At 41.8% G+C, this 72,089-nt stretch overlaps 2 pseudogenes; both read right to left on the bottom strand.

The window, feature by feature from the left end:
- Window positions 1–19,474: 19,474 nt before the first annotated feature.
- On the bottom strand, window positions 19,475–33,924 carry LOC138083443 (pregnancy-associated glycoprotein 1-like; annotated as a pseudogene).
- Window positions 33,925–34,008: 84 nt separating this feature from the next.
- LOC138083441 (pregnancy-associated glycoprotein 1-like) lies at window positions 34,009–71,535 on the bottom strand (annotated as a pseudogene).
- Window positions 71,536–72,089: the final 554 nt, after the last annotated feature.

The following is a 72,089-nucleotide window of genomic DNA, read 5'->3' as shown; positions in this document are numbered from 1 at the left end:
GAGTGGCTTAGACCTGGGATGTGCATGCAACCCAGGGCTTGCCTCAGACAGTTCCCAGCAGAGCAACCTAGAGCCTGAGCAGTCTAGACAGGGGGAGCATACACTCTGAGCGGTGTTAAACCCAGTGTGGCCGAATTACTGAGAGCACACGCCATTGTTATCTGTTGGCAGCAACCATCCTTCCTCACAGCACAACTGAACAAGTGAGCCTAAAAAATGGTCCACCACCACTCCTTTGGGTCAGGGCAGAAATTAGACACCGAGAGACTAGGAAACAGAAGAAGCTAAAACACAAGTAACTGCCCTGGAAGTGACAGGTTCAATAGATTAAAACCCTGCAGTTAGCACCAACTACATAGTAAGGGGCCTATAGATCTTGAGAGGTATAAGCTCGATCAAGGAACTGAAATCAACTCATCCCACACTGTCCACAACAAAACCAGAGAAAGTCCTACATATATTTTTTACTATTTTCATTCTTTAAGTTTATTTTTTTTTTAATTTTTAAGTCCTCTATTACTTCTTTAATTTTCATTATTATAACCTACTATTAGTTTGAAAAAAAGACCCTGTTTCTTAAAGCAAAATTCATATATATATATATATATTCTGTGATTTTGTTTTTCTTTTCCTTTACTATTGTATTTTTGAGAATCCAACCTCTACTCTAGATTTTTAATCTTTGCTTTTTGATATTTGTTAACAATTTTGTACCTTTAAGAACCCAATCTTCAGCAACCAATTTTACTTGGGAATGAAATCACTGGCCCAATTGCTCTCTCCCCCTTGGGGACCTCTCCACCAGGTCACATCTATCTCCTCCCTCCACCTTTTCTTATCTACCCACATCTGTGAATCTCTTGTGTGTTCTGGACTGTGGAGAACAGTTAGGGAACTGATTATTGGCTGGAACTGTCTCTCTCCTTTTGATTCCTACGTTTATCCCCCTGGTCACCTCTGTCTCCTTCCTCCCTCTTCTCTTCTATGTGTAATTCTGTGAACATCTCTGAGGGATCCAGACTGTGGAGAGCACATAAAGAAGTGATTACTGGCTAGTTTGCTCTCGCCTCTTTTGATTCCCCCTCTTCTACTCCTGGTCACTTCTATCTCCCTCCTCCCTCTTCTCTTCTCCATGTAACTGTGTGAACCTCTCTGGGTGTCCCTCACTGTGGAGAAACTTTTCATCATTAACCTAAATGTTTTGTCTTTGGTGATGTATAGATGAAGAAGTCTTGAGACTACTGTAAGAGTAAGACTAAAAACCAGAAGCAGGAGGATTAAGTGCAAATCCTGAGAATACTGGAGAACTCCTCACTCCAGTGGACATTAATCGATAAGAGCTCATCAAATGCCTCCAAACCTACTCTGAAGCCAAGCACCACCCAAGGGCCAACAAGTTCCAGAGCAAGACATACCACACAAATTCTCCAGCAACACAGGAAACATAGCCCTGAGCTTCAATATACAGGCTGCCCAAAGTCACTCCAAACCCACTGACATCTCATAACTCATTACTGTACACTTCTTCACACTTCAGAGAGAAGAAATCCAGCTCCACCCCCCAGAACACCGACACAAGCTTCCCTAACCAAGAAACTTTGACAAGCCACCTGTCCAACCCCACCCACAGCGAGGAAACTTCACAATAAAGAGAACTCCACAAACTGCCAGAATACAGAAAGGCGACCCCATACACAGCAATATAAACAAGATGAAGAGACAGAGAAATACCCAACAGGTAAAGGAACAGAATAAATGTCCACGAAACCAAACAAAAGAGGAAGATATAGGGAAGCTACCTGATAAAAAATTCTGAATAATGATAGTAAAAATGATCAAAAATATTGAAAACAATAAGGAATTACATATAAATAGCCTGGAAACAAGGATTGAGAAGGTGCAAGAAAAGTTTAACAAGACCTAGAAGAAATAAAAAAGAGTCAATATGTAATGAATAATGAAATTAATGAGATAAAAAACGCTCTGGAGGGAAACAAGAGTAGAATAACAGAGGCAGAAGATAGGATAAGTGAAGTAGAAGATAGAATGGTAGAAATAAAAGAAACAGAGGGGAAAAAAGAAAAACAAATTAAAAGAAATTAGAACAACTTCAGAGACCTCTGGAACAATGTTAAATGTACCAACATTCGAGTCATAGGAGTCCCAGAAGAAGAAGACATAAAGAAAGACTATGTGAAAATACTTCAGATAATATTTGAAAGCCTCCCTGAAATGGGAAAGGAAATAATCACCCATTCCAAGAAACCCAGAGAGTCCCAAAAAGGATAAATGTAAGGTGAAACACTCCAAGACGAATATTAATCAAATTAACAAAGATCAAATGCAAAGATCAAATATCAAAAGCAGCAAGGGAAAAACAACAAATAGCACACAAGGGGGTTCCCATAAGGATAACAGCTGATCTTTGAATAGAAACTCTTCAGGCCAGAAGGGGATGGCAGGGCATACTTAAAGCGATGAAAGAAAAAAACTTACTGCCCAGATTACTGTAGTCAGTAAGGGTCTCATTCAAATATGAAAGAGAAAACAAAAGCTTTACAGACACCCAAAAGCTGAGAGAATTCAGCACTACCAAACCAGCTCTCCAACAAATGCTAAATGATCTTCTCTGGACAGGAAACACAGAAAAGGTGTAGAAACTCAAACCCAAAATAAGAAAGTAAATGGCAACGGGATCATACTTATCAATAGTTACCTTAAATGTAAATGGGTTGAATGCCCCAAAACAAAAGACAAAGACTGGTTGAATGGATACAAAAACAAGACTCCTATATATGTTATCTACAAGAGACCCACCTCGAAACAAGGGACACATTCAGACTGAAAGTGAAGGGCTGGAAAAAGTTATTCCATGCAAATAGAGACCAAAAGAAAGCAGGAGAACAACCCTCATATCAGATAAAGTAGACTTTAAAACAAAGGCTGTGAAAAGAGACAAAGAAGGACACTATATAATGATCAAACTATCAATCCAAGAAGAAGATAGAACTATTAAAAATGCACCCAACATAGGATCACCACAATATGTAAGACAAATGCTAACAAGTATCAAAGGGGAAATTAACAATGAGACAACAATAGTGGGAGACTTTATTACCTCACTCACACCTATGGCTAGATCAACTAAACAGAAGATTAACAAGGAAACACAAACTTAAATGATACCATAGACCTGTTAGACCTAATTGATATCTATAGGACATTTCACCCCAAAGCAATGAATTTCACCTTTTTCTCAAGTGCACGTGGAACCTTCTCCAGGATAGATCACATTCTTGGCCACAAATCTAGCCTCGGTAAATTTTAAAAAGTTGAAATCATTCCAAGCTTTTTTTCTGACCACAGTGCAGTAAGATTAGGTCTCAATTACAGGAGGAAAACTATTAAAAATTCCAATTTACAGAGGGTGAACAACATGCTGATGAATAATCTACAAATCACAGAAGAAATCAAAAAGTAAATCAAAATATGCATAGAAACTAATGAAAATGGAAACAAAACAACCCAAACCTTGTGGGACACTGTAAAAGCAGTGCTAACGGGAATGTTCATAGCAATACAGGCTTACCTCAAGAAACAAGAAAAGTCAAATGAATAACCTAACTCTACACCTAAAGCAAATAGAAAAGGAAGAAATGAAGAACCCCAGGGTTAGTAGAAGGAAAGAAATCTTCAACATTTGGGCAGAAATAAATTCAAAATAAACAAAAGAGACCATAGCAAAAATCAACAAAGCCAAAACATGGTTCTTTGAAAGGATAAATAACATTGACATACCATTAGCCAGACTTAACAAGAAACAAAGGGAGAAGAATCAAATCAATAAAATTAGAAAAGAAAAGGGAGAGATCACAACAGACAACAAAGAAATAAAAGGATCATAACAGACTACCATCAGCAAGTACATGCCAATAAAATGGACAACGTGAAAGAAATGGACAGATTCTTAGAAAAGTACAACTTTCCAAAACTGAATCAGGAAGAAATAGAATATCTTAACAGACACATGAAAAGCACAGAAATTGAAATTGTAATCAGAAATCTTCCAGCAAACAAAAGCTCAGGACCAGACGGCTTCATAGCTGAATTCTACCAAAAATTTAGAGAAGAGCTAATACCTATCCTACTCAAACTCTTGAAGCAATTTGCAGAGGAAGGTAAACTTATGAACTCATTCTATGAGGACACCATCACCCTAATACCAACACCTGACAATCATGCCACAAAAAAAGAAAACTACAGGCCAGTATCACTGATGAACATAGATGCAAAAATCCTTAACAAAATTATAGCAATCAGAACTAAATTACACAATAAAAAAATCATACATCATGACCAAGTGGGCTTTATCCCAGGAATGCAAGAATTCTTCAATATCCGCAAATCAGCCAATGTAATACACCACAATAACAATTGAAAAATAAATGTCATATGAATATCTCAATAGATGTAAAGAAAGCCTTTGACAAAATTCAACATCCATTTATGATAAAACCTTCCAGAATGCAGAAATAGAAGGAACATACATCAACATAATCAAAGCTATAAATGACAAATCCACAGCAAACATTATTCTCAGTGGTGAAAAATGGAAAGCATCTCCCATAAAGTCAGGAACAAGACAAGGGTGCTCACTCTCACCACTACTAGTCAACATAGTTCTGGAAGTATTGGCCACAGCAATCAGAACAGAAAAAAAAAAAAATAAAGAAATCCAAATGGGAAAAGAAGAAGCAAAACTCTCACCATTTGCAGATGGCATGATCCTCTACATAGATACCCCTAAAGACTCCACCAGAAAATTACTAGAGCTAATCAATGCATATAGTAAAGTTTCAGGATATATCAACACAGAGAAATCCCTTTCATTCCTATACACTAATAATGAGAAAATAGAAAGAGAAATTAAGGAAACAATCCATACACCGTTGCAACGAAAAGAATAAAATACTTAGGACAATATCTACCTAATGAAACAAAAGACCTATATATAGAAAACTATACAATACTGGTGAAAGAAATCAAAGAGGACACTAATAGATGGAGAAATATACCATGTTCGTGGCTTGGAAGAATCAATATAGTGAAAATGAGTATATTAACCAAAACAATTTTTAGATTTGATGCAATCCCTATCAAGATAACAAAGGTATTTTTCACAGAGCTAGAATAAATAATTTCACAATTTCTATGGAAATACAAAAAAACTCAAATAGCCAAAGCAATCTTGAGAAAGAAGAATGGAACTGGAGGAATCAACCTGCCTGAATTCAGGATCTACTACAAAGCCACAATCATCAGGACAGTATGGTACTGGCACAAATACAGAAATATAGATCAGTGGAACAAAATAGACAGCCTAGAGATAAATCCATGCACCCATGGACACCTTATCTTTGACAAAGGAGGCAAGAACATACAATGGAGAAAAGACAATCTCTTTAACAAGTGGTGCTGGGAAAATTGGCCAACCACTTGTAAAAGAATGAAATCAGAACACTTTCTAACACCATACACAAAAATGAACTAAAAATAGATTAAATATCTAAATGTACAATCAGAAACTATACAACTCCTACAGGAGAACATAGGCAAAACACTCTCCCACATAAATCACAGCAGAATCCTCTATGATCCACCTCCCAGAATATTGGAAATAAAAGCAAAAAGAAAACAAATGGGATCTAATTAAAATTAAAAGCTTCTGCACAACAAAGGAAACTCTAAGCAAGGTGAAAAGACAGCCTTCAGATTGAGAGAAAATAATGGCAAATGAAACAACTGATAATTAATCTCAAAAATATACAAGCAAATCCTGCCGCTCAATTCCAGAAAAATAAATGACCCAATCAAAAAATAAGCCAAAGAACTGAACAGACATTTCTCCAAAGAACACATACAGATCACTGCCAAACACATGAAAAGATGCTCAACATCACTCATTATCAGAGAAATGCAAATCAAAACAACAATGAGGTACCATTTCATGCCAGTCAGAATGGCTGCTATCCAAATGTCTACAAGCAATAAATGCTGGAGAGGGTGTGGAGGAAAGGGAACCTTCTTACACTGTTGGTGGGAATGCAAACTAGTACAGCCACTATGGAGAACAGTGTGGAGATTCCTTAAAAACTGGAAATGGAACTGCCATAAGACACAGAAATCCCACTGCTGGGCATACACACTAAGGAAACCAGAGTTGAAAAAGACACGGGTACCCCAATGTTCATCACAGAACTGTTTATAATAGCCCAGACATGGAAGCAAACTAGACGTCCATCAACAGACAAATGGATAAGAAAGCTATGGTACATATACACAATGGAGTATTACTCAGCCATTAAAAAGAATACTTTTGAATCAGTTCTAATGAGGTGGATGGAACTAGAGCCTATTATACAGAGTGAAGTAAGCCAGAAAGGGGAGGGAGATGGAGGGGGGTACAGGATGAGGAACCCGTGTACACGCGTGGTGGGTCATGACAATATCTGGCAAAACTGATAAAATATTGCTAATACACCAATACAGTATACTAACAGCAAAAAGAGATAAGAAAGCCTTCCTCAGTGATCAATGCAAATAAATAGAGGAAAAGAATAGAATGGGAAAGACTAGAGAACCCTTCAAGAAAATTAGAGATACCAAGGGAAGATTTCATACACAGATGGGCTCGAAAAAGTACAGAAATTGTACTAACCTAACAGAAGCAGAAGATATAAAGAAGTGGTGGCAGGGATACACAGAACTGTACAAAAAAGATCATCACCACCAAAATAACCACGATGGTATGATCAGTCATCTAGAGCCAGATTTATTGGAATGTAAGGTCAAGTTGGCCTTAGAAAGCATCACTATTAACAAAGCTAGTGGACGTGATGGAATTCCAGTTGAGCTATTTCAAATCCTGAAAGATGATGCTGTGAAAGTGCTGCACTCAATATGCCAGCAAATTTGGAAAACTCAGCAGTGGCCACAAGACTGGAAAGCATCAGTTTTCATTCCAATCCCAAAGAACGCAATGCCAAAGAATGCTCAAACTACCGCACAATTGTACTCATCTCACATGCTAGTAAAGTAATGCTCCAAATTCTCCAAGCCAGGCTTCTGCAATATGTGAACCATGAACTTCCAGATATTCAAAGTGGTTTTAGAAAAGGCAGAGAAACCAGAGATCCAATTGCAAGCATCCACTGGATCATGGAAAAAGCATGAGAGTTCCAGAAAAACATCAATTTCTGCTTTATTGACTATGCCTGCACCTTTGACTGTGTGGATCACAATAAACTCTGGAAAACTCTGAAAGTGATGGGAATACAAGACAACTTGACCTGCCTCTTGAGAAACCTATATGCAGGTCATGAAGCAACAGTAACAACTGGACATGGAACAACAGATTGGTTCCAAATAGGAAAAGGAGTACGTCAAGGCTGTATATTGTCACCCTGCTTCTTTAACTTATTTGCAGAGTGCATCATGAGAAACGCTGGGCTGGAAGAAGCACAAGCTGGAATCAAGATTGCTGGGAGAAATATCAATAACCTCAGATATGCAGATGACAGCACCCTTATGGCAGAAATTGAAGAGGAGCTAAAAAGCCTCTTGATGAAAGTGAAAGAGGAGAGTGAAATAGTTGACTTAAAGTTTAACATTCAGAAAATGAAGATCATGGTATCTGGTCCCATCACTTCATGGGAAATAGGTGGGGAAACAGTGGAAACAGTGTCAGAGTCTATTTTTTTTTTTTGGGGGGGGGCTTCAAAATCACAGCAGATGGTGACTGCAGCCATAAAATTAAAAGACACTTACTCCTTAGAAGGAAAGTTATGACCAAACTAGATAGCATACTGAAAAGCAGAGACATTTCTTTGCCAACAAAGGTTCGTCTAGTCAAGGCTATGGTTTTTCCAATAGTCACATATGGATGTGAAAGCTGGACTGTGAAGAAAGCTGAGCGCCAAAGAATTGATGCTTTTGAACTGTGGTCTTGGAGAAGACTCTTGAGAGTTCCTTGTACTGCAGGGAGATCCAACAAGTCCATTCTAAAGGAGATCAGCCCTGGGTGTTTTTTGAAAGAAATGGTGCTGAGGCTGAAACTCCAGTACTTTGTCCACCTCATGTGAAGATTTGACTCTTTGGAAAGGACTCTGATGCTGGGAAGGATTGGGGGCAGGAGGAGAAGGGGACGACAGAGGATGAGATGGCTGTATGGCATCACGGACAAGATGGATGTGAGTTTTAGTGAACTCCAGGAGTTGGTGATGGACTTGTAGGCCTGGCTTGCTTCAGTTCATGGGGTCGTAAAGATTCAGACAAGCCTGAGCAAGCAAACTGAACTGAATGCACATATATGGAATTTAGAAAGATGGTAATAACCCTGTATGCAAGACAGCAAAGGAGACACAGACGTATAGAACTGTCTTCTGAACTCTGTGGCAGAGGGCGAGGTTGGGATGATTTGGGGGATGTCATTGAAACATGTATATTATCATATGTGAAACGAATTGCTAGTCCAGGTTCGATGTATGATTCCGGATGCTCGGGGTTGGTGCACTGGGATGATTCAGAGGGATGTTACAGGGAGGGAGATGGAGGTGAGTACAGGATGAGGAACCCGTGTACACGTGTGGTGGGTCATGACAATATCTGGCAAAACTGATACAATATTGTAACGTAGTTAGCCTCAAATTAAAGTAAATAAATTTATAGTTGAAAAAATGAGTAATTTCCACCCTGGTAATGGGGACACAATTAGACTTGGTGCAATTTGAGCCTCAGGGATTGTTCCCTAGAATTCAGACTGGTACAATCAGCTCTGCTGAAACCTGGAATGGTATCACATCTACTTCCTACAGTTCTCTGTATGTAGCTCTCTCCTGTGAACTCTAACTATATAGAGTCATAAATCTCTCTTTTTGGGGAGACTGTTTGTCTATGCCTACGTACACCTTCCAAGTATCTGTTGGAAACTATTTCTAGAGTTAAGGCAATTGTAGAACTCTCCTTGCTTGCTCCCTGACTCAGGAATCCATTTTCTGCTGCCAGATGTTTGATGTAAATCAATGTTCTTACATTTGTCTTTTCTACTTTGGAATTATATGAGACAGGAGAATAAATGTGTCCTTTATTCTTTATGTCGACTAAAATGGAGGTCCCCCAGCAACCAGAACTCACTGAATGCCTTGTGGATGCTAAGCAATGACTTCTATGCATGGATGCAAACTTGACTGGGGATATGTGTTGGGGCCTTATGGAGCCCCAGTCTTGCTGAAGAAACATGCCAATTACAAATAGTATTTGCTATGTGCTATGTTCAGTTCAGTTCAGTCGCTCAGTAATGTCCAACTCTGTAACCCCATGGACTGCAGCACGAGAGGGCTTGCTGTTCTCCACCAACACCTGCAGCTTGGGCAAACTGAAGTCCATTGAGTTGGCGATTTCATCCAACCATCTCATCCTCTGTCAACCTCTTCCCCTCCTGCCTTCAATCTTTCCCAGTAACAGGGTTGTTTCTAATGAGTCAGTTCTTCACATCAGTTGGCCAAAGTATTGGAGGCTCAATTTCAGCATCAATCCTTCCAATAAATATTCAGTTTTGATTTCCTTTAGGATGACTGGGTCGGTCTCCTTGCAGTCCAAGAGACTCTCAAGAGTCTTGCCAAACACCACAGTTCAAAACCATCAATTCTTCATTGCTCACCATTCTTTATGGTGCAACTGTCACATCCATACATGACAACTGGAAAAATCTTAGCTTTGATTATACTGAACTTTTTCAGCAAATTAATCTTTCTACTTTTAAAAAAATTGTATAGGTTTGTCATACTTTTTCTTCAAAAGAGAAAGCCTATTTTAATTTCATGGCTGCAGTCATCATCTGCAGTGATTTTGGAGCCCCTGAAAATAAAGTCTCTCACTGTTTCCATTGTTTCCCTATCTATTTACCATGAAGTGTTGGGACCAAATGCCATTATCTTCATTCTCTGAATGTGTAGTTTAAACCAAATGTTTCACTCTCCTATTTCACTTTTATCAAGAGGTTCTTTAGTTCCTCTTCAAATTCTGCTGTGAGGGTGGTGTCTTCTGCACATCTGAGGCTATTGATATTTCTCCCAGCAATCTTGATTCCAGCTTGTGCTTCATCCAGTTGGGCATTTCACATGATGTACTCTGCATATAAGTTAAATAAGCAAGGTGCCAATATACAGCCTTTATATAATGCTTTCCCGATTTGGAACCAGTCTGTTTTTCCATGTTCAGTTCTAACTGTTGTTTCTTGACTTGCATACAGATTTCTCAGAAGGCAGGTAAGATGGTCTGGTATTCCCATCTCTGTAAGTTTTCCACAGTTTGTTGTGATCCAGACAGTCAAAGGCTTTTGTGTGGTCAATAAAGCAGAAGTAGGTGTTTTTCTAGAAATCTCTTGCTTTTTCTATGATCCAACGAATGTTGACAATTTGATCTCTGGTTACTCTGCCTTTTCTAAATCCAGCTTGAACATATGGAATTTCACAGTTCATGTACTGTTGAAGACTTGCTTGGAGAAATTACTTTGGTAGCATGGGAGATGAGTGCAACTGTGTGATAGTTGAACATTTTTTTAAATTGCCGTTTTTGGGGATTGCAAGGAAAACAACCTTTCCAGTCCTGGAACCACTGTTGAGTTTTCCACATTTGCTGGCATATTGAGTACAGCACTTTAACAGCAACATCTTTTAGGATCTGATATAGCTCTACTGCAGTGACATCACCTCCAATAGCTTTGCTTGTAGTGATGCTTCTGAAGACCCATTTGATTTCACATTTCAGGATTGTCTAGCTCTAGGTGAGTAATCACACCATCAGTGTTATCTCAGTCATCAATATATTTTTTTGCAGTTCTTCTATGTATTCTTTCACCCTCTTCTTAATATATTCTGCTTCTCTTAGGTCCATCCCATGTCTCTTTTATGGTGTCAATCTTTGCCTGAAACATTTCTTCCTTGAACATTCCATCTCTTTCTTAAAGAGATCTCTGGTCTTTCCCATTCTAAAGTTTTCCTCTCTTTCTTTGCACTGATCACTTAGGAAGGCTTTTTTTTTTTTTTTTTTTTTTTTTGGTCTCTTCTTGCTATTCTTTGGAACTCTGCATTCAGATGGATATGTCTTTCTTTTCTCCTTTGCCTTTTGCTTCTCTTCTTTTCTAACTTCTTTGTCAGGCCTCCTCAGGCAACCATTTTGCCTTTTTGCATTTTTTTTTCTTTAGATCATATTGATGTGGTATATACAGATCAAAAATTTAAGATCATGGCGTTCAGTTAGATCACTTCATGGCAGATTCCTGGAAAAACAATGAAAAGAGTGACATACTTTATTTCTCTGGGCTCCAAAATCACTCTAGGTAGCGACTGCAGTTGTGAAGAAAAAGACATTAGCTCCTTGGAAGAAAATCTAAGAAAAACACCACAGCATACTAAAAAGCAGAGACATTACTTTACCAGCAAAGGTCTGTGTACTCAAAGCTATGGTTTTACCAGAAATCGTGAGTGGATGTGAGAGTTGGACCATAAAGAAATCTGACTATCAAAGAATTGATGGTTTTAAACTGTGGTGTTGGACAAGACTCTTGAGAGTCCCTTGGACTGCAAGTAGATCCAACCAGTTCATGTTAAGGAAATAAGCCCTGAATATTCATTGGAAGGATCGATGCTGAAGCTGAACCTCCAATGCTTTGGCCACCTGATGGGAACAACTGACTCATCAGAAAAGACTTGATGCAGGGAAAGATTAAAGGCAGAAGGCAAAGGGGAAGACAGAAGATGAAACTGTTGGGTGGCATCACCGACCTGATGAACATGAGTTTGAGCAGTGTCAGGGAGTTGGTGATGGACAGGGAAACCTGGCATGATGCACCCCATGATATATGACTGAGAGACTGAACTGAACTGATGTACAGAGGACATCAGGGAGCAGGCAGAAGTCTTTGGGGTCCAGTCAAGCCTGTGGCCCTGGTGGGAGCGGTGAAAGATTTAGAGGGAAGGGGAGGCTTCCCTTCCTCTGGTGCAGGTCCTTGAATCCAAGGCAAGGAGCAACAGATTTTGAATGTGTTACCAAATATTGTTTTCTTAAAAAAACAAACAAAAAAAAACTGTTTTCTTCAAGAGTGAGAACTTTGACTGAGTCTATTCTCTCGATTTTACTGAAGGATGTGAAGGGATATGGAGTGGGCTGAGTCTGCAAAAATTAGGTGACCAGCTGCTGGAGGGTCAGGCTTATGATAGACATTCTGCACTAGATGGAAAACAAATCCAGAGAAAAACATGTCCCTTCTAGAGTGTGCATGTCAATGTATTACATAGTTTCAGCAGATCACTTTAATGGTGTTTTGGGGCAAGCAAGAAATGCATGAAGAGTTGTTTGCTTTTGTCAATTTCTGTAGGTACTTAGATGACTAAATACTTTGTTACTTATTTGCATGGTTGGAATCATGCTTGGGAAAGAATACTAGATGAGGTACATACATATTTTGACATTAAACAGCAAGCATAGGAAGGTTACTAAGGCAACTGTAGGTAATTTAAACATGAAGGGGCAAATGGGGAAAGATTCATTTAACAGGCTGAGATTGGGCTATACAGGTAGCCATAGTTGTTGCTATGACAAGTAGCCATAACAGCTTCTTATTTCTATGCTGGAGATGTGGGCACTGACAAGAGATCAAAAGCCTTTACGATTTTCCTTGGAGTGTGGTTTCAGGGGAGTAGTTGACAAGGAAAGGCTGACTGATAAGGGTGAGGAAGGGAGTAATCTGAGCAAGTAGTCATTAGCTCTTGTGTAAGCCCAGAAAACAGAAGCATCGGCTTAGTCAGAGTTCTGGGTCAGGGTTCAGAAACATATGTCATTTGGCTTGAACCAATATTTAGCCTTGGGGATGGCAGCCATAACCTCTAAACAGAAGATTTCCTTCTCCCCATGTGGCAGAATAATTCATATTTGTTCCAGACTCAGAAACCCAGAAAGCCCTCTCAAGGCCATTTGCACTTCGCAGGCACACATGCAATCTAGAAGGTGGAATTATCACCATGGTGCCCATTTTCCAGATGAGAAAACTGAGGTTAAGAGACTTGATCAAGCTCACACTGCTAAGCATGTGAAAAACCAAGCACAAATCCAAGGTAACAGTCCTCAAATTGTGTGTTTTTGCTCCACACCCACTGAGAGTGGTGGGTGGTGACCTGGAATCAATGCTTAGGCAGAAGCAAACAATATTCACATTGAAATAGAAGAAAGTAAGGAAACTTAGAACTGAAACATTCAACTATGACCTAATTAAAACCCCATATGATTATATAGTGTAGATAAAAACTAGATTCAAGTGATTAGGATTGTTAGCCTGAAGAGCTATGGATGGAGCCTTGTAACATTGTACGGGAGGTGGTCATCAAAAGCATCCTGAAGAGAAACCAATGTGAGAAGGCAAATTGTTTGCCTGAGGAGGGCTTAAAGGTAGTAGAGAAAATAAGAGAAGTGAAAGGCAAAGGAGAAAGGAAAAGATATACCTAATGGAATGCAGACTTCCAGAGAATAGCAAGGAGAGATAAGAACGTCTTCATAAGTGAATATTGAAAGAATTAGAGGAAAACAATATAATTGTAAAGACTTAGAACTGTTTAAGGAAAGTGGAGATACCAGAGGACCACTTCATGCAAATATGGGCACAAAAGGACACAAAATTCAAAGACCTAAGAGAAGCAGATGAGAGTAAGAAGAGTTGGCAAGAATGCACAGAAGAACTATACAAAAATGGTCATAATGACCAGGATAGGGATGATGCTGGGGTCACTTACATAAGCCAGATATGCTGGAGTATGAAGTCAAGAGGACTTTAGGAAGCATCACTACAAGAAAAGCTAGGGAAGGTGATGAAATTTCAGCTGAAATGTTTAAAACTTCTAAAGAATGAGGCTGTAAATATGCTGCATTCAATATGTCAGCAAATTTGGAAAACTCATTAGTGGCCACAGTGCTGAAAAAGATCAGTTTTCTTTCCAATCCAAAAGAAAGGCAATCGCAAAGAATGTTCAACCTATCATGGTATTGTGCTCATCTCACTTGCTAGCAAGATAATGCTCAATATGTTTCAAGCTAAGTTTCAAAAGTACATGAACTGATAACTTCCAGCTATACAAACTGGTTTGAGGAAACAGAGATCAAATTGCCAACATACATTGGATAATAGACAAAGCAAGGGAATCCCAGAAAAATGTTTCCATCTGCTTCACTGACTATGCTAAAGCCTTTCACTGTGTGGACCACAACAAACTGTAGAAAATTCTTAAGGAAATGAGAATACCAGATCACCTTACCTTTCTCCTAACAAGTCTGTATGTAGGTCATAAAACGGCCTTTAGAATCAAACATGGAACAACTGAAAGATTTAAAATTGGGAAAAGGGCATGACAAGGTATACATTGTCACTCTGGTATTAAACTTATATTAAGGATAAATCATCCAATATACTGGTCTGGATAAATCCCAAGCTGGAATCAAGATTACTGGGAGAAGTATCAACATCCACTAATATGAAGATCTCCCAAAATAGCAGAAAGCAAAGAAGAACTAAAGAGCCTCTCGATGAGGAGAGGATATTAAAAACCTAGCTTAAACCCAACATTTAAAAAACTATTCACAAAAAGATACGCAACATTCATGGCATCCAGTCCCACCACTTCAAGGTGAGGGAAAAGTGGAAACAGCGGCAGATTTTATTTATTTGGGCTCCAAAATCACTATGGAACTTGACTGCAGCCACAAAATTAAAAGCCTCCCTGTCCATCACCAACTCCCGGAGTTCACTCAGACTCACGTTCATCGAGTCAGTGATGCCATCCAACCATCTAACCCTCTGTCATCTGCTTCTCATCCTGCCCCCAATCCCTCAAGCATTAGGGTCTTTTCCAATGAGTCAACTCGTCACATGAGGTGGCCAAAGTATTGGAGTTTCAGATTCAGCATCAGTCTTTCCAATGAATACACAGAACTGATCCCTTTTAGGATGGACTGTTTGGATCTCCTTGCAGTCCAAGGGACTCTCAAGAGTCTTCTCCAACACCACAGTTCAAAAGCACCAATTCTTCGGTGCTCAGCTTTCTTCAAAGTCCAGCTCTCACATCCATACATGACCACTGGAAAAACCATAGCCTTGACTAGACGGACCGTTGTTGGCAAAGTAATGTCTCTGCTTTTGAATATACTATCTAGGTTGGTCATAAATTTCCTTCCAAGATGTAAGTGTCTTTTAATTTCATGGCTGTAGTCACCATCTGCAGTGATATTGGAGCCCCAAAACATAAAGTCTGACACTGTTTCCACTGATTCCCCATCTATTTCCCATGAAGTGATGGGACCAGATGCCATGATCTTCATTTTCTGAATGTTGAGCTTTAAGCCAACTTTTTCACTCTCCTCTTTCACTTTCATCAAGAGGCTTTTTAGTTTCTCTTCATTTTCTGCCAAGAGGGTGGTGTCATCTGAGTATCTGAGGATATTGATATTTCTCCTGGCAATCTTGATTCCAGCTTGTGCTTCTTCCAGCCCAGCATTTCTCATGATGTACTCTGCAAATAAGTTAAATATGCGGGGTGTCAATATAAAGCCTTGACGTACTCCTTTTCCTATTTGGAACGAGTCTGTTGTTCCATGTCCAGTTGTTACTGTTGCTTCCTGACCTGCATGCAGGTTTCTCAAGAGGCAAGTCATGTGGACTGGTATTCCCATCTCTTTCAGAGTTTTCCTCAATTTATTGTGATCCACACAGTCAAAGGCTTTGGGATAGTCAATAAAGCAGAAATAGATGTTTTTCTGGAACTCTCATGCTTTTTCCGTGAATCAGCTGATGTTGGCAATTTGATCTCTGGTTCCTATGCCTTTTCTAAAACCAGCTTGAACATCAGGAAGTTCATAGTTCACGTATTGCTGAAGCCTGTCTTGGAGAATTTTGAGCATTACTTTACTAGCATGTGAGATTAATGCAATTGTGCGGTAGTTTGTGCATTCTTTGGCATTGCCTTTCTTTGGGATTGGAATGAAACTTACCTTTTCCAGCCCTGCAGCCATTGCTATGTTTTCCAAATTTGTTGGCATATTGAGTACAGCACTTTCATAGCATCATCTTTCAGGATTTGAAACAGCTCAACTGGGATTTCATCACCTCCACCTGCTTTGTCCGTAGTGATGCTTTCTAAGGCCCACTTGACTTCACATTCCAGGATTTCTGGCTCTAGATGAGTGATCACACCATCTTGATTATCTGGGGCATGAAGATCATTTTTGTACAGTTCTTCTGTGTATTGTTGCACCTCTTCTTAATATCCTATGCTTCTCTTAGGTCCATACTATTTCTGTCCTTTATCAAGCCCATCTTTGCATGAAATGTTCCCTTTCTATCTCTAATTTCTTGAAGAGATCTCAAGTCTTTCCCATTCTGTTGTTTTCCTCTATTTCTTTGCATTGATAACTGAAGAAGACTTTCTTATCTCTTTGCTCTTGTTTGGAACTCTGCATTCAGATGCTTTTATCTTTCCATTTCTCACTTGCTTTTCACTTCTCTTCTTTTCACAGCTATTTGTAAGGTCTCCCCAGACAGCCATTTTGCTTTTTTGCATTTCCTTTCCATGGGGATGATCTTAGTCCCTGTCTCCTGTACAATGTCACGAACCTCATTCCATAGTTCATCAGGCACTCTATCTATCAGATCTAGGCCCTTAAATCTATTTCTCACTTCCACTGTATAATCATAAGGGATTTGATTTAGGTCATACCTGAGTGGTCTAGCGGTTTTCCCTACTTTCTTCAATTTCAGTCTGATTTTGGCAATAAGGAGTTCATGATCTGAGCCACAGTCAGCTCCTGATCTTGTTTTTGTTGACTGTATAGAGCTTCTCCATCTTTGGCTGCAAAGAAAGTAATCAATCTGATTTCGGTGTTGACCATCTGGTGATGCCCATGTGTAGAGTCCTCTCTTGTGTTGTTGGAAGAGGGTGTTTGCTATGACCAATGCATTTTCTTGCCAAAACTCTATCAGTCTTTGTCCTGCTTCATTGCACATTCCAAGGCCAATTTTGCCTGTTACTCCAGGTTTTTCTTGACTTCCTACTTTTGCATTCCAGTTCCCTATAATGAAAAGGACATCTTTTTTGGGTGTTAGTTCTAAATAGTCTTGTAGGTCTTCATGGAACCATTCACCTTCAGCTTCTTCAGTGTTACTGGTTGGGGCATAGGCTTGGATAACGGTGATATTAAATGGTTTGCCTTGGAGACGACCAGAGATCATTCTATCGTTTTTGAGATTGCATCCAAGTACTGCATTTTGGACTCTTTTGTTGACCATGATGGCTACTCCATTTCTTCTGAGGGATTCCTGCCCACAGTAGTTTTGAAAAGTGTTACCACATTCCCATACCCGGAGTAATACCCGGGCTGCCTGGGTGAAAACCAGGAGTCTTAACTGCTAGACCATATGGGAAGTGCTGTGTTATAGTACAGTAAGTGGTGACCAAAACCTTCCCCAAGAAAAACAAATGTGAGAAGGCAAAGTGGTTGCCTGAGGAGGCCTTCAAAACAGCTGAGAAAATAGGAGAAGTGAACAGCAAACAAGAAAAGGAAAGATATACCCAATGAAATACAGACTTCCAGAGAATAGCAAGGAGAGATAAGAAAGTCTTTGTAAGTGAAAAGTGCAAGAATTAGAGGAAAATAAAAAATTGTGAAGAGTATAGATCTCTTCAGGAAAACTGAAGACACCATAGGAATGCTTCATACAAAGACAGACACAATAAAGGACAGGAAATTCAAATGCCTAACAGAAGCAAATGAGATTGAGAAAAGATAGCAAGAATGCACAGAAGAATTATACAAAAATGGTCATAATGACCCAGATAGAGATGATGTTGGTGTCACTCATGTAAAGCCAGACATACTAGAACATGAAGTCAAGTGGGCCTTAGGAAGCGTCACTACAAGCAAAAGTAGTGGAGGTGATGGAATTCCTGCTGAGCTGTTTAAAACATCCTAAAGAATGAGACTGTAAAAGTGCTGCATTTAAAATTTCACCAAATTTGGGGAACTCAGCAGTGTCCACAGTGCTGGAAAAGGTCAGTTTTCATTCCAATGGAAAAAAAAAAAAAACGCAATTCCAAAGAATCTTCAGCCTATCATGCCATTGTGCTCATTTCACTTGCTAGCAAGATAATGCTCAACATCCTTCAAGCTAAGCTTCACAATACATGAAATGAGAACTTCCAGATGTACAAACTGGTTTGAGGAACCTGTGATCAAATTGTCAACATCCATTGGATCATAGAGAAAGCAAGGAAATTCCAGAAAAAAATCTACATCTGCTTCACTGACTATGCTAAAGCCTTTCACTGTGTGGACCACAACAAACTGTGGAAAATTCTTAAGAGAATGGGAGTAGCAGATCACCTTACCTGTCTCCTGAAAGTCTGTATGTCGGTCAAAAAGTGGCAGTTAGAATCAGACATGGAACAACTAAAAGATTTTAAATTGGGAAAAGAGCATGACAAAGTATACATTGTCACTCTGGTTATTGAACTTGTATGTAGGAAAAATCATTCGATAGGCTGGACTGCATAAATCCCAAGATGGAATCAAGATTGCTGGGAGAAATATCAACATCCAGTTAAGAAGATGACACCACACTAATAGCAGAAAGCAAAGAACTAAAGACTAATTAATAAGGAGAGGAGATGAAAAAAGCTGGCTTAAAACTCAACATTCAAAAAACTATTCACAAAAAGACACTCAACTTTCATGGCATCCAGTCTCACCACTTCATGGCCTAGACCACCCCCTAGTCGTTATCCTTGGGGCTGCCTCTCCCCAGCTTCAGTCATGCAGTTCTGGAGGAAATTGGCAGTCATGTGTGCTGCTGGGTCAGGGTCAATGACCATATAAAGCCAATCATAGGACACCATGGCCCTGCCAGAATGGCTGACCTAGGGCTGTACATGTGAACTGAGGTATGTCATTCAGAGAAAAACCTTCAACTCTAATGGCTCTGAGCTTCTTTCCTTACTGGAAGATGCTTTCAGGATATAAAACTCTAGTGCATGTAGCTTGACTTCCTCACTAGGTGTAGAAGCCTTAAGGAGGAATGTTGTGAGACTAAGACCATCAAAGAAGAGGGAAGGGAAAGAGCGAGGGTGAGAGAGAATTGATGACTTCTGATTTATTGGGTCCAGTTTGGGGATGGTTCCTGTCAACTGTGATTGAGACTTTGTTTTAGATCTTTCCCGATCATTGTACACCTCCCAGACTCAAACAGAGACATATATTTGTTTCACCACCATTACGAGTGAAACCCTTTATTCTTTAATGGGAGTAGGGTTTGCAGCCCACCAAATACAGTTCACCAGCATCCTGGGCAGGAGTACCCTAAGTGTGAGTGAGTGTTTGCTCAGAGCGGCCTTACTGATTCCTGAGCCACACCAAGCATATACACTGCCTGTGCCAGGCCAATCCTGTCATTTCCTCGATCATAAACCGAGAAGTACTGCCTCAGGAAGACGTCACCCAGGATCCAGGTCTGTAGATATACTCACTGTGTTCTCTTTAAAGGTGGTATAGCGGTGTTTCTAGAATCCTGGGGGAGTCAGAGACACACACCAGTCAGCCTGAGCTCTTACCTGTGACTCCCACCAATATTCAGACCCAGCAAAATTCTTGATTTTATTTCCCTATTTTGGTAAGTATTAAGGGGTTTTATGAGCAGCAGGGGATGTGAGAGTTCATCCAAAACCAAAATGGGACAAGACATGTACTTGCCATGAGGAAGGGTTTCGGGGAGGGGAGAATTGGGTGTTGGGGATACAGCAAAATGATAAGAAACAACGTCCTACTGTAGAGCATAAGGTGCCGGGAGCCAGCTTGAGGAATCCCACCCGTGACAAGGTAATGCAGAAGGAAGCCTGACAAAAGGCAAGGACGTGATCAGGCTTCAGGGGTTCCCCCCTGGAATTTCCTGAGCATCCACCCCCCAAGACCAGAGTCTGCCTGCTTTACTGTTTTGCTTTCCACCTACTCTTCTGTCATTAACAGGGGGCTGTACCCCCACCACCTTTTTCTGGAAAAAACTTAATTTCGAGCTTTTAGATAATAAATCTCCTGGGCATAATATGAGTGTTTCAATCCAAAAACCCCTCTGATGGTTTTCTAGCCTGCCTGCAGGACTCTTACAGCTGTGCATGTGATTGTTTGTGGCCTCCTGACAGAGGGAGGCACAGGAAGCTTCAAACATTCTAGGAATGTAGGGGCTTCCAAGGAGTCAAAATCATTAGAATAGGACTGATTAAAGGTTTCATTTGTTGAGCCAATACTTGCTGCCAAATTTTCACATATTTTATTTGTTGATATAGTTGGCATATAGAAAAAACAAGTAGCAACATTAGATCTTTGAGTTAAGTACCTTCTTTGTTATAACCCACTGCGCCTTTGTTCAATAAAAATGTAACTTTAGTGCTTTAAGGAGATGCAGATTAAAGAAAAACACTTCAGGGGAAACGAGATCAACATTCATTAAGAAAGAGAGCCAAAAAGTTAGCAAGCCTCTTGGCCAGAAGATAATGTAAATCACCTGAGACCTTTTGTATACAAAAAGATATACAGAAAGGGTCAGGACTGCTGCCCCTGCATGACTCTGTATCTTCCATTATGTAAAATTTAGGGTATATAAACACTTTTTGAACAATAAAGTTGGAGGGGGATTTGCACAAGCCTGGCCTCCCCCGTGTTGATTCTTTCTCTTGCTCCCTCCCTCTCATTTTCAGGCTGATACCTTGGAATGTGGAGGCTCACTGAGTCTACTTACTTGCTCAGGCTTCAGAGACCCACGTGAGAGGGAACCCAAGGCGGGTCACCCTCCGCTATTCAGGCGGTGCCTGTGGCACAACATAGATGGTGCAAGTTCCTTGTCTGGAACTTTATTGGTTTTCCACGTAAACCAAGTTAATCAGTCTCTTTTCTCCACTAAATTTTCCTACTACGCTTTTTCTTCCTAATCTAATCTTATATTAATAAATAAATAAGTCTTTTCTCACCAACACCGTCCCTGCTTTGAATTCCCTGGATCCACCAGGGCTGGACCCCGGCAAGAAGGAACTATATTCAATCTCCAGTGATAAACCTCATAAAAAAGAATATACATTCTTAAACCAATATATAGTTTTTATGTGTGTAACTGAGTCACATTGCTGTGCAGAATAACTGAAAGCAACACTGAAGATCAGCCATAGTTCAATAAATTTTTAGAAAAGAACAAGAGTGTCCATAGTTCTCCTCACTCCCTGTTTCTCTCTTCTGACTCCTGCTCCCTGTTTTCTCTGAAGACAATGCCATTCTCCCCCTGCATCCCCACAATCTGAACTTTATTTTAAAAACTATTTTGTATTGGAGTATAAGTAATTAACAATATTCTGAGTTTCAGGTGGACAGTAAAGGGCCTCAACTGTATGTATCCGGGTATGCTGGTTCCAAAGATACCCCTCCCATCCAGGTTGTCATATAACTGAGCAGAGTTCCCTGTGCTACAAAGTAACTCTTTGCTAGTTATCCATCTTAAATAGAACAGTGCCCACAACACGTTCTTGAAGACTTAACTCAGGAACTCTGGGAAGATTCCTTCGGCCCGCACTCACCCTCTTTGGCCACTCCAGGCTTGATTGGGTAACTTACTCTGGTTCCCCATCCCCACCAGTCAGTCCGTGGCCCTCATAACCCCCAGTAAGTCCCCAGTGCCCCAATGCAGAGCACCTTGGGATGCCATTTGTATGGAATCCAGTACAGTTTTGCCCAGAACCAAGCAACTCTCCACATGGCTCCATGAGTTTACAGTTTTATAGTACCTGAAATTCCCTTCCTTCCTCAAAGTATTCTTTCAGCCCATTAGCCAGCTCTGAACTCCCCTAAGGAGCTGATATGAAGCCTCCACTCTGTGTCAGGGCTGAGCAGTCATTGTGCAGCCTTTATTCACATTAGCATCCAGGCTCCCCACAGAGCGGTCAGGTATCCCAACTCACAAAGGGGACAAACGGCCAGAGTGAGGGGAAGATACATCTGAGAACTAGGGTGACCATGTAATTTATCATCCAAACCAGGAAAACTGTGAGAAGGAAAGGGAGACTGTTAAACCCTATGGTGGGAGAGCACACTGGGAGTGTCCCCAGTCGTTCTCTTTTTCATATGGCCTATTTCATGACCACTGGAGCTGACTTTTATGTTCATGCATCTGAGGGTTCAGATTGAATTGAAGCACTTTGAGGACTGAGGACCATAGTGTTCCCCTCTCCTTGTGATTCCCACCATGCCAACATGGTGTGGAGTCTCCACATTTATTTCAGAATGATCAGTGTCCCAGACAGCCCTTTAATCTCAAGCGGTTCATTTTGTGGCAGGCTCTGTCAGACTTTATTTTTTTGGGCTCCTAAACCACTGCAGATGATGATTGCAGCCATGAAATTAAAAGACGCTTACTCCTTGGAAGAAAAGTTATGACCAACCTAGATAGCATATTCAAAAGCAGACATTACTTTGCCGACTAAGGTCCGTCTAGTCAAGGCTATGGTTTTTCCTGTGGTCATGTATGGATGTGAGAGTTGGTCTGTGAAGAAGGCTGAGCAACGAATAATTGATACTTTTGAACTGTGGTGTTGGAGAAGACTCTTGAGAGTCCCTTGGACTGCAAGGAGTTCCAACCAGTCCATTCTGAAGGAGATCAGCCCTGGTTGTTCTTTGGAAAGAATGATGCTAAAGCTGAAACTCCAGTACTTTGGCCACCTATGTGACGAGTTGACTCATTGGAAAAGACTCTGATGCTGGGAGGGATTGGGGGCAGGAGGAGAAGGGGATGACAGAGGATGAGATGGCTGGATGGCATCACTGACTCTGTGGACATGGGTCTGAGTGAACTCCGGGACTTTGTGATGGACAGGGAGGCCTTGCGTGCTGTGACTCATGGGGTGGCAAACAGTCAGACACGACTGAACGACTGAACTGAACTGAACTGGCCCGGCAACAGGGCTCAGCAACATCTGCAATAGTGCTACATGGCCTGCAGAGGGCGACGTCCTAGCAGCTGCAGCACAAGGGTGTCTGAAGTTCCTATTTGAGAACCACCCTTCAGGGTTCTCCCCTCACCTTGAGGATGTAGGCTTGAGTTAGCACTGGGTATTTGATGCCGTTGATAGTGAAAATAATAGAGAACAGGGTATTTACCACAAAACATGACACATAGTTTAGCTAGAGAGAGAGCGAGAGAGGTTAGCCCTGGATATCCTTCTTGTGTGTGGAGACTGGGAGTGACTGGGGGCATGACCCTTCTCCTCGGAATGCCATGGTGTGGTGCTGATGAGCTTCTGGATGTTACTGACCAGTTTTCTTGGGCCAAGGATCAGTGATGTCCACAAGGGCCTCTCAGCTGCCAGAAGAAGCAATAACCTTTCTTTTCATGGAGATGCTGAGAGACAGTGTGACAAAGAGGACATCAAGGCCCCTCTGAGTCTCCCCAGAGCTGCCCCCTTCCCAATTGTCTCCTCATCTTTTGTGCTTTGTCTCTTCATCTTTTGTGCTGACTCTTTTCCTTTGCTCTCCACATGGCACCTTCCTTGGCATCCTTGAATGCAGTATTTGAATACTGCAGGATGTTTTGTATCTTGACACAAGCTGGTCTTCCTTCCTAAAAGAGTCCCCCTCCCCTTTGACTAGCAAATTTCTCCTCATCTTCCAGATTCCAGTAAAATTATCATTGCTTCAGGGAAGTCTTTGCCTCGTTATTTATCAGTCTCCTGTCTTGGTCACTTTCTGTAGACCCTTTCTCATGTATGCTGCTGCTGTAAAGTCACTTCAGTCGTGTCTGACTCTGTGCACCAAGCTCCCACATCCCTGGGATTCTCCAGGCAAGAACACTGGAGTGGGATGCCATTTCTTTGTCCAATGCATGAAAGTGAAAAGTGAAAGTGCTGTCACTCAGTCGTGTCTGACTCTTTGCCACCCCATGGACTGCAGCCTACCAGGCTGCTCCGTCCATGGGATTTTCCAGGCAAGAGTACTGGAGTGGGGTGCCCCTCATGTCTAGCATGTACAAGTCACAATCACCATGTCACCCTCACATCCAAGAAGGCAGATGCACAAGAAATAACACACACACATAGTGAATTGTGTCTTTGGTACATGCTCATGACACACACACATAGTGAATTGTGAAAGTAACAATTCACTATGTGTGTGTGTCATTTCTTTTTGCCTCTGCCTTCTTAGATGTGAGGGCGAGTTTTATTCTCATTGCCTCCCTAACGTTCTGGCACACAGTGGATGCCCAATGCTTGTCTGTTTAGTGAAAGAATGAAGACTGTGAAAATAATCAATGAGGAACATCCAGAGAGCTGTATCTGGTGGGAAACAAGTAATGCGTCAGCCACAGAGTGAAGCTGGAGATTCGCAGGAACAGTAGATTCTCATAATGGAGGGAGAGAGGGGCTCCTCTGGGAGAGGGTGTCTCCTAGCACTGCTCCTACAACCAGCTCCGACCCTGAGACCCTGGCCAGGAAATACATGACTAGCCCACAGAAACTCCAAAGGACAGGTCAGCTGTTGTCTGAGGGTTTCACAGAGAATCTTATCATTTATGCCTCTTGTCCTCAGGTCACTCCTGGATACCCCATTCCTGATTCTCTGTTCTAGCCCCTGCCCCACTGTATGCCCACGTACGTGGGGTGTCTTTTTTTTTTTTTTAGTTGCTTTTAAGTCTTTAGACTCAGCCAACCTCTCTCCACTGCTGGGTAGCTGCTCCCTAAGAAGACCAGTTATACCCATTTGATCAAAAATTTCCCTATCTTTAAACTGACATTTATCTGTGCTGAGAATTTCCTTGGTCCCAGGTAGCCCTGGACAGTTGGTCATCTTATAACTCTGTTCAGGCTGGTGTAATCCTCCCTGATCCTCTTTTCAGCACACTAGAGAGTCCTCTAACCATGCTCCACACCTCACAGGGCAGTGGGTGCAGCCCTCTCCCAGGTGCACAGACCTCTCTGGACCCTTTTAGTACCCTGGTCAGAGCCCTGGTAGGAAGGCCTGGGGATTATGAACGCACAGGTTGTTTGCGTATCTATGTGTTTATGTGTTTGTTTGTATATGTATTTGTATGTGACTCTAATTGTGCTCTTGTGTCTCTGACTGGCTATGCATGTTTGTACGTGTCTCTGTTTATATGTGTCTGCTTGTGTGTTTCCATGTGTCTGTGTGTCTGTCTGTGTCCTTGTGGGTGGTGTATATGTCTGTGTCACTATGTGTCTGAGAATCCATTTGTGTGTGTCTGCCTGTGTCCGTGTACGGATGTGGTGCATCACTCGGGCTGACCCTCAGAGGGAGAGGCTTACCGGTCCATGTGTACATGCCAGTCTCCCGCTTGAATCAATGGTATTCAGTTGAGCGTTCCCTGGTAGTAGGCTTGTCCATCCCTCCAAAAATCACCACACTGCCCCTCCCCTGTATCTGTAGAGAGAAAAGAGGGGGAGATCTTTGGAGGACAGTAACAACAGCACTGTTGGAGAGCTTGTATTTGTGCCTGTCTACCCATCAAGGCCCCAATAAAGTCTCCATTTACAGTTGCAGAAATCGAGGCTAGGAGTGATTGAGAACCAGAGTGAGATCAGTTACTGGCTAATGAGTAGCACAAAGGAGGTTAGAAGCAGATTCACATGGCTGGGCTCCACCCACTATGCCTTCTGAAGAGGCCCAGGACCTCCTGCTACCTGTGTGCTCAGAAACCCTCAGATGAGAGGGTGCTGAAGAGTGTTTGTTTTCCCCTTGTCCAGCTTGTAATTTGTCAGGAAAATCAAAGCCTGGGAGTGCTAAGGATGTGGGTTCTGGTCTCCCAGAGTTTGCTCCACTGGCCTGTGACCTCTACTGTTAAAGGGTCCCACACTCAGAAGAGACCACACCTCTCCTCTCCCTTTTTCTTTTTTTCTCCCTGTCTTAAAATGACTTCTGTTTCTTGAACATGGGATCCCACATTTTGTTTTGTGTCCCACATTTTTATTTTTCACTGGCTACTGAAAATTGGGTAGCTGGTCCTGGGCTCCCAGTGGAATGCTAATGAGGAATGAAAGATATTCACCATCATTCTCCTTCCTTCCTTATCAAATTAATAAGCAAATCCTACTGCTTTTCTCTCCAACTTGTTTTGTGTTTCCTTCCATTAGTCTTCCTCCTCACTCACCCCCATAACCAAGTTACTAGTCTTGAGCCCAGGAGCAGGCATGTATTCCAATAAAACATTATTTATAAACACAAGTGGTGGTGCCAGGTTGGGCTCTGGGGCCATAGTTATCCTGGCTTAGATTATCTCTCAAGATACTTCTTTATCAAGAGTTCTATAATTTTCATGCAACTGAAAGCACCTTACAGCTAATTTGGAGAAAGGGATTGTCCATCTCAGACTTACTTGCTGAAGTAGAAGGCAAAAACAGGCTCAGAAATGGCACCTTGATTCTTCAGGTTGTCAAAGATGGGGATGGCTCCAGTGAAGGATATGTTGGGGTAGTTCAAGCCCAAGGTGCCATCAAAAGGTATACCCTCAAACCCGGATTCCGCCAGGCTTAGACTGAACGGCTGGTCAGTGCTTACAAGGGCCCCAATCTGTGGGAGAGAAGAGTGGTCCCACTTACAGATACATGAAGTGGTGCTAGAACTGGGTTGGGGTACATTGCCATTACATCCTTAAAGAAGAATTTAGGCTGGGCTGTGTCTTTGGTGGACCTCAACGTTAGAACAAGGTGGGAGGGGAATTTGGGTTCCATTTGTGTGAGGTTGTGATTTTAAAACATCTGCCCCTCTGAAAAACACCACCTGAGTGAGTCAAATTGGCCTCATGGCTTCTGTAAAGGTGGGTCAACCAAGAGTCAGGCCAGGACCCACTGGTGCCACCTTGTGGACATAATGAGTCGAGAGCAAGATAGCCTTCTCTTTGGCATGATGTAATGACAGGAATGGACTGCATTCTCTGTAAGGAACTGTAGATTCTGCATCTGCCCCGGAAGGCAGAAGCTGAGAACCCAATATTACTTGCAGGGTTCTATGAAATTATTGCCTGGGAAATTCACTTTTGGGGATATGTGTGTATTTCTGTGAATGTGTATGAAAGAAAGAGAGAGAAGGGAACTACTTAAGTACTTTGGAGAGGCAGGTAATAGGTTTTATTAGACTCTCAAAGGTCTCCTAGAGTGAGAACTCATTTATCAAGGCCCCTGACATCTCTGGCATCCAGTTTCCCACTCTGAATATTTGAAGCCCTTGGCTACTCCCACGGTGCCCAGATCAGTTTTATCATGTCCCAAAAACCCCGCAGCAAGTGCAATCTTGAAAAGCCAGCCCAGCTCCACCACATACCATATGTGTGACCTCAGCAAGGCCCTTGCTATCTGTACCTCAGTTTCCTCATATGTCTCATGAGCTATTCAGACCATTTGCTGTGTGGGGTTGTTGCAGATTAAACCAGTTATCACCTGAAAGTGCCTGGAACAGTCTGTGAATATAAAAGTGGGTGCTTTTATCCCCTCTTCTTGCTCCTAGAGAAATGAACCTTGAACTGCTCATGGGCAGAGGAGCTGCAACTCCAAACCTCAAACCACTCTCTTGGTTAGCTAATCTGTTTGCTCATGTGTCACCATGGGCAATGCCTCCCCAGACATATGATCCTGTGGATAAGATGGCCAATATCTATGGGAGTTAGGCAAGGAAGGGTCCTGCCAGATGGTCCTGCATCTGTTTTGTAAGCAGAGGTCACTCCATAACCAGTCCTGACTCAGCTTCTGTTTACACGTTACCCGAACAGTGTCATAAGCAAGAAATCACTTTATGCTCCCAGATCCATAGGCGATGCTGAAGGTCTTTTGGGTAGGCCGGAAGGTGGAAGACTTTTAATGTCTGTACCTAAATTGCCTCACTGGAGAAGGGAATGGCAAGCCACGTCAGTATTCTTGCCTTGAGAACCCCCAAATAGTATGGGGTTTCATAATAGTATGAAAAGGAAAAATGATAGGATACCAAAAGAGGAACTCCCCAGGTCATTAGGTACCCAATATGCTACTGGAGGTCATGGAGAAATAATTCCAGAAAGAATGAAGGGAAGGAGACAAATCAAAAACAATACCTAGTTGTGGATGTTGTTGGATGTGGTGATAGAAGAAAGATCCGATGCTGTAAAGAGCAATACTGCATAGGAACCTGGAATGTCAGATCCATGAATCAAGGCAAATTGGAAGTGCTCAAACAAGAAATGGCAAGGGTGAACGTCGACATTCTAGGAATCAGCAAACTAAAATGGACTGGAATGGGTGAATTTAACTCAGATGATCATTATATCTACTACTGTGGGCAGGAATCCCTCAGAAGAAATGGAGTAGCCATCATGGTCAACAAAAGAGTCCAAAATGCAGTACTTGGATGCAATCTCAAAAACAACAGAATGATCACTGTTCGTCTCCAAGGCAAACCATTCAGTATCACAGTTATCCAAGTCTATGCCCCAACCAGTAACGCTGAAGAAGCTGAAGTTGAACGGTTTTATGAAGACCTACAAGACCTTTTAGAACTAACACCCAAAAAAGATATCCTTTTCATTATAGGGGACTGGAATGCAAAAGTAGGAAGTCAAGAAAAACCTGGAGTAATAGGCAAATTTGGCCTTGGAATGCAGAATGAAACAGGGCAAAAACTAATAGAGTTTTGCCAAGAAAATGCACTGGTCATAGCAAACACCCTCTTCCAACAACACAAGAGAGGACTCTACACATGGGCATCACCAGATGGTCAACACCAAAATCAGATTGATTACTTTCTTTGCAGCCAAAGATGGAGAAGCTCTATACAGTCAACAAAAACAAGACCAGGAGCTGACTGTGGCTCAGATCATGAACTCCTTATTGCCAAAATCAGACTGAAATTGAAGAAAGTAGGGAAAACCGCTAGACCATTCAGGTATGACTTAAATCAAATCCCTTATGATTATACAGTGGAAGTGAGAAATAGATTTAAGGGCTTAGATCGGATAGATAGAGTGCCTGATGAACTATGGAATGAGGTTCGTGACATTGTACAGGAGACAGGGATAAAGACCATCCCCATGGGAAAGAAATGCAAAAAAGCAAAATGGCTGTCTGGGGAGGCCGTACAAATAGCTGTGAAAAGAAGAGAGGTGAAAGCAAAGGAGAAACGGAAAGATATAAGCATCTGAATGCAGAGTTACAAAGAATAGCAAGAAGAGATAAGAAAGCCTTCTTCAGCAATCAATGCAAAGAAATAGAGGAAAAGAACAGAATGGGAAAGGCTGGAGATGTCTTCAAGAAAATCAGAGATACAAAGGGAACATTTCACACAAAGATGGGCTCCGTAAAGGACAGAAATGATCTGGACCTAACAGAAGCAGAAGATATTAAGAAGAGGTGGCATGAATACACAGAAGAACTGTACAAAAAATATCTTCATGACCCAGATAATCATGATGATATGATCACTAATCTAGAGCCAGACATCTTGGAATGTGAAGTCAAGTGGGCCTTAGAAAGCATCACTAAAAACAAAGCTAGTGGAGGTGATGGAATTCCAGGTGAGCTGTTTCAAATCCTGAAAGATGATGCTGTGAAAGTGCTCCACTCAATATGGCAACAAATTTGGAAAACTCAGCAGTGGCCACAGGACTGGAAAAGGTCAGTTTTCATTTCAATTCCAAAGAAAGGCAATGCAAAAGATTGTTCAAACTACTGCACAATTGCACTTATCTCACATGCTAGTAATGTTCAAAATTCTCCAAGCCAGGCTTCAGCAATATGTGAACCGTGAACTCCCTGATGTTAAACCTGATGTTAGAAAAGGCAGAGGAACCAGAGATCAAATTGCCAACATCCGCTGGACCATGGAAAAAGCAAGGGAGTTCCAAAAATACATCTATTTCTGCTTTATTGAGTATTTCAACACCTTTGACTGTGTGGATTACAAGAAACTGGAAAATTCTGAAAGAGATGGGAATACCAGACCACCTGACCTGCCTCTTGAGAAATCTGTATGCAGGTCAGGAAGCAACAGTTATAACTGGACATGAAACAACAGACTGGTTCCAAATAGGAAAAGGAGTACGTCAAGGCTGTCCATTGTCACCCTGCCTGTTTAACTTATATGCAGAGTACATCATGAGAAACGCTGGAACTGAAGAAACACAAGCTGGAATCAAGATTGCAGGGAGAAATATCAATAACCTCAGATATGCAGATGACACCACCCTTATGGCAGAAAGTGAAGAAGAACTAAAAAGCCTCTTGGTGAAAGTGAAAGAGGAGAGCGAAAAAGTTGGCTTAAAGCTCAACATTCAGAAAATGAAATCATGGCATCTGGTCCCATCACTTCATGGGAAATAGATGGGGAAACCGTGGAAACAGGGTCAGACTTTATTTGGGGGGGCTCCAAAATCACTGCAGATCGTGACTGCAGCCATGAAATTAAAAGACGCTTACTCCTTGGAAGAAAAGTTATGACCAACCTAGATAGTATATTCAAAAGCAGAGACATTACTTTGCCGACTAAGGTCCGTCTAGTTAAGGCTACAGCTTTTCCTGTGGTCATGTATGGATGTGAGAGTTGGACTGTGAAGAAGTCTGAGTGCCGAAGAATTGATGCTTTTGAACTGTGGTGTAGGAGAAGACTCTTGAGAGTCCCTTGGACTGCAAGGAGATCCAACCAGCCCACTGTAAAGATCAACCCTGGGATTTCTTTGGAAGAAGTGATGCTAAAGCTGAAACTCCAGTACTTTGGTCACCTCATGCGAAGTGTTGACACATTTAAAAAGACTCTGATGCTGACAGGGATTGGGGGCAGGAGGAGAAGTGGACGACCGAAGATGAAATGGCTGGGTGAGATCACGGACTCAATGGGCATGAGTCTGAGTGAACTCCGGGAGATGGTGGTGAACAGGGAGGCCTGGCATGCTGCAATTCATGGGGTTACAAATAGTCTGACACGACTGAGTGACTGAACTGTACTGACCTAACTTGTGTAGCTGCAGACAAAAGAGATGAGTGTCATCAGGTGCCAAGGGTGGAAAACAGGAGCGGCAGGGTAAGTGAAAGATGGTCCGGGTAGGGGGTGTCAATATTCCCAACAGGCTGCACTGGGGCAAAAGAGGGATGGCACCCAAAAGTCAGATTAGCCTGTGTCAAGGACAACCTGGAATTCCTGAAGGGGTGTTCCAATGGTAATGTTACCTATGTACAGCATCTACAGGGAGAAGAAGGGAGTGGGTTTTCCAGAACTGGCTACCCTCTATTCGCACTTGCTGCCTCCCTTTGGGTGTCACATATATCTTGAGATCACTTTCTAACCACTGTGCAGCTCACTGCCTTTGATAACAGTGGTGTCTGCAATTGATATATATTTTCCTGTGCTACATTGTATGCAGGATATTGTTTTGTCACCAGGCTTTGAAGTGATACCTCTTTCATGGCAAGCCCAGAGGCATATCCACTGGGCCTCTAGGACCGCTGGACACCTTATGGTGCCTTCATTTGAGAAGCTCTGTAGTCTCTTCAAACCCAGCATTCACATCCTCTTCTCCAGGAGGTCCTTCTTGATCAACTCCAGCCACTCCCTCAGAACTCAGACCACATCCAATTAACACCGCACAGGTGACCCTTTCACTTGACAAGTATTTACTCTTTGCCTATCTCTCAGGCTGGCATGGGCATCCTAGAAAACAAAATAAGCCCTTTTCTAATCTAAAAACTGTAAGCACTGTGATAGATTCTTATGGCCTTACACGGAATACGGGTTCAGTAACATTTTACTGCTGTGGTTCTTGCATCTGTGGAAACTGAATTCCTCTGCCTGGGGATTCACAGTTGCTTTGCAGTTGGTTCTACCTTTTCATCAGAGATGATTCACTCTTTGTCTGTAACTGAGTGACTCCCTTAGTTCGGAAGGATCTGCTGTTGCTGCTGCTGCTGCTAAGTCACTTCAGTCATATCCGATTCTGTGCAACCTCATAGACAGGAGCCCACCAGGCTCCCCCATCCCAGGGATTCTTCAGTCAAGAACACTGGAGCGGGTTGCCATTTCCTTCTCCAATTCAGGAAAGTGAAAAGTGAAAGTGAAGTTGCTCAGTCATGTCCGACTCTTAGTAACCCCATGGACTGCAGCCTACCAGGCTCCTCCAACCTTGGGTTTTTCAAGGCAAGAAAACTGAAGTGGATCGCTGTTGCCTTCTCCTCAGAAGGAATAATCTCCATCAAACTAATGACACATCTTTGACACAGAAATGGATGTCTACCTGCTACCTAGTAATTTCTGGGCTCAGTCACCAAGACCAAGAGTTGAGGAAGATAGAGCCTTCTCCTTTGGATGGGGTCTCTGTTGCCCAGGGTTTCTATCTCCTGCAGAAACCTCCTGGATCCCCAGCCCCAACATCCCACCCATCACCTCCAGAAGACCCCAGTGCTAGGCTAGAACACCAGGGGGTGCTGTGGAGCACCATCCTCCCAAAATACTCACATCCGTGATGTTCCTCAGGGGGTGAATAGTTCTATTTGAGACAGGAGAAGAAATATGGAACAGTCTGTAAGTATGTTCCTTCAGGAAATTGTTCAGCATGTTTTTTTCACTGAGGTTTTTCTCATGGTCTTCACTTTTGTTAGAGGTATTCTTTCATCGAGCATTTGACCAAAAAAAAAAAAAAACGACAACAACAAAGAAACAGCTACAATTAGTTGTCAGTGTTAAGGTATAACTGTCATTGTAATGGCACTGCGTATTTTCCAATCATTTTTATGAGTCACCTTATTATCAGAATTTTATGCATATTCCATGGCAAAGGCATAGGTTTGAATAAAGATTATGTTCTCTAATGTTGGGTAGGCCGTATGAACATGTGGGGTCTCAGTGTCCCCTCAGTAAATGGTGGAATGTAATGATTCAAATCCTCCAAATAGAATATTTTGAGGATAGTGAAGTGATGGATATAAGGTGCCTGATAAATAGGAAGTCTCAACAATGACAGCCATTAGCACTGCTGTTGCCATCCCACTGTATCCTTCTCACAGAAGCTCAGGCAAGGAGGTAGAAGAGGGATTACTGTCCTCTTTTACAAGGGAGGAATTTGAAATGCAAGAGGTTTTGAATTGCCTGTGGTCACCCTGCTTGTCCGATATAAAACAGTGTATAAGTAATTCTCCCAATCTTTCTACAAGTTGAAAGAGAAGAGATAGTCGAAAGAGAAGAGATAGTTGAAAAAAGAATCTAGGAGATAGGGAACAAGTTAGGGAAATGTAGAGGCTCAAGAAGGAAGGATGAGTCAAATGAAAAATTAAAAGAAAACAACACAGAGAGAAAAACATCAGAGCCTTCCAAAGAGATGAAGAGATAAATGATAATGATACAGAGATGAAGACATAGACATGTACACACTGAAGTAGAGAGGGAACATGCTAAATAAAACATGCAAAATAAAAGATAGAAAAGTGCTATTCCACAGGACCACACCTTCATCTGCATTGACTGTGCACTGAAAATTGCAAGGAGTTCCAATTTCAATAGGTCATGACATGACTGGACCCCAAGAGTTGTGCAGCTATGCAAATCTACACCAAGACCTTTGGGACCCACAGTTCCTATAGCAACATACTTATCAATAAGGTAGGGTTGAACTTTAAGATTTTCAGGGAAATATTCCATTCCCTTCTAAAACTGATGAATAGAATAATCAGATGAAAAGAAAAATCACATAAATTAATATGATGTGGCTTACAGTGTCCATACTTACATGACTATGCAATCTCAGAAGGCCACCAGGTCAAGGAGCACAAGCCACTTCATGCTTCTTTCCTGGCTCCAAGTACTCAGGAAAGATCAGGTTCTTAGCATGTAGTGGTGACCCAGAGCCCCTAGTTATATACGCTCTTACATGCCCAAGTTTATCCCTTTAGGCCAATAATAGGTCTGAAAAAACACAAAGGTCTCAATAAAATATTTACCTTCATCAGTGTTGGAGGAAGTTAATGCGGCCATAATAGGGAAGCGGAGATGTGCCTGCAAATGGGACTCTCTGCTCGGGTGGAATGTGCTTCCAAACAAGATGTTCTGCCAAAGAGTCTGGACACAGTCTTGAGTTTAATGGTCCCTTGCAAACGAGGGAACATTCCCTTCTTGTGATAAAGAGGAAGAAAGGGCTCTGGACAGACTCTGCAGTAAACAGGAGTTTCACTCCCCTTGCTGTACAATAACATTTGTGCACCTGCACTGTGCTGAAAAGGCTTAGTCATGCAGTCTGGAATTCTGCCTAGGGGACTTTATAAAAATAAACCTCAGCTTGTTTGCGCAGTTCTCTTTTCCTCCGTCAGGAGTTGTGTCTTTGTTTGTCTCATGTGTGTGTTTTGTCTTTGTGTCATTTTGCTCGCAACATCTGGCGCCCAACGTGGGGCTCGAGTGAAACCAAAAGGGTGAGTAACCCCAGGGGGATTTTATAGCAGGGGAACTTTCAGGAAAATCATGGGGAATTCCTCATCATTATGGACACAATACATGGAGTTGGTCAAAAGACTTCTCCACTCCATAGGCATTAAGGCCTCGACTCGTCAATTGAGTGAGCTCTTTCGCTTGGTGGAGCAATATTGTTATTGGTTTCAATATCAAACTAAGTTACAGTTAAATTTAAAGTAGTAGAAAATAATCCAAAAAAAAAAAAAATTTGAGAAAGCAACATCAGAAGGATAATGTGATCCCTTTGAAGTTGTGGACTTTATGTAGTGCTATAACACAGGCTTTGACCTTGCTATCTACTGATAGTGAAACTAAATCCAATGCTTCAATGAAGGGAGAGGCAATTTATGAGGATGTGCCAGATGTTGGTGGGGCTTCTGCATCGCCTAAAGGTAGAGATACGGGTGAGCCTCCTCCTGTAAATGGTAAAATATCTGATAGTTCAAAATCAGATTTGGAGGCTTCTCTGGTTTCATCAGAAGAGGGCAAAGAGATTAAAAAAAATGACCCATCTATTCCAGGAGTGGTAAAAATCCCGTAAAAAACAGAAAAAATCTACACCTTCTGCTTCTCCTTATGCTTCTCTTTTGCCCACTGCAGTTGATCGGCCCGATGTGGGCAGGGAACATTGTCAGTTCTCCTTTCCTTTGTCTATGTTTTATGATGATGACTTACCTGCTCCTCCTGGTGGTTTTATCAATCCTCCACAATTATTTCCCATCCAGAGACAGCAAAATGCCAATGTGGTAAATGTTCACTACACTCCTTTGGAATATAAAATTTTTAAAGATCTTAAAGCTGCAGTAGTGCAGTACGGTCCTCAATCTCCCTTTGTTTTGGCTATGCTGAAATCACTGGGAAAAGGCAAATTAATCATTCCGTTAGATTGGGAATCTATTGTTCAAGCTGTCTTGGAGGGTTCTCAATGGTTGCAACTTCGTAGCTGATGGAAAAAAAAAAAAAAAAAGCTAAAAAGCAGGCTCAGATTAATAGAAGACAAAATCCCCCCGGTCCTCTCGAGGACAAGCTAATGGGAGAGGGCCATTATCCGGCTTTAAGAGAACAGGCTCAATAGTCTGACCACGACTTACAACAGGTCCGCCAGGTCTTTTTACCAGCATGGCGCCATGTGGTGCCTACTGGCCACGCCCAGCCCTCCTTTGTTAAAACAATGCAAGGCCCCAATGAGCCATATACTGATTTTCTAGCAAGATTGAGGGTAGCTGTAAAACAAGCTATAGGGAGGGATGAGATTTCAGGTTTATTATTACAAACTTTAGCATTTAAAAATGCAAATCCTAAATGCAAGCATATACTGAGACCATTAAAGGGACAGGGTGCATCTGTAGCTAACTATATCAGAGCCTGCTCGGGAGTAAAAAGAGCAGAGCATCAGGCTAATGTCTTTGCTACAGCCTTGGCCAAAGCTATAAGACCACAAAAGGGAGGTAACTGCTTCCATTGTAAAAAATCTGGTCATATTAAAAAAAAAAAAGTGTCAGAAATTAAAAGCTAATCAAGGTGCAATTCCTAAAGACAGATCTCTTGCTAAAAATAAATAAATAAATAAATAAGACTTCTCCTGGACCTTACCGTCGGTGCGAAAAAGGGCTTCATTAGACTAACGAGTGCAGATCTGAAACAGACAAAATGGGCAACCCGATATCAAAAAACTATCCTGTGGGCCTGAGTCCTTGGGGCCCAAAAACAATACTGGGGACTTCTCCTCCCTGCCCTCCTGCCATCCCACCTACCCCAACCCTGTTCCCTCCCAACAACAGTTACGAGTCAATGCCCCATTAAAAAGACCTCAAATGATGATTTCGGACTTACGGTCTGCTACTTCAGAAAGTGCTGCTACTGGTTTGCCACTAGCTGAAAATGTTCTTTTGTCGCCAGGAAGAGGCATTTACAAATTAAAAACAAATATATTCAGACCACTGCCTAAAGACATTTTTGGCTTGATATTAGTCCGTAACAATGTGGCTTTGAGAGGTCTAACCATAATTCCTGGGATAATAGACTCTGACTATGTTGAAAAAATTTTAATTATGGTTTCTACTTCTACCACGCTTTCATTATTAGCTGGAGAGCATATTGCTCAAATACTTCTCCTACCTTATCACCCCTTTTTGGCTCTTCCTAATAAACAAACAGAAATATTTAAAAATACTGGGCGACATATATTTTGAAAAATGCTTATCAAAGATTCTCGCCCTGTTCTCTCCTTGATTAAAAAAAAAAAAAAAACTTTGAGGGACTAGTAGACACAGGGGCAGATGTTTCAGTCATTTCTTCTCAACAATGGCCCCAAGATTAAAAAAATAAAAATAAAAAAGCCTTCTAATGCTGGGCTCCATTGCAGATGTCTAAAAGAGTACCCATCCCTTACAATGCCAATTCCATAATAAAAGATCAGAGTTTGTTACCTTTTATATTGTAAACATACCTATTAATATATGGGGAAGAGATCTTCTCTCTCCTTTGGGGGCTTCTGGAACCATTCCATCAAAAAACTTGTAGCCACTGCTCAAATTCCTCGAACACTCCCATTAAAATGGTTAACTAATACTCCAAAATGGGTTGAGCAATGGCCATTACCACAAATAAAGCTTGAGATATTAAAACAATTAATACAAAAACAACTCCAACTTGGTCATATAGAGCCCTCTACCACCCCCTAAAATTATCCTGTTTTTGTTATTTTAAAAAATCTAAAAAATAGAGAATGCTAACCAATTTATGAGAAGTTAATAAATGTATTGAACCTATGGGAGCATTACAATTGGGACTCCCCTCTCCAGCTCTTATTCCTCAGAATTGGTCCTTAATGGTGCTAGATCTTAAAGACTGTTTTTCTTTTTTGTTTGTTTTTGTTTTTACCATTCCCCATACAATTGCAAGATAGAGATAAATTTGCTTTTACAGTTCCTGTTCTTAATCATGCTCAGCCTGTTAAGCACTATCAGTGGACAGTCTTACCACAGGGAATGACAAATAGCCCTACCTTATGCCAAGAATTCGTAGCTCGCTCTTTACAATCTCTCCGTCAAGAATACCCCAATTATATTCTATATCACTATATGGATGATCTCCTATTAGCAGCTCCTAGTATTGCTGAACGTGATGAATCCTTTCTAAAAGTACAGGAGGCTTTAAGACTATACAATTTGCAAATAGCCCCAGAAAAAATTCAAAAGGACTTTCCTATTTCGTATTTAGGGATGGTATTGAAGCAACATAGAATAAGGCCCCAAAAGTTGCAAATTAGAAGGGACCATCTCAAAACCTTAAATGATTTTCAAAAGTTATTGGGAGATATCAATTGGCTACGCCCAGTACTTGGGATTCCTACTTATCAATTATGACATTTGCTTTCTACTTTAGAGGGAGATACAGCTCTGGATAGCCCCCAGACCTTAACCCCATTGGCTTTACAGGAACTTCAATTTGTTGAGCAACGACTAAATGACGGCTTTTTGACTTACTTACATGTGTCTCAACCTATTTTGTTTATAATATTTCATACCCCTTATTCCCCTTCTGGTGTAATTGCTCATGAAAAAGGATTAATAGAATGGGTTTTCTTACCTAACAGCTTTTCCAAAAAAAGACTACATATATGGATAAATTAGCCTTCCTTATACAGAAAGGTCGCCATTGTATTTTACAATTGTCAGGATGTGAACCACACCAGATTGTTACTCAGTTAACAACTGCTCTACTATCTCGATGTTTACAATTTAATGAAAACTGGCAAATTTCTCTTGCCTCATTTCCTGGTTCGTTTTCTAATCACTATCCGTCATCTAAATTGATTGATTTTCTCTGGACTAACTCTATGATATCTCAATCCCCAATTTCAGATGTTCCAGTTAAGGGACCCACTATTTTTACAGATGCAAATAAAAATACTGCTGGATATTGGACCCCGGAAAATTCTAAGGTTCTCCCCTACTCGTTTTCTTCTGTACAGCCTGCTGAGTTGTGGGCTATCTATTTAGTTTTGCAAGATTTTCCCCAACTTCCTATTAACATTGTTTCAGATTCTCAATATGCTGTTCTCTCTTGCCTACAGCTTTCCCATGTCTCCCTTCCACTGACACTTAAAACAGCTATTGATAAAGTGTTTTACCAAGTAAAACAATTGCTCTTGCAGCGTTCATAGTTAATTTTCTATACTCACATCCTTGCACATTCTGCCCTTCCTGGACCCTTATCATTCAGAAATGCTACAATTGAGGCCTTACTTTATCCTATAGAAGCAGCAAAACAAGAACATCTCTTACAGCATACCAATTCTAAAGGGTTACAAAAATCTCGTCTTATTACTTGAAAACAAGCTCAAAATATTGTTCGTTCTTGTTCCATATGTGCACCCTTTGCTTTGCCATTTACCCCACCAGGTGTCAACATGAGAGGACAACAAGCAAATCAGATATGGCAAATGGATGTAATTTACATTTCTTCTTTCGGACATCAAAAATGTGTGCATCATACTATAGATACTTGCACACATTTTCAATGGGCCACTGCATTACATTCTGAAAAGGCTGACGCTGTTATTACTCATTTGTTATCTTGTTTTGCAGTTATGGGATTACCAATTGAATTGAAAACTGATAATGCACTTGTCTACCAATCTGCGAAATTAGCTCACTTTTTATCCCAATACCATATAACCCATGGTTTTGGTATTCCTTATAATAGCCAAGGGCAAGCTATCATTAAAAGGGCTAATTGTACCTTGTGTGAATATCTTAAAAAAATAAAAAAGGGGAAACAGGAGAGATTTATGAAACCTAAGGACATTCTGAATAAAACCTTACTCACCCAAAATTTTTTGAAGATTTGGAGCAAGGGAAATCTATCAGCAGCAGAGTTGCATTTTCAAGGGAAAGAAGAGGATAAGAAGATCTTGAATACGCCTATTTGGTATAAAGATAAAGAGAAAGGTTGGATCCCAGCATCTTTAATATATCTGGGACAAGGGTATGCTTTCATTTCTGTTAATAATTGCAGGGTTTGGACCCCAGCAAGATTGATCAAAATCAACAATGGCAGATCCCTTTGTTCAAAAATTCAAAGAGCTTACTATGCAGAGAAGCTTTACTTTCCTTACAAGGGAAGCAACACCTCCTACGTGGGGTCAAATGAAGAAGTTGACCCAGGAAGCAGAGAAGACATTAATGAAGGCGGGGTAACCTCTGAATCCTACCAATCTTTTGCTTGCCATGATGGCAGTGGTGACATGCCAGGTAATCAGTGTATCGGCAAGTAATCATACACATTGGGCATATATAACTAATCCCCCATTAGTAAAAGCAGTTTCCTGGGGGGAGCCAAAAGTGCAGGTATGCACTAATGAGACTGCCTTCTTTCCCCCACCAGCTTGCGGGGGAATAGAACAACTATCTCATCATATACAACAATATAATATTAGTAATTTGACCATTGCAGCGGAAGGTATTCCTTTGTGCATAAGAGGACACCCCTTTTGTCTGTCCACCAAGGAACATTCTCATCATTCCTATAATACATGGGGGTAAAGTATAATAATTATCACTTTGCTACTTTTACTATGCTTGTTTCCACCAGGGGATTTAACACCACGACAGAACCGATAGACATTCATAATGGAATACACATGTCGCTATGTCCTGTTAACTTTTTGCTCCTTCTCTAGAATCTTTCGAATGGGAACGTTGCCAAGATCATCAACCCTTAAAAGCCATGAATTATTCTGGGTCTATCATTGTGGATTGGAGTCCAGATCATGGGCAATTCTTAGAAAAAAGGGTCAAATAAATCTCTTAGGTGGCATCGTGCAAATAGCACTTTGATGGGCAATGGTAATGAAACAGTTAAATGGCAGCAATTTGCACTTGTTCTTCCTCAATTACAATTGCAAGGATATCCGCACATTCAAGGGGATATTTGGAAACTATGGGCAGTTTCTGGTAATCTCACTATCTGCTCAGGAAACTATACTTTGGATAGTGGCAATGCTTAGGGTCCATTTCATATTAATTTACATGTTAATAAATCTTATTCTGCAATGGCATGTGTAAAATATCCTTTTGCATTGTTATATGGAAATTGGACCTGGAATGATACTGTGGGGTCTGTGTCATGTGATTATTGTAATCTAACTCAATGTGTAAATCAGTCTTGGTGGGAAGAATTTAAAAGGCAAGCCAATAACTCCAATTTTTCGTTAGTAATTGTTAAGGCTCGAACAGAAGTATGGTTACCTATAAATCTGACTCGGCCATGGTCAAATTCTTTTGCTTTTTCTCATCTAGTAACCGCTGTACAGACTTTGCTACATCTATCTCAACGTATGCTTGGTGTGGTCATTTCTTCGATTCTAGCAGTTGTGTCAGTAACTGCAACAGTGGCGGTGGCAGTCCTTGCGTTACACCAAGAAATTAAAACAGCTGATTTTGTTCGGGACTGGCATAAAGACTCTCATTTGTTATGGAAACAACAGCGAGATTTGGATGCACAACTTGCTACTGACGTGCTCAATCTTCAACACACCATTTCCTGGCTTGGAGATCAATTAGCTGTTTTATCTACATGAAGTGTGTTGAAATGTGATTGAAATTCTTCTCAGTTTTGTATAACACCTGTAACATTTAACATGAGTGAGGGATGGGAAAGAGTAAAACGATCTTTGACTGGACATCAAAATCTCACTACAGAGATTAGGGACCTGGAACGATAAATTTTGTCTACTTTTAGCAGGACTTTACCTGACATTACAGAGTCTGATTTGTTGAAAAGTCTTCAAGAGGAAATGAATAACTTAAATCCATTAGGGCATGTATCCTCACTAATTGGGATTACTTTTGGGCATATTACTTTTCTGTTGTGTTGCTTTTCTAGTCTTCTAGTGATGGCAGAAAGGGAAACAACTAAAACGCAAGGCAGAGAAGATCCAGACCATGCTAAAATTTATTAAAGCAAATAAAAAAGGGGGAGATGAAGGAAGTTAATGCGGCCATAATAGGGAAGCAGAGATGTGCCTGCAAATGGGACTCTCTGCTCGGGCGGAACGTGCTTCCAAACAAGATGTTCTGCCAAGGAGTCTGGACACAGCCTTGAGTTTAATGGTCCCTTGCAAACGAGGGAACATTCCCTTCTTGTGATAAGGAGGAAGAAAGGGCTCTGGACAGACTCTGCAGTAAACAGGAGTTTCACTCCCTTTGCTGTACAATAACATTTGTGCACCTGAACTGTACTGAAAAGGCTTAGTCATGCAGTCTGGAATTCTGCCTAGGGGGCTTTATAAAAATAAACTGCAGCTTGTTTGCACAGTTCTCTTTTCCTCCGTCAGGAGTTGTGTCTTTGTCTGTCTCTTGTGTGTGTCTTGTTTTTGTGTCATTTAGCTCGCAACAAGTGTCCTTGGCGAGTGGACTTTGAAGCTTCTCAGAATACAAAGAATTGAAATGTAATCTCTTCCTTGAAGTTTGACTGGAAAATCAAACTAATCTGCATGGACATCTAAGAAGATGGAGAAACTTGAGACTTGGAGAAAAAAAAAAAACTGCTAAGAATATCATAAAAATGGATACTAAGGGCCATGATCAACATTCGTGGTTTCATATCATCTTCTTAGCCACTTCATGACATATGCATTGCTGTCTTCATTGGACAAGAAATTGCTAGGAGGATAAGTTGTCAAATGGCAAAGTGAAGACTTCAGGCACAGCCCAGGGACATACAACAGGCTTTAGGTAGTGGCTCTAATGGCAGACATCAGGGGCACCTATGATGCCAGGCTGCATTAAAGATTTAGGGCAGAGCAGTACTTCAATTGCATGGTTTCAGTATTGGAAGAAATGCCATATGCATCCACAAGAAAATTTATATCACCAATAAACGTACAAGGAAGAACTCTGTGCTAGGTTCTGGGTTAAAGGCTTCAAAGTCAAAGTTGATGAAGAAAATGGTGGTCTTTATCTTAAGAGAGCTAGCAGTCTAGTTCTCACAGGCATGGCCCCTAGAGGCAGATATGATACTAGGACTAGGTGGCCATGTTTAACCCTGGGCCACACAGGCCTTACCACTGGGAGCAGCCTTTCCTCCACTTCACCCATGCTGGAAAGTAGGCCAATTGACCTTGTTTTCAAGAGAATCAGAAGTTTGGATATTTATCTACAATCTACTGATTTTAATCTTAACAATTTTTTTTTTTTCCAAAAACAGTGGGAACAAAATCTCCATAGCGATTGGCTGGAATCAGCCTTCAGTCTCTGCAGGTATTTATTTCTTGCCTAGAGTGCAGTGGGGACAGAGAGGAATTTAATTCATGTCTGTTGATTTAAAAAGAGACTGAATGCACACTGAACATGTGTGTTTCCTTTCTATTTGTAAAGAAAGATCATTAGGGACATACAAACCAACAAAGTTTAACTGCTGAAGATAAATGGATATATTTCTAATATAATTTCCCCATAGAGTCTATGTCATGAAAAATTTTGCCTGCTAAACCAAACATACAAAAAATAATTTAGAAATGTCTTCCCAATCAAAGAAGACAAAACTACTGTGGCATCCAAGTAAAGACAATCATGTTTAATGACTCATCCAGGGCTCCCAAGACCTATTCTTGCAAGAGATCTATCCATGCCTGTCCCTTGAGTACAACAGGAGCCTCTCCAGTTGCCAGGTGTGTTTAGATAGGGCACTGTGACTAAATCCTCATATTTTCATGTTGTTTACATTCAGTTCTGGTGGTTAAACCCCAACAGGGGAAATATGATATCCCTGACAAATGACACACATATATGCACTTTGAACTATGGTGTTGGAGAAGACTCTTGAGAGTCCCTTGGACTGCAAGGAGATCAAACCAGTCCATGATAAATAAAATCAGTCCTGAATATTCACTGGAAGGACTGATGCTGAAGCTGAAGCTCCAATTATTTGCCCACCTGATGGGAAGAACTGACTCATTGGAAAAGACCCTGAGGTAAGGAAAGATTGAAGGCAGGAAGAGAAGGGGAAGACAGGATGAGATGGTTCAGTGACATCACCAAGTCAATGGTCATGAGCTTAAGTAAGCTATGGGAGTTGGTGATGGATAGGGAAGCCTGGCATGCTGCAGTCCAAGGCGATCCAAAGAGACGGACATGACTGAAAGGACTGAACTGAACTGAACAAATTAAGAACAAAGAGACTTATAAATCTAATTGCATCAAGTTGGTGACTAGCTGCCCATAACAACATATTACTTAAATGTCTTTAAAATTCATAATTATGACTACATTCAGAGTGGAATATCTTCTAACGAAAAACAAAAATTCTGCCCATCCAACACAAAACCAAAGAAAAACAGGAAATAAATCTGAAACTATATTCAACAACTTATTGTTCCTCATAACTTCGGTTACTGTGACAGAATCATATGCATGTTAACAGGTAAAAGCAGGATAATAATTAAAACTAATGTTCTGTTGAAATAAGCCTTTGAATGGCTAGAAAAAGAGGTTCACATATAGCATAAAGAAGTTTAATTCAAACCCTGCCATCTTAAATCTTGAATTGAAAGCATATGTTTGTGCCAACTAATTATATTCATTTTAATTTTAAGTTTTAAGGAAAATGCATACTTCCTCCTCTAACAACTATAAAGCTTAGAAGTAGTGACAACTTGATAACAGTGACTATTCTGAGGTCTAACATGTAGCTTCTAAATACATTTCCCATCAGATGATGCTTGGATTCTTACTGAGATGGCTGATTACAGGACTGAGTAAAGAAATGCACAAAACAATCTTGGGAAACATGAAGGACCAAAAAGCTAAGGGACTTCAAAGACCAATGGGGACTGGAGAGAAAGTTTAGGAATCCAAATGAAAAGGCCAAACATCTACCAGTTTGTTGGGCAGAATGATGTTTCTGCTTCTCAACACACTGTTTATGTTTCTCATAGCTTTCCTCCCAAGAAGCAAACATCCTCTGATTTCATGGCTGCAGGAAGCATCCACAGTGGTTTAAGAGGCTAACATGTAGAAATCTGTCACTGCTTCCAACTTTTCTCCTTCTATTTGCCATGAAGGATGGGGCTGGATCCCATGATCTTAGTTTTTTAAGATTTAATTTTAAGCTGGCCGAATATGTTCAAATGTTAATAGGCAACATGTAATTTGAACTGTGATAGATTGTCAGGACACCAACTCACCATTCTGAGCACTGAGTAGGAAAATTATCATCAATGTTTATGCTATTTTTTTTTAAATTAAGCATATGTTATATAACTGCAAACATTTCTTGGAAAACAAGCTAGACTGTCCCTTCTGGGGGTGATGAGAGAGTGTTTGGGAGCAGCTATAATACAGATGAAGCCTTACTCACTGGCCTGTAGCTCACCTCCTGCTGTGGAGGTCTGGTTCCTAATAGACCAAGGACTGGTCCTGGTCCTGACCCACTGTGCTGGTATCATGGACTTCTGCTCTAAACCCAATAGTGGGACACTCTGTAAGACAAACCACCCTGCTTTCACCAAGTTTCTGAACAAATAAATGGCATTAAAATTGGGAGAGGAACAGTTATTTAGTTTTAAAGGAGAACAACCAAGTGCAACATATGACTACGTTGTTTCAATAATGTGTGAAAAGGCATCTGCTTTTTGAGAATAAGAGAAATTTGTACGTGGACTGGATATTAGATGTTAATTTTATTGAGAACAAAAGAGAATTTTTTTTAACATCCTATTTTACCCCAAATGTTCATTATGTATATTTTGTGAAATGTCCATCTCGTCCATAAAACACTTAAAGAAAAATGAATAAGGAGTAAAAGAGATAATGAAATGACGGTCTGTCTTGATCTAAAACAGATCTGGATAGCTGCTATGGACTGCTTTGTGTCCACCCTTGACACCCAATGTGATGGTATTAGGAAGTAAGGCTGCAGGGAGGTACTCAGGTTGACATTGGGTTTTGATGGTAGTCCCTCATGATGGGATTATCCTCTCCCTCTTTTTCTCTCTTATTCTCCCTCTTCCTCCTTTCTTTTCCCCACCACAAATGAGAACATAGCAAGAAGAGATAGACCTGATTCAAGTCAAGAATGTGGGAACTCTATTGGCCACCACCTTGATGTTGCTTAATCTCCTGTCTATGACAACCTATGGGACTAAGAGGTTAGTTTTGTAGTTATTGATGCAGAATGATGAAATATAAGGTTCATGACGCTCTTTTTTATTATATTTGTTATGGTTGAAATAGTTTTGTAGTGTGAAGTTTATAGAATGAAGTTTCTGTTTTAGTGATACCCTGAGGGGCCCAAGATAGCAGATTCAGGCAGGTCCCTGGTGAGTGAGTGGTTGGAAGACCACATGCTCCTTACACCAACTCTTCTCTTGTCATCTGAAAACCATCCCCCCCATACCTGACAACCTTACCTCCAACCCTGTCTGCATCACCACTCCCCTGCTAAGCTACTGAGTCATCTAGTTGGAGATCTTGATGATTCAGGACAGGGTCGGGAAGGAGAAGGAATGCAGGCATTTTTAGAAAGATTGATCTGGGCAGACCCTTCCATGGTTTTACCTTCTTTATTGCTATCTGCAGGTGAGGGATAAGGCCTGGGTAGAGAGGAAGCCACAAGTGAGACTGCATGGATATTTGCCAGAGAAGAGAGGAGAAATTCACAACCCAATAACCAGGAGATGGGCAGCTTGCACAGGACGCAGGAGGGAAGGAAGAAGCACTGGGCAAAGAATAGTGCCTACCTGAGGGCCAGACCAACGTGAGTCTTCCTGGTAAACTTGGAGGTCGCATCCTTCCTGCTTTAATTACTGCTCCAGATGTGGAGGGGATAGAGCTGTACTCACTGCTACTGAGTCACGGGGACAGACAGCCTCCCCCAGGAGCCCTTGGATTCCACTCTAACTGTGGGTATCATCTCAAGCCAGAGAGCAAATGGCAGGTAATCCACAAGATGATCTACTTTAAATAGTATTTAAAATAATACAAAATTTGTCTAAGAGTCCTGGCATATCTTGTTCCCAGAGTTTTTTAGGAGAGATGATTTGTTAGCCTAATTTGGGTTTCTGCTGAGGAATCTACAAGCTTCCCCACTGGTAACTTCTGACTTATAACTACCTGATCTCATCCCACAGAACCCAAATGATGGTAGGTTGCAGGGGGCAAGGCCTCTAAGGTCCTCGGTGTCACAGCAGCTGTGTGCCAAGTGGTCTACCACTCCCAGGCCTGAGCCCAGGACGCATGAACATCATCAGACAGTTGCAGCCCACTGCCCACCAGAGGCAGCCTCAGCTTTCTCAGCAAAATGCACATCTTAGCCTCTTGTTCACGGATTGGCACTGAGCTTCAGTCTGGAACAAGTGTTCTGGAGTGAGTCCAGTCTCCCTCATCCAAGAGGTGGGAAACTGAACCCTGGTCTGTGTGACTCACTCTAAAGCTGCAGGTACGTTAGTGAAGACTTGGGACACAGGAACTCTGGTTCTAAGACTAGGAGACTTCCATGAAGGGAAAGATGAGAGAAAACTCCATTGCATCCACTGTTGGGTAGCTCTCACATATCTGCAGGCAACAGAGTGGAAGTTCCTATCCTGTTGACCCTCAAGTTTGGTTCTGATTTTGTCAGCAGACCTGCCTTCTTGTAGCAGCAGGAAACCAATACTGCAGACTGCTTCTTCTGGGTTCTAGGCACAGCGGGGGAGCCCCAGCTGTAGTGACCCCAGGAGGCAGTCGTGCAGATGGTGACTGACTCACTCCCAACTCAGAATCCCCAGAGCTATTGCTCCTCATTTAGAAAACAGAGACCTTTGGGTAACAGGATAACATGAACCTGCATTCACAGTAAGAAGCATTTTCTTCTCAGCCTTCTGGAGACCTAGATAAGTGTCTTATGGTTCCTCAGGGAACCACTGGCTGAGGAAGGCTGAGGTCTGAGATTAGCCTGGATGCAAGGGAATGTGTTCCCTCTTTGATACTCCAAATACACCTTGGAGATTCAAAGGCCTTGAGAGAATTACAATCACCCTTATGTTTTTTTAGAAACTTTGCTTTATGAATCTGGTTGGAGAAAAAGGACAGAAACTCAGGAGAAAGCTGGACATCTCTGGGTCCCAGCTGACTGTGAGTTGAGTTACAGCCACCTGGCTTCACCATCAGGTGCTGATGTAATTCACAAGCCACCTTTGAGGAAGCAAAAGAGGAAAGAGTTTTTGGTCAGAGAGCAGTGTGGTCAAAGGGCCATGGGAATCACACAGGGCAAGATGAAACTTGTTACTTGTTTCTTTGCTCTACAGTTCCTTGGCATTTCTACTCCTGAGAACAAGAACATGGAGATAGTCTGAGGCATTGGTGCTGCCCCTGGAACCTTATGCTGCTGGGGATAACCAGTTTGTGGGCATGTCCCTGAGTCCAGAGCATATGCAGCATCATGATATCCCCAGGTAATCCCTTCTTGGGAAGGCTGACATGGCTCATTGCTGCCAACTCACAACTGAAGCATGGGATGAGGTCATGGTCATTGACCTGTAGGCCAAGTTCCAAGCATGGAAGGAAGATTGGCAGTGGAAGGGTAGCCGTTTATTAAACTTGGTTACCTTGGTCCTTAGCCGGGGCTACTTCCCACATCTTGAACGCTTTTCTCCCAACTTTGCATGGCCGGGTCCTTCTCAACGTTTACCATCATCTCAAATGAGTCTCTCTCAGGCTTGCTTTCCCTGGCCACTGCACTCTCACAAGCATAGACCCTGATCCAAAAAGTGCTTAGACACTTCCTTCCATCAAAACAATAATTATAGTTACCTAAGTGGAAAGGTGGGACAGGAATAAATTGAGAGTTTGAGATTAAAATATGTATAGTACTGTTTTTAGTTGATAATCAACAAAGACCTACTGTGCAGCACAGGAATCCTGCTCAATAGTCTTGAATATCCTGTATAGGAAAAGAATCTAGGAAAGAATGAATGCATGTCTATGTAAAAGGGAATTAATTTCTCTTACAACTAATATTAATACAATGCTGTAAATGAACTATACTCCTATATAGATTAAAAACTGATTTTTTTCAAATGCTTACATGTAGAGACCCATGGAATTCTTTAGACTCTCAGGATTTCAGATATGATGCTGAATATAGCAGAACGGGTGCAGAAATCTAGACATTTTCTGAGGTTATATTTTCCTGAGCTTTGGTGTCCTTTGCTCCTAGTGGCACCATTGATTTGTCTTTGGAGGTGCTAATACAAGGGCTTGGAGACACCAGCTGGGTGTTAGTTGAAGGATGAGAGGGAGGCACTAGTGGGAGAGTGAAATCCCAGCTCCCTAGCTTTGGGTTGGCACACGTTTAAGGCACAACTTATATCCCAAGTTCCCTGTGGAAACAGGCTGCAGCTTCCCTCTCCATGACATGTAGGAAATCAGACCAAGACTGATTTCATCCTTTTTCATGTTCTGCTTCCCCTGAGACCTCACTGGTTTCTCTGGGAGAATTAAAAAAAAAAAAAAAATTGGCTGCACGAGGTCTTCATTGCTGCTCAGGACTTCTGTATTTGCAGCAAGCAGGGGCTACTCTGTAATTTCAGTGCACTGGCTTTTCAATCCTGTGCTTCTCTTGATGTAGATCTCAGGCTCTAGGGCACTCAGACCCAGTAGTTGTGGCCCACCGGCTTAGTTGCCCTGGGGCGTTTGCAATCTTCCCAAACCAGGTCTTAAGCACTGTATCAAAAGGGAAAACACTCTGAAAGGAATTTGAAACATTTACATGTTTTTGTTTCCTACTTTTACATGAAGCTTGGCACCATGGCCTATTTATGAAGAGACTGAGAGAGGATTGTCCCTGCTTCATGCAACCTCCTGAGATCAGGACTGACTGAAGTTCCCCTCCCAAGGGTTCCTACAGGATCTTGAAGCTGTCCTGCCATGTGGCTTTGTTCTTGCTTCAGTTTCTGAATCCCACACTAGAGCACAGCTTCCAGAGGGCAGGGCTGACACTTAACTCACTTGTAAGTATAGGTCGGTAGATATTGTCTCATTCAGACCCTAATGTCAAGACAAGGCTAACACAGAGGTCAGTTATTCTATTATGAGGTTTAGATTACAACTTCAATGACTGTAATCAAAACCTAAATGATATTATCTTAAATACAATACAATTTCAATTCTCTTTCATATAATGTTAGTGCAGGTCTCTCCACAGAGATGAGTGCCCACTTCTTTCTTGTCATATCTTCCACCTGTGCTCCTTACTTCTGGTTTAACGTGGCTGCTTCAGGTGCTATCATTACATCTGCTAGTGGAACTAGTGGAACAGAAAATAATACTTCATTTTGGAAGTGAGGTATCACCTCTACTCAAATTCCACTGACCAAAGTATCTTCCCTGTTCATGGCAAACTTGGGGGTGGTGGGCACACAGAAGCACAGGGGAATATGATCCTATTTCAGAACATTCATGATGAGTAACAAGGGCCACCACCCTACATTCATATTCCTGTATTCATTCTTCTTTGGTTCTTCCCACGCAGCTCTCAGTTTGTTTTGCCCTGTAGATATGGATATGGATGACTTTATAAGAGAGGACATGGCCCAGACTGTCCAAATATGGAGAAAAGAAGAAAGGAAAGAAGATAAGAGAGTATAAAAATTAAAAATCTAAAGACACACATGCTTATAATCATAACTTTGCATTTATACAATTTAGGTATAATGGTTGATGTATCAATTTGTAAATAATAATTAGAGAAATGTAAAATATAAACATATTCACTAAACCCAACAAAATAATAAGGTTATATCATATTAAACACATAGTAGTATCAGGATTAAGTTTGGATGCACATTGCAAAAAACTAAAACAATTATAATTTTAGCAAGATAATCATGACTTTTCTCTCCCACTGAAACAAAGCGGGAGTTGGGCCAGCCAGAGCTTGGGTGGTATCCATCTCCAAGGTCTCATGATTGTCCAACACAACTGCAGGAGTTCCAGCCATCACAACTAAAATACAGACAACAGTTAGGAAGTAGGTGGGGAAGGGCAGAGTACCATCTCTCAGCTAAATCAGTTCCTTGAAAGGAGTTTTCCAAGAAATCACTCTTACAGATCTGCTTGTATCTCTAAGTCACCTGTTATGACTAAGATCACGGGTGGGCAGGAAATGCAGTCCTGTAGCTACTGGGCTCATGGCTATATAACAAACTATTTTCAGTTTTGAAAGAGAAGCAGAGAATAGTTCATTTTGTAGGTAGCCTGCATTGCCTACCTTAAAGAATGAACCTTTTCTGGATGGATTAGGCTGAATGGCTGGGCACAGTGTGGGAACAAGGAGGAAGTAACAGCAATGAGAAACAGCTAGATGGACCTGAGCTGTGTTCCAGAAAAAAAAAAAAAAAAAAAAGCCAGACCTCTCAGTAGAGATCTTCTAAGGACTGAAGTGAGGATTATACATACCACAGGACCCAATCTGGTTTGAAAACTGCTTTTCCGATTCAGGTCCCAAATCTCTCTCAATTCTTCAGCTTCTAAATACCTTGTCTTTGTTCACTCGCATTCTGACTTACCTGTCTCACCTTCCTTATTTCTCTTTGCATTACTTCTCCATCTTGTTCACCAACATTGCAAGATGCAGTACTGAGGAGTCAGCAACACTTTGTAGAAGTGGGTAGAAACACAATGACTATTTCTACTTTAGTATTTGTTTGTCTTTATCAAGGTCTTCTGAAGGACTGAGATGGCTAGAATTATGGAGATCTCACGTTTGAGGGCTTTTAAAAAACATTTCTTGTTACATTGGTCTGTTGGTGGTGATGAAGTTTTATAGTTGTTATACGTCTGAGAAAGTATTTTGTCTTGTTTTTGATATGTATTTTTCTTGGGTATAGAGTTCTGACTCAATTATGTTTCTCTCAGCATTTTAAGATGTGTTGCCAGTGTCCTCCTGCTAACATTGTTTCACATGCCTAATCTGCTGTCTTTCCCATTTATTGTTCTACTGTGTCTGTTTTTCCTTCTGGTTACATTTGTTTGGTTGATTGTTTTAAACAATGAATTACCATGCACCTTTGAATAGTTGTCCTATTTCTTGTCCTTGAATTAACTGAGCTTCTGTGTTAATGGGTATAAGATTTTCATCGTATCTGGAAATTTTTCAGCCAGTAATTATGAAGTTCTTTTCTCTATTCTCCTTTCACTTCCTGTAAGATTCCATTTACATATATTTTAGGATTCTAAAAGTTGTTTCAAATTTCTGTGATGCACAATTATTTTTTCCAACAGTTATTTCATTCCTATTGTCCATGTCTCTATTTAACATACTCAATATTCTTCAGTTTCATGAATATAAAGATTATTGATATAGTAAGCATTTTAATGTCCATCTCTGCTAATTATGTAATGTATATTTTAGCTGTGTTTTTACTAATTGATTTTTCCCTCATTATGGATATTTTCTTGCTTCTTTCTACATCAGAATTTTTTTTTCTTTTTAAATTTATGTATTTATCTTAACTAGAGGATAATTACTTTAAATACTGTGATTGACCTAAGGCAAATATTTTCCAATTCATATGGAAATTTTAAATTGGATTTTGGATATGGTAAATTTTACCCTTTGGATGCTGGATATTTTTAAATTTTTATAGATTATTCCTGGCACTGTTTGCAAACACTATTAATACCTTGGAAACAATTATATTTTTTAAAGGCTTCTTGTTCGATTTTTTTTTTTTTTTTTTTTTTTAGCTAATATGAGACCAGCCTTTAGACCAGGTTTACTATTCCCCACTAGTAAGTCAATATTGTCTTCAAGGACATACTGATGTCATGGGAATTATGAGTAATTTTCACTCTGGTGGCGGGGGGACACCAGTAGACTTGGCTCAATTTGAGACTCAAAGCGTGTTCCCTATAATCCTGACCAGAACTATCAACTCTCTGCTGAAAACTGAAGGGGTATCATCTGTACACGCCCACAGTTCTCTGTGTGTAGCTCTCTCCTGTGAACCCTAACTATCTAGAGTCTCAAATCTCTCTTCTTGAGGTGATCGTTTGTCTCTGCCTAGATAGCCCTTCTGTGTATGTGTTGGAAACTATTTCTAGAGTTGGGGCAAATGTAGAATTCACCTTGCTTGCTCCCCGCCTCAGGAATCGATATTCTGCTGCCTGACGTTTGATGTAAAAAACTGTTATATCATTTATCTCTTCTACTTTCAAATTGTTTGAGACAGGAGGATAAATGTGTCCTTTGCTCCTCTATGTCTGCCAAAACGGAGGTCCCCCTGCAATCAGAACTCACTAAATGCCTTGTGGATGCTAAGCACTGTGCATGGGTGCACACTTGACTAGGGATATGTATTGGGCCCTTGGGGAGCCCTGGTTTGTAGGAGAAGCATGACGATTACCACTAGCATTTACTATGGGGTATGTTCAGTTCAGTTCAGTCGCTCAGTCATGTTTGACTCTTTGTAACCCCATGGACTGCAGCACACCAGGCTTCCCTGTCCTTCACCAACTCCTCAAGCTTGCTCTAACTCATGTCTATTGAGTCGGTGATGCCATTCAGCCTTCTCATCTGCCATCGTCCTCTTCTCCTCCTACCTTCAATCTTTCCCAGTTAATAGAGTCTTTTCTAATGAGTAATTTCTTCACATCAGTTGGCCAAAGTATTGGACCTTCAGCTTCAGCATTGGTCCTTCCAATGAATATTCAAGATTGATTTCCCTTAGCATTGACTTGTTGGATCTCCTTGTAGTCCAAGGAACTCTCAAGAGTCTTGTCCAACACCACAGTTCAAAACCATCAATTCTTCATCGGTCACCATTCTTTACGGTCCAACTGTCACATCCATACATGACAACTGGGAAAATCATACCTTTGATTGTACTGAACTTTTTTCTGCAAAGTAATATCTCTGCTTTTAAAAATGCTGCTAGGTTTTCATAGCTTTTCTTCAAACAAGCAAGCATGTTTTAATTTCATGGGTGCAGTCATCATCTGCACAACCTCAGACAACCATTTTGCCTTTTTGCATTTCATTTTCTTGGGGATGGTCTTGGTGAGGAATGTACAGATCAAAAAAAGAATGTCACTTCATCCAGTTCCAATATTTCATGGCAAATGCATGGAGAAACAATGAAAACAGTGACAGACTTTATTTCCCTGGGACCCAAAATCACTGCAGATACTGACTTCAGCTGTGAAACAAAGACCCTTGCTCCTTGGAAGAAAAGCTATGAAAAACCTTGACAGCATAATAAAAAGCAGAGACATTACTTTTAGCAAAGGTCTGTATAGTCAAACCTATGGTTTCTCGAGAAGTCATGAGACAATGTGAGAGTTGGACCATAAAGAAGGCTGAGCACCAAGGAATTGATGCTTTTGCACTGTGGTGTCAGACAAGACTCTTGAGAGTCCCTTGGACTGCAAGGAGATCCAACCAGTCTATTCTAAAGTAAATCAGTCCTGAATATTCATTGGAAGGACCGATGCTGAAGCTGAACCTTCATTACTTTGGCCAATTGATGGGTGGAACTAAATCATTATAAAAGACCCCGATGCTGGGAAAGATTACATGCAGGAGGAGAAGGGGAAGACAGAAGACAAAATTCTTGGGTGGCATCATCAACCTGATGAACATGAGTTTGAGAAAAGCTCTGGGAGTTAGTGATGAACAGGGAAGCCTGGCATGCTACACCCCACAATATAGCAAAGAGTTAGACATGATTGAGAGATTGAACTGAACTGATGTACAAAGGATAATCAGGGAGCAGGCAGAAGTCTTTAAGGAAGGAGGAAGGAACAATTCCTGGACAGCTGGCAATGATTGGTCGGCAAGTGGTTTCAAGCTGGAGAAGCTGTAGGGAAGCAATTCTATGCCAGGTGGAGAGGATGGTAAGAGAAAGGCAGGGTGGCAGTGATGGTATTTCCCAGGGAACTAGATCCCTGTTCTACTAAACTGTATCAATGCTTAATATTGTTAGGTGATTGGAAATAAGAGTTTTGATTTGAAAGTGGTAGAGCAATAGTCAATGGAAGGACTGATGTGGAAGATGAAGCTCCAACACAGGCCATCTGATATGAAGACCCCACTCATTGGAAGAGACCCTGATTCTGGGAAAGAATATGAGCAGAAGAAGAGGGAATAAAAGGATGAGAATGTGAGATAGCATCATATACTTAAAGAACATGAGCTTGAGGAAACTTCAAAATAGTGAAAGACTGGGAAGCCTGCTTTGATGCCAAATATATAATCACAAAGAGTCAGACATGACTTGGCAACTGAACAATACCAATGAGGACACAGGGTCCAATGAAGGCTTTGGTCCTGGTTGGAGTGGAGAAAGATTTAGGTGGAAGGGGAGGCTTCCCATCCTCTGGTACAAGTCCTTGAATCCAAGGCAATGAGCACAAGATTTTGAATGTGTTACTAAACATTGTTTTCTTAAAAAAAAAAAAAACAAAACTGTTTTCTTCAGGAGAGAGAGAGCTTTGACTGAGTTTGTTCTCTAGATTTTACTGAAGGATGTCGAAGGCTTCTGGAGTGGGCTGAGTCTGAAAAAACCGGGTGACCAGCTGCTAGAGTGTGATGCTTGTGGTAGACATTCTGCACTAGGTGGAAAACGAATCCAAAAAATGTGTCCCTGCTGGTGTGTACATGCCAATGTATCACATTGTTTCAGCAGATCACTTCAATACTGTTTTGGGGCAAGATAGAAATGTAGGATGGGTGGTTTGCTTTTGTCAGTTCCTGTGTGTAGTTAGATGGCTAAAAGTCTGGTTACTTCATTGCATAGTTGGAATCATTTTTGGGAAAGTAAACTAGATCAGGTCCACATATATTTGGTCATTAAACAGCAAGTATAGGAAGGTTTCTAAGGCAACTGTAGGTAATTTAAACACGAGGGGCCAGGTGGGGACAGTTTCATTTAACAGGCCGATTTGGACTGTACAGGTTGCCATAGTTGTTGCTATGACAAGAAGCCATCACAGCTACTTCTTGCTATGCTGGAAATGTGGGAAACTGAAAAGAGACCAAAAGCCTTACAATTCTCCTTGCAGTGTGATTTCAGGCTAGAAATAGTTGACAAGATAAGGCTGACTGGTAAGGCTGAGGAAGGAAGTAATCTGAGCCAGTAATTATTAGCTTTTGTGGGAGCCCAGAAAACAGAAGCATCGGCTCAGTCAGAGTTCTGGATCATGGTTCAGACAGAGGTGTCATGTGGCTTGAATCAATATTTAGCCTTTTGGATGGCAGCCATAACTTCTAAACAGAAGAGTTCCTTCTCCCCAGGTGGCAGAGTAATATATATTTGTTGCAGAGTCAGGAAGCCAGAAAGCACTCTAAGGGGCGCTTGTTCTTAGCAGGCACACATGCAATCTAGAAGGTGGAATTATCATCATGGGGCCCATTTTCCAGATTAAAAAACTGAGGTTAAGGGACTTGATCAAGGTCACACAGCTAAGCATGTGAAAAGCCAAGCACAAACCCAGGGTAACAGTCCTCAAATTGTGTGTTTTCACTCCACATTCACTGGGAGTGGTGGGTGGTGATCTGGCACCAATGCTTAGGCAGAAGCAAGCAGCATTCAGGCTTAAATTGAAGTAAGTAAGGAAAACCACTAGACCATTCAGCTATGACCTAATTCAAATCTCTTGTGATTTTATAGCAGAGATGAAAAATAGATTCAAGGGATTAGGTCTGGAAGCCTGAAGAACTATGGATAGAAGTTTGTAACATTGTACAGGAGGTGGTCAGCAAAACCATCCCCAAGTAAAACAAATGTGAGAAGCGAAAGAGGTTGCCTGAGGAGGTCGTAAGAACAGCTGAGAAAATAAGAGAAGTGAAAGACAATGGAGAAAGGGAAAGATATACTCAATGGAATGTAGACTTCCAGAGAATATTAAGGGGATATAAGAAAGTCTTAAAAAGTGAAGAGTGCAAGAATTAGAGGAAAACAATAGAACTGTAAAGAGTAAAGATCACCTCAGGAAAATTGGAGCTACCAGAGGAACACTTAATGCAAGGATGGGCACAATAAAGGACAGAAAAGTCAAAAACCTAACAGAAGCAGATGAGATTAAGAAGAGGTGGCAAGAATGCACAGAAGAACTGTACAGTGGTCATAAAACTGCGATAGGGATGATGCTTGGGTCACTCATGTAAAGCCAGATATACTAGGTATGAAGTCAAGTGGGCCTTAGGAAGCATCATGATGAACAATGATAGGAGAGGTGATGGAATTTCAGCTGAGCTGTTTAAAAATCCTAAAGAATGAAGCTGTAAAAGTGCTGCACTCCATATGTCAGCAAATTCAGAAAACTCTTCAGTGACCACAGTGCTGGAAAAGGTCAGTTTTCATTCCAATCCAAAAGAAAGGCGATTCCAAAGAACGTTCTACCTGTCAAGCAATTGCACTCATCTCACTTGCTAGCAAGGTAATGCTCAAAATCCTTCATGCTAAGTTTCAACATTACATGAACTGAGAACTTCCAGATGTACAAAGTGGTTTGAGCAATCAGAGATCAAATTGCCAACATCCATTGGATAATAGAGAAAGAAAGGGAATCCGGGAAAAATGATTCCATCTGCTTCACTGACTATGCTAAAGCCTTTCACTGTGCAGACCACAAAAAACTGGAAAATTCTTAAGGAAATGGAAGTACCAGATCACATTACCTGTCTCCTGAAAAGTCTGTATGTAGGTCAAAAAGTGGCAGTTAGAATCAGACGTGAAACAACTGAAACATTTAAAACTGGGAAAGCGTGACAAGGTGTACACTCTCACTCTGGTTATTAACTTCTACAGGATACATCATTCAATATTATGGACTGAATAAATCCCAAGCTGGAATATAGATTGCTGGGAGAAATATCAACATCCACAGATATGAAGATGACACTGCCCTAATGGCAGAAAGCAAAGGTAAACTAAAGAGCCTCTTGATGAGGACAGGAGATGAAAAAACGGGCTTAAAAGTCAACATTCTCAGAACTCTTCACAAACATATAGTCAACATTCATGGCATCTGGTCCCACCACATCATGGTATATAGTTGAGGGAAAACTGGAAACAGTGGCAGATTCCCACCCCCACCCCCCCACCTTGGGCTCCAAAACCACTATGAACCTTGACTGCAGCCACAAAATTAAAAGACACTTGCTCCTTGGAAGGAAGAAAGGCTATGAAAAACCTGGACAATTTATTAAAAGCAGAGACTCACTTTGCTACAGAGGTCTGTAGTGTCAAACCTATGATTTTTCCAGTAATCACATACAGATGTGCGATCTGGACCATAAGAAAGGGTGAATGCCAAATAATTGAGCTTTTGGACTGTGGTCGTTGAGAAGATTCTTGAGAGTCCCTTATACAACAAGGAGATCAAATCAGTCAATCTGAAAGGAAATCAACCTGTGACTCCTGCTGCTCAGCTGAGGCATCTATTGAGGGCCTCCAGGTGGAAAGAACGGATGCTTCCACTGTAAAAGTGCCTAACCATGGCTGCTGCTGATGCTAGTTGCGTCTGTCGTGTCTGACTCTGTGCGACCCCGTAGATGGCAGCCCAACAGGCTCCTCTGTCCCTGGGATTCGACAAGCAAGAATACTGGAGTGCGTTGCCATTTCCTTCTCCAATGCATGAAAGTGAAAAGTGAAAGTGAAGTTGCTCAGTCGTGTCCAACTCGTAGAGACCCCATGGACTGTAGCCTACCAGGCTTCTCCATCCATGGGATTCTCTATCAACAGTACTGGAGTGGGTTGCCATTGCCTTCTCAACCAACCATGGCAGCTCCAAGCAAATAGTTTGTAGCTCCACCGCTGGAGGAAGCTCAGAAAGACTGAAGGCTCTGTGTACACTGGGTCTCCCAATACATGTGTTGCATTCTCCCCAGCAGCATTGGAGGCCAAGGAGGGAGCATTCTGGGCCCTGGAGGATGGCTCAGGGATCCACTGGGGCCACCACTTACCAAGTCACACTGGAAAGGACAAAGCAGGCATAAGTGGCAGAGAGCTGGTGACTGGGGTGTGGGAACAAGAGGGAACCAGCTCTTCATGAAGTACCTCACCCAAAATCCTCTGGAGGAGAAGCCCAGTGATAAGATCATCTGAGATGGGATGAAGAGTCTATTTCATTACCCCTTATAATTCCTCTGACTGAGGACGTGGTGGAGTTGGTGGGTCATCACAAATTCTTCCATGGCCTAGATCATCTGCCAGTCGCTATCCTTGGGGCTGCCTCTCCTCAGCTTCTGTCATGGAGTTCTGGAGGAAATTGACAATCATGTGTGCTGCTCGGTCAGGGCCAAAGACCATTTAAAGCCAGTCATAAGATACCATGTCCCTGCCAGGATGGCTGATCTGGGGCTGTACATGTGATCTGAGGTGGGACATTCAGAGAACACCCATGAACTCTGATGTCTGCAAACTTCTTTCCTTAGTACGTGATGCCTTCGGGATTTAAAACCCTGGGGTAGGTAGCTTGGACTTCCTCACTAGGTGTAGAAGCCTTAAGGAAGAAAGTTGCCAGGCTAAGAACATCAAAGAAGACCAAAGGGAAAGAGTGAGGGTGAGAGAGGATTGATGACTTCTGATTTCTTGGGTCCAGTCACTGAGATCTTTGTATTTGCTCTTATTCTTGTGTCCTGGATTCCCAGAACATTTCAATGAGTCTACCTTTTCCCTGAAGCAAATTAGAGTTGGGCTCCTCTCAATTTTGATTCAGACTTGCTTCTAAATCCTTTACTCTCAGACACAAACAGAGGCAACTATTTGTTTCAGCACCATTATGATTGAAACTCTTTATTCTTTACTGAGAATAGGGTGTGCAGACCACCAAATACAGTTCACCAACATCCTTAGCAGGAGTACCCAAAGTGTGAGTGTGTGCATGTTAGGAGCATCCTTACTGATTCCTGAACCACTCCAAGCATATACACTGCCAGTGCCAGGCCAATCCTGTCATTTCTTTGATCAAAGATGGAGGAATACACCCTCAGGAAGACGTCTCCCAGGATCCAGGTCTCTGTAGATGGATTCACTCTATTCTCTTGAAAGGTGGCATAGCAGTGGCCTCTATCATCCTGGGGGAGTCTGCTGGGGTCCAGCCCCGATGGATCCAGGGTAATTCGAAGTGTGGACAGCGTGGGTGAGGAAAAACTTATTTATTTATTTAATTAGAAATATAAGATTAGATTAGGAAGAAATAGTGTAGTAGGAAAATTTAGTGGAGAAAAGAGGCTGAATAACTTGGTTTACGTGGAAAGCCAATAAAGTTCCAGGCAAGGAGCTTGCACCATCTATGTTAGGCCACCAGCATCCTCTTGAATAGCGGGGGATGCCCCACCTTGGGCTCCCTCTCGTGTGGATCTTAGAAGCTGGGGCCAGTAAGTATACATGGTGAGCCTTCTCGCCCCAGATGGGAATTTAGACAGAAAATAGAGTAAAGAGGAGACACAGGGGAAACAAGTCCAGAGACTGGCCCATCCCCTATTGTCCAGAAAGGCCTTTTATACCCTTTTTTGTACATAGACATCAATGCATAACATAAAATTATGCAGCATCAGCAGCCCTGACTCTTATCAAAACCTAGCTTTGCTCTCTGCATACATAGTTGTATACACAAGTCTTAGGTGATTTACATCATCTTCTAGCCAGAGGGCCAATTAACATTTTACAGCATTTTTTCTGATAAGGGTTTGTCAACGAGAAGACTTATTTGTGTTGATCTTCCCAAAGTCTGGTGCCACTCTCAGCACTAAATAAAGTTACATTTTTATATAGCAAGGACACAAGAGGAGTACAGTGATATATAACAAAGAAAAATAATTAACTCAAAAGTCTAGTGTTGCTAACATCAAAGTTACTACATTCCTATTTCTATATCCCTATTACATTGATTAATATCCTTCAGGTGCCTAAATGATTAAGAATATGAAGGTCTGGCAGCAATTATTGAGTCAACAGTGAAATCCATCACCAATATGGTTTTTAGCTCTTTAGAAAAGGCTCTGTATCTTTAAGATGCTTTAAGCTTAGTGACTCTTGAGGTTGGGGGGCTGTAAGAAATCCACAGGTTGCAAAAGTTCAGGGGAACCTGTTAGGCAAGTTAGAGAGCTATCAGAGGGGATTTTAAGCTGACACATTCTTTTGCAGGCGACTGAAACCCTGAATTAACTTTTTCCAGAGAGTGTCAGAAGAGTAGAAAAGCAAAATACAATAAGGCAGGCATAATTTGCTTTTTTTTTGGGGGGGGGGGAGTAGATGCTCAGGGAAACTCAGGGGGAACTCCTGAGGCCTGACTCGTTGTCATGGGTGGGATTCCTCATGCTGGCTCCCAGCATATCCCCCTTTTTTGTTTTTGTTTTTTTAAACAATCAGGTGTAATTCAGTCGTGAGATTCCGAATGCTCTGCTGAAGAATCCTGACAATACAAGGAAGAATGATTATGAGGAGCAAGATTATAGCACCCATAGCAACATAACTAGAAACAGTAGACAGAACAGTCTTTCCAGAAATGAAGTTAGAGAATGTGGAAAAAGTCTTTGGCTTCTCCTGTGGCGGTAAAATCTAATTGGGAGTTTTCCAAGGCCTGAATCTGATCATGAAGTTTCCCTAAGTCTAAACTAACATCTGAGCTGTTCCAAACACCTAAAATATGATTTTTGATACTTTCCCATTCAAAATCTGTCTCATTTACTTTCAGGGATGTAACACATATCCACCAGTAGTCGGCAACATGAAAGAGCAATTTTTACTTTCAGACTCTGTAATTCAGTCCCAATATGCATTATTGCTTCTTCTAGAGCATCAACCCTCATTTCTAGTTTCCTATCTGTAACTTCCTGTGTTGCCAGCCTTAAAGAAACATTTTTGGACATAGTACCAACATATTGGGCAGTATGCACTTGTTGAGTCAATGATATTGTTGCCACAGTAACAGAAGTAATTGCAGTTATCAAAGCTGATATTCCCAAAATAAGTAAGCCCACAAGCCGTTGTGTCCGCATTAAATCTTGTAGCTGTTGCAGCACAGTAAGGCCATGGTTATCATACCAATACGTGGTTACAGTTACAGGTACCATGAGATAGGGTGGACGTTTTAAAACCATAAAAGAGCAAACATTATATGGAGGAGTTAAACAAGATGAAAGCATATATTGTTCACAAGTCACTACATTAGGCCCATTTGTACATTAAGTTTTCTGGAATCATTGGTGAAAAGAAAAACATAAGGAGAGGATAAACAAGCCAAAATAGAGTAAATAGAGTCATTTTCTGGTCGGAGTTTGTGTTGCAGCAGTGTCAGTCCCGCTGGGATCTCGATGTTTATCTTGCCTCTCCTGCCAGCAGGAGCGGTGGCCCTCGGCCCACCTTTCGCTGAACCAGCATTGGCCCTAGCGGTGGCCAAGCGACATGAAAAATTTTGAGCAAATAGTATACAGTTATCATATATCTCTTTCCCCCATCAATCCTCTATCCCATAGTTTTGCAGACGGATGCTGGGCTGCTACCAGCCGTAAGCACAGCATACTGGGTCCTGTCAGTCAGTCAGGCTGGCCCTGCCATGGCTGTTTCATGCAGTGGTGGCGGCAGGGGAGTTCCCTTTTTGTTTTTTGTGGTCATGGCAGTGGAGGAACCAGGTGCCTGGGGCACTGCAACATGACTAATCAGCCTGTTTGGGAACCAAATTGGAGAATCTGTGTCCTGTGAAAAAAATATAAACACCTCCTTGACTGCCAGTTAATTTTGGGTTGGGATCTTTTTATTGTCTGGAGAGGAGGTCTTTTCACGTTACTGACGGCTTTACAATATATTGTTCCAGATGAATCCGCATTTAACTTTTTACAAAGAGAGCATGTTGTAAAATCTGATGGGGGAAAACTACACTTAATTTATTCTTTCTTAATTTTTGAATGAACAAAGCATGTGAGGGTAAATGATGCAAGATTTGACGACAGTAATTTCCTATAGCAATCTGCCAATCATCATCAAACATTAGAAGAGCATCAAGTTGTTCTCTGTTATATGGAATTATAATTTTTGATGGCTCTTTACTAAACAATTTAATAAATCAATATACTTGAATTAATCTTTATAATTAATATATATATTGCAGCAATACACATGCACACAACTAATACCAACCAACACAAACCAATGCATTGTAATAATACATCTCACACACACAATATAAATATACAGTATATAAAACATGTTATCACAGCACTCCAATCTATACCAATTAATATCAGCCACATTCATATTATATTACTGCAACATATACATTATGTATATATAATTATACAGTATATATTCAATATGCATATATATATATAGTATACATATTAATTTATATACAAATCAGCATGAGCCCTTACCTGTGATGCCCCCCAATATCCAGACTTAGCATAATTCTTTGTTTTATTTCCTTTTTTTGGTAACTATCAAGGAGTTTTCTCAGCAGCAGGGGATAAGATAGTTCATCCAAAACCAAAGAGGGCCAAGACATGAGGTTGCCATGAGGAAGGGTATGGTGAGTGTAGGACTGGAAGTTGGGGAAACAGAGAAATGAAAAACAACAAAGTCCTACTGTAGAGCATAAAGAACTATATTCAATATTTAGTGATAAATCACATGAAAAAGAATAAGAAACTATATATATTTATGTGTACAACTGAGTCACATTGCTGTGCAGCATAACTTAATGCAACAATGAAGATTAGCCACACTTCAATAAAATTATTTAGAAAAGAACAAGTGCATCCATAGCTCTCCTCACTCCCTGTTTCTTTCCTTCTGACTCCTGCTCCTTGATTTCTCTGCAGAGAATGCAGGTTCTCCTCCTGCATCACCACAGTCCGTACTTTCTTAAAAAAAAACTTTATTTTGTACTGAAGTATAGCTTGTTAACAATATTCTGAGTTTCAGGTGTACAAAAAAGGAACTCAACCATATGTATCCGGGTATCCTACTCCCAAAGACACCCCTCCCATCCTGGCTGTCATATAACTTGGTGGAGTTCTCTGTGCTACATAGCAACTCATTGTTGGTATTCCATCTTAAATAGAGTAGGGCACACAATACTTTATTGAAGACTAAACTCAGGAACTCTGAGAAGCCTCCCTCAGCCCAGACTCACCCTCTTTGGCCACTCCAGGCTTGGTTTGGTAACATACTCTGGTTCCCCATCCCTACTGGTCAGTCCATAGCCCTCATCACCCCTAGTAAGTAACCAGTGCCCCAGTGCAGACCACTTTGACATGCCATTTGCATGGAATCCAGTACAGTTTGCCCAGAACCAAGCAACCCTCCATATGGCTCAATGAGTTTGTGGTTTTAGAATTCCTGAAATTCCCTCTCTTCCTCAAAGCCTTCTTTGAGCCCATCAGCCTGCTCTGAATGCCCGCTGGGAGCTGACATGAAGCCTGCACCCTGTGGTGGGGCTGAGCAGTCACTGTGTACCCTTTAATCACATTAGCATCCAACCTCCCTACAGAGGGGTCGGGTACCCCAACTCACAAAGGAGGCAACTGGCAAGAGCAAGGGAAAGATGCAACCGAGTACTAAGCTGACCATATAATTTATCATCCAAACCAGGAAAACACTGAGAAGGGAAGGGAGACTGTTAACTTATGCTGGGAGAGCACACTGGGACTGTCCCCAGTCATTCTCCTTGTAACATGGCCTATTTCAGGGACTGCTAGTGCTGAATTTCATGCTCATGCACCTACAAGTTCAGATTGAAATGAAGCTCTTTGAGGACTGAGGACCTTAGTGCTCCCCTCTCCCTGACTCCCACCATGCCATATTGTGTGGCCTCTCCACATTATTTCAGGAAGATCAGTGTCCCACACGGCCCTTTACTCTCAAGTGATTGGTTTTGTGGGAGGCACTGGACCAGTCACAGGGATCAGCAGCATCTGCAATTGTGTGACATGGCCTCCAGAGGGCGCCCTCCTCTCAGAAGCAGCCCAAGGGTTCCTGCAAGCTCTAGTTTGAGAACCAACCCTCAATATTGTCCCCTCACCTTGTGGATGTAGACTCGACCTGGCACTGGGTAGTTGATGCCATTGATGGTGAAGATAATAGAGGGCAGTGTACTGACCACAGAACATGAAATGTAGTGCTGTTAGAGAGAGAGGGAGAGAGGCTGGCCATGGTGATCCTTGTTGTGTGTGGAGACTGGGAGTGACCCTGGGCCATGACCTTTCACCTGGGAACCATGTGAAGTGGTGCTGATGAGCTTCTGCATGTTATTGACCAATGTATCTGGTCCTTCGATAAATGCTGCTCTGGTGTCAACAATGGCCTCACAGCCACAGGAACAAGCAATAATCTGTCTTTTCATGGAGATGCTGAGAGACAACAGAAGAAAGTGGGTACCAAGGTCACTGTGAGTCTCCCCAGAGTTGTCACCTTCCCGACTGTCTCCTAAACAGCCCTTCATCTCTCACCCTCTTTTCCTTTGCTCTCGATACAACACCTTTTTTGACATCCTCAAATCCAATACTGGAATATACTAGAATATTTTGTACCTTAACACAAGCTGGCCTCCCTTCCTAGAAGACTCCAGTCCCCTTTGACTAGCAAATTTCTTCTCATCTTCTAGCTTAATTGTATTGCTTTGGGAAGTCTTTCCCCTTGTGTTTATCAGTCTCCTGTCTTGGTCACTCTCTGTAGACCCTGCCTCATGTCTGCTGGTGCTACTACTGCTAACTCACTTCAGTCATGTCCGATCTGTGCAACCTCATAGAGGGCAGACCACCAGGCTCTTCTGTCCCTGGGATTTTCCAAGCAAGAGTACTGGAGTGGGTTGCAATTGCCTCCTCCTCCTCATGTCTAGCATGTGCCAAAGTCACAATTCACTATGTGGGCGAGTCACTTCATGTACATCTGTCTTCTTAGATGTGAGGGTGAGTTTTATTATCCTTGTCTCCCTAAAGTGCCTTGTACACAGTGGATGTCCAATGCTTGTCTGTTCAATGAGTGAATGAAGACTGAGAAAACAAGAAACTTCCAGATAGCTGTACCAGATGGGGAACAAACAACGGGTCTCACACAGAGTGAAGATGGAGATTCGCAGGGGCAGCAGATTCTCATAGAGGGGGAGAAAGGGGCTCCTCTGGGAGAGGGTGTCTGCCAGCACTACTCCTACAACCAGCTCAGACCCTGAGACCCTGACCAGGAAATATATGACTAGCCCACAGAAACTCCAAAGGACAGGTCAGCTTTTCTCTGAGGGTATCACACAGAATCTTATCAATTATGCCTCTTGTCCTCAGGTCACTCCTGGATCCCACCTACCTGATTTTCTGTTATATCCCCTGTCCCACTGTGTGCCCAAGAACGTGGGGTGTCTTTTTTATTATTTGTTTTCATGTCTTAAGACTGCAGCATCCTCTCTCCACTGCTGGGTAGCTGCTCCCTAAGAAGACTAGTTTTCCCTTTTCTCAGGACTGTCCCTGTTTTTTAAATGACATTAATCTTTACTGAGAACTCCCTATGTCCTAGGTAGCCCTGGACTGTTGATCATCTTATCATAACTTTATTCAAGCTGGAGAAATTCTCCCTAATCCTCTGTTCACGACACTGTAGAGTCCTCTAATCATGCTTCCCACCTCAGAGGGCAGTTGGTTCAGCCCTCTTCCAGCTACAAAGAGCTCTCTGGTGCCTTTTAGGATCCTGGCCAGAGCACTGGTCAGAATGCCGGTGGATTATGAAACCATGGCTTGTTTGTGTATTTATGTACTTGTGAGTTTGTATGTGTGTTTGTATGTGTCTCTGTGTGTGCCTGTGTGTCTCTGACTAGCTATGCATATTTTTATGTGTTGCTGTGTATGTTTGTGTGTGTCTGTTCATGTGTTTCCATGTGTCCGTGTGTCTGTCTGTATCATTGTGGGTGGTGTATATATCTGTGTGACTGTGTGTCTGAGAATGCATTTAAGTGTGTCTGCCTGTGTCCATGTACAGTAGTGGGAACATCACTTGGGCTGACCCTCAGAGGGAGAGGCTTACCAGTCCATGTGTACAATCCAGTCACTCACTTGGATCAATTGTACCCAGTTAAGCTCTCCCTCATAGTAGCAGTGGTCTACCCCACCAAACATCAGCACACTGCCCTCCTGCTCATCTCTGTAGAGCGAAGAGAGGGGGGAATCCTTGGAGGACAGTAACAACAGCACAGTCTGAGAGCTGTGGTTGTCCACCCGTCAAGGCACTAATAAGGTCCCCATGTATAGTTGCAGAAATTGAATCTAGGAGAGATTGAAATCCAGACTGAGGTCTGTTACTGGCTTATGAGTAGAACAGAGGAGGTTAGAAGCTGAATCACTTGGCTGGGCTCCACCCACTATGTCTTCTGAAGACCCCCTGGACCTCCAGCGACCTGAGTATTCAGACACCATCAGAGGACAGGGTGCTGAAACATTTTGGCTTTCCCCTTGTCCACCTGTCATTTTTCAGGAAAATCAAGGCCTGGGACTTCTAAGGGTGTGGGTTCAGGTCACAGTCAGAAGGGACCCCACCTCTGCTCTCCCTGTCTTGAAATACCTCATATTTCTTGATCAAGGGGTCCCACACTTTTGTGTCTCACACTTTCATTTCTCACTGGCTCCTACAAATTGGGTAGCTGGTCCTGGGCTCCCAGTGAAATGCTAATGAGGAAGGAAAGATATCCACCATCATTCTCCTTCCTTCCTTATCAAATTCATAAGCAAATCTAATGTCTTTTCATTCAACTTGTTTTCTGTTGCCTTCCATTAGCCTTCCTCCTCACTCACCCCCATAGACCAAGTTACTGGTCTTGAGCCCAGGAGTAGGGTTGTCTTCCAATAAAATTTTATTTATAAAAGCCAGGGGTGAAGCCAGGTAGGGTCCTAGGGTCATAATTATCCTTTGTTAGATTATCCCTCAAGATACTCCTTTATCAAGTGTTCTCTAATTTTTGTGCAACTGAAAGCATCTTAAAGCTAATCTGGAGAAAAGTATTGTAAATCTCAGACTTAGTTGCTCAAGAAGGAAAAAAGAGGCTCAAAAGTGGCACCTTGATTCTTCAGCTTGCCAAATATGGAGGTGGCTCCAAAAAAGGATATGTTGGGGTAGTTCAAGCCCAAGACACCATCAAAAGTTATATCCTCAAACCCATATTCCACCGTGCTTGGACCGAACAGTGAGTACATACAAGGTCCCCAGTCTGTGGGAGGGAAGAGTGTTCCCACTTACAGATACATGAACTGGGGCTAGGACAGGGCTGGGGTGCATTGCCATTAGATCCTCAGAGAAGAATTGAGGCTGGGCTCTGTCTTCAGTGGCCTGCAGACGGTTAGATCAAGCTGGAAGGGGCAGAGGATGGATTTGGTTTCCATTTGAGAGAGGCTGTGAATTTTATCACATCTGCCCCTCTGAAAAACACCACCTGAGTGAGTCAAATTGGCCTTGTGGCTTCTGTACAGGTGGGGCAACCAAGAATCAGGCCTGGTCCCATTGGTGCCACCTTATGGACAAAACAATCGAGAGCAAGAGAGCCTTCTCTTTAGCATCACTGTGACCTAATGACAGGCATGGACTGCATTCTCTGTAAAGTACTAAGGATTCTGCATTTGTCCAGGAAGACAGAAGCCAAAAACACAGTCTTGTTTGCAGGTTTTTATGAAATTACTGTCTGGGGAATTCACTTTTGGGAATATGTGTATATTTCTCTGAGTGTGTATGAGAGAGAAAAAGAAAGAGAAGAACTACTCAAGTATTTGGGGGGAGGCAGGGCGTAGGTTTATCAGACACTCAAGGGTCTTCTAGAATGAGAACTCATTTAACAGGCCCCTTGACTTTTCAGGCCTCCAGTTTCCCATTCTGGATACCTGAAGCCCTTGACTGGCCCCAGGGTCCCCAGATCAGTTTTATCCTGTCCCCAAACACCCCACAGCAACTTCAGTCCTGAAATGCCAGCCTAACTCCAACTCTTACCACATGTGTGCCCTCAGCAAGACCCTTACTGTCTGCACCTCCGTTTCCTCATATGTCTCATGAGCTAATCAGAGTAACTGCTGTGTGAGGATGTTGCAGGATTAAACCACTTATCACCTGAAAGTGCCTGCAACAGTCTGTGAATATAAAAGTGGGTGCTTTGGTGCCTTCTTCTCGCTCCCAGCAAAAAGAACCATGAACTGCTCATGGGCAGAGGAGCTGCAAGTCCACACTTCAAGTCACTCTCTGGGTTAGCTAATTTGTTTGCTCGTGTGTAACTACAGGCACTGCCTCCCTAGAGCCATGATCCTGTGGATAAGATGGCCAATATCTATGGGAGTTAGGCTAGGAAGGGTCCTGCCAGATGGTTCTGCATCTGTTTTGCAAGCAGTGGTCACTCCATAGCCAGTTCTGACTCAGCATTTGTTACACTGTTACCCAAAATGTGTCATGAACAACAACTCCTTCAATTCTCCCAGATCCATAGATGATCCTGAAGGTTTTATTGGTAATCCGGAAGGTGGAAGACTGATGATGTCTGAACCTAATGTGTGTAGCTATAGATACAAGAGATGAGTGTCATCAGGTGCCAAGGATGAAAACAGGCATCAGGGCAAGTGAAAGATGATCCGGGTAGGGGGTGTCTGTGCTCACAACAGGTTGAGCTGTTGCAAAAGACGGAGAGGACCCACAAATCAGATGAGCCTGTGTCAAAGACAACCTGGAATTCCTGAGGGGGTGTTCCAATGGTGATGTTGCCCACGTAAAACAACTACAAGGAGGAGAGAGTGGGTTAGTGCAGAAATGGCCATCCCTATTCCCATACTGATGCCTTCCTCTAGGTTTCACATATCTCTTGTGATCACTTTCTAACCACCATGAAGCTCACAGAATTTGGTCAAATGCAGACATATCTGCATTTGATATATTTTTCCTATGCTATATTGTATGCAGGATATTAACTCTATGACCAGGCGTTGAAGTGGTACCTCCTGCATGGAAAGCCCAGAGTCATACCACTGGGCTTCCAGGACTGCTGGAAACCCAGGTAAGCCCTAGTGTCTTCATTTGGGAAGCGCTGTAGTCTCTTCAAATCTAGCATTAGCACCTGCTTCTCCAGGAGGTCCTTCTTGATCAACTCCAGCCACTCCCTCTAAACTCAGACCACATCCAATCAACAGCAGACAGTTGACCCTTTCATTTAACATGCATTTACTCTTTGCCTATCTCTCTGGCTGGCATGCACATTTTTGAAGACATCTTGAAGACAAAAAAAGCCCTTTTTCTAATCTAAAAACAGGAACCACAGTGATTCTTATGGTCACACTCACAATACAGTTTCAGTAACTTTTTACTGCTGTCGTTCTTGCATCTGCGGCAACTGGTTTCCTCTACCTGGGCATTCACAATTGCTTTGCAGTTGGTTCTACCGTTTGATCAGTGATGGTTCAGTTTGCATCTATAACTGAGTGGCTCACTTAGTTCAGAAGGAACAATCACCTTCAAACTAATGACACATCTTTGATACAGAAATGGATGTTTACCTGCCATCTGGTAATCTCCGGGCCCAATCACAAAGACCAACAGTTGAGAATGAGAGTGCCTTCTCCTCTGGGTGGGGTCCTGCTTTTCCAGTGTTTCTGCCTCCTGCAGGAACCCCAATCCCAACATCCCACCTGGCACCTCCAGATGAGCCCCTTGCTAAGCTAGAGTATGAGGGGGCACTGTGGGGTGCCATCCTCCTAAAATATTCACATCCCTGACGTTCCTCAGTGGGTCAGTAGTAAGATTTGAGCCACGAAAAGAAATCTGGGACAATCTGTAAGGATGCTCCTTCAGGAAATTGTTCAGCATGTTTTTTCCACTGAGGGTTTTTCTTATAGTCAGTCTTAACTCTCCTTAGAGGTATTCTTTCACCGAGCATTTGACAAAGAAACCAAAGCAGATGATCCAATTAGTGTCAGTGTTAAGGTATAACTGTCATTGTAATGGCCCTGTGTATTTTCTAATTATTTTTATGAGGCAGATTATTATCAAAATTTTATGCATATCTGCAATCTTTGGTAAACCAAATGACCATGTGGTGTCTCAGTCTCCCCTTCAGTAAAATGGTGGAATGTAACAATACAAACACTCCAAACTGAATAACTTGGGGATAAGTGAAGTGATGGATATAAGGGACCTGATAAATAGGAAGTCTCAACAATGACAGCCATTAGCATTGCTGTTGCCATCTCACACATTCCTTCTCATAGAACCTCAAGGAAGGAGGTAGAAGGGGGACTCTTATCCTCTTTTACAAGGGAGCAACTTGAAATGCAAGAGGTTTCTGAGTTGATTGTGTTCACACTGCCTGTCTGATATAAAACAGTGTAAAATGGTGTATCTTTCTCCAAGTTGAAAGAGAAGAGAGAGTTGAAAGAAGAATCCAAGATATAGGGAACAAGCAAGGGAATTTCAGAGGCTTGAGAAGGAAGGGAGAGTCAAATGAAAAATTAAAAGAAAACAACACAAAGAGAAATAGACTCCCAGTGACTTCCAAAGAGATGGAAAGAAAAATGACAGTGATACAGACATGCAGACATAGGCATATACACACTGAAATAGACCGGGATAAAAGTGGACATGTTGAATAAAATGTAGAAAAGTACTATTCCACAGGACCACATCGACATCTGCACAGACTATGCACTGAACAGTTGCAAGGTGTTGCATTTTCAATAGGTCATGAAATGACTGGACCCCAAGATTTGTGCAACCCAAATCTACACCAAGACCTTGGGATCTACAGTTTCTATAGCCTCTTACTTATCAATAAGTAATGGTGCAACTTTAAGACTCTTAGGGAAATATTCCATTCCCTTCTAAACCTGATGGATGGAAGAACAATCGGACGAAAAGAAAAATCCAAGAAAGGAATATGATGTGACTTACAGTCCCCATACTTACTTGACTATGCACTCTGAGAAGGCCACCAGCCTGAGGAGCACAAGCCACTTCATGCTTCTTTCCTGGCTCCAAGTACTCAGGGAAGTTTGGGTTCTTAGCATGTAATGGTGACCAGGACTCCCTAGTTATATATGCTCTGACCTACCCTACTTTTCCCCTTTAGGCCACTGAAAGATCTGGAAAAAGAAACAAAAAAACCTAAGGTCTCGATAAAATCTTTACCGTCATCAGTGTCCTGGGCAAGCGGCCTTTGAAGCTTTTCAGAATACAGAGAATTGAACTGCAATCTCTTCTTTGAAGCTTGGCTGGAAAATCAAACTGATCTGCATCTACATCTAAGAAGACGGAAAACCTTTCCTACTTGGAGAAAAAACTGCTAAGAAAATCATGAAAATGGATACTAGGGGCCATGCTCGACACTCGTGGTTTCATGTCATCTTCCTAGCCACTTGATGAGATAGGCATTGTGCTCTTCATTGGAGAGGAGACTGCTAGAAGGATAAATTGTCAAATGGCAAACTAAAGACTTCAGGGACAGCCCAGGGAAATATAACTGGCTTAGGTATTGGGTTTAATGGAAGACATCAGGGGCACCTATGATGCCAGT

This window comes from Capricornis sumatraensis, chromosome 8 (assembly GCF_032405125.1).
Source record: "Capricornis sumatraensis isolate serow.1 chromosome 8, serow.2, whole genome shotgun sequence".
Taxonomy (NCBI): domain Eukaryota; kingdom Metazoa; phylum Chordata; class Mammalia; order Artiodactyla; family Bovidae; genus Capricornis; species Capricornis sumatraensis.
The sequence above is the reverse complement of the archived record's forward strand: the minus strand, read 5'-3'. Positions and strand labels throughout refer to the sequence as shown.